The sequence below is a fragment of the Gavia stellata genome, chromosome 5 (assembly GCF_030936135.1).
Source record: "Gavia stellata isolate bGavSte3 chromosome 5, bGavSte3.hap2, whole genome shotgun sequence".
Classification (NCBI taxonomy): Eukaryota; Metazoa; Chordata; class Aves; order Gaviiformes; family Gaviidae; genus Gavia; species Gavia stellata.
In genome coordinates, this window is record NC_082598.1 from 28,168,635 (window position 1) to 28,240,723 (window position 72,089).

General features: G+C 38.7%; 2 protein-coding genes across 5 annotated transcripts; one reads left to right on the forward strand and one right to left on the reverse strand.

Moving 5' to 3' along the window:
* The first annotated feature begins 18,863 nt into the window (after positions 1 to 18,863).
* Positions 18,864 to 41,593, forward strand: GUF1 (GTP binding elongation factor GUF1). The gene is made up of 17 exons (XM_059817542.1): positions 18,864 to 19,001; positions 20,105 to 20,216; positions 21,805 to 21,953; positions 22,162 to 22,242; positions 24,286 to 24,363; positions 27,237 to 27,320; positions 27,817 to 27,881; positions 28,902 to 29,105; positions 30,825 to 30,964; positions 32,209 to 32,332; positions 32,709 to 32,841; positions 34,298 to 34,441; positions 35,417 to 35,550; positions 37,270 to 37,371; positions 39,330 to 39,449; positions 40,205 to 40,241; positions 41,247 to 41,593. Exons 1-17 carry the CDS (start codon positions 18,864 to 18,866, stop codon positions 41,382 to 41,384), a joined length of 1,983 nt encoding a protein of 660 aa, XP_059673525.1. The 3' UTR covers positions 41,385 to 41,593.
* On the reverse strand, positions 37,383 to 52,823 carry GNPDA2 (glucosamine-6-phosphate deaminase 2). 4 transcript variants are annotated; one of them, XM_059817544.1, is made up of 6 exons: positions 51,807 to 52,823; positions 51,484 to 51,585; positions 50,792 to 50,974; positions 50,275 to 50,459; positions 50,005 to 50,179; positions 37,383 to 37,414 (listed from the first exon to the last, which is right to left on the reverse strand). In XM_059817544.1, exons 1-6 carry the CDS (start codon positions 51,928 to 51,930, stop codon positions 37,392 to 37,394), a joined length of 792 nt encoding a protein of 263 aa, XP_059673527.1. In that variant the 5' UTR covers positions 51,931 to 52,823; the 3' UTR covers positions 37,383 to 37,391. The 4 variants fall into 4 exon arrangements, with proteins under 4 accessions (XP_059673527.1, XP_009813030.1, XP_009813028.1 ...); XM_009814728.2 differs by lacking the exon at positions 37,383 to 37,414 and adding an exon at positions 45,591 to 46,596; XM_009814726.2 differs by lacking the exon at positions 37,383 to 37,414 and adding an exon at positions 45,591 to 46,596 and having other exon boundaries at positions 51,484 to 51,581; positions 51,803 to 52,823.
* Between the last annotated feature and the right edge of the window lie 19,266 nt (positions 52,824 to 72,089).

The following is a 72,089-nucleotide window of genomic DNA, read 5'->3' on the forward strand; positions in this document are numbered from 1 at the left end:
GGATGGTGAAGGCACCATGGGGCCAGGTCCACCCACTGGTCCAAGGCCAGGGCCCCACTCTCCAGGCACATCCCCCTGCCCCATCACTTCTTCAAGAGCTCTTGTCCACCTCCAAAGCAGTCTTTTGCAGTGCAGCACCCACCACACCAGGATCACGGCATGTCTCTACTTAAAAGACAGGGAACCCTGCTCTGCACTTTGAGGGCCTTTATTGAACGTGCAGTCATCAGATTGATGGTTAATCTCTTTCATGTAATGCTCAGAGTGATATGCCTTTCGTTACCTGACCTGTTATGAACAAAACATCAGGAACCTCTGCTCTGTAGTCCTGGCTACTAGAAAACTTGTAGCACAGTATGGATTTTGAAATAGTGTTTAAACGTCAAAGACAGCTTCTCTATTTACACATGCTTTAGTATCAGGTACTTAACCAGTCATACTAGGTCCTGCCTTTTTCACTTATTTATTGGATAGATTCCCAATGAGTGCTTGGGCTGGTTAATTTAAGGAACAGGACATTAAATGGGATGTATTATCAGGCATTAATCTATGCCTCAGGTGCATGTTAAATTCTGTGAGGTTGAAGGTCAAATGACTTCCATTTCATTAGGAGAATAATAGCACCCTGTTAGTACATGACCTACAATGCTATGAAAGAATTATAATACAGGTGCATTTTCAAATAAGAAAAAATGAAGTATACCAAGTTTACATTCAGTATCTATGTCCAAAAATAAGCCCAGAACTGAAGGATGGTGAGAAGCAGAAAAATATAACATCTGTTTCTGCTACTTAAGGGTAATCTATTTATTACAGTTATTGTTAAACCTTCCTCATGCTGTTAAATTTCTCTCCTGCCATTTCCAGCATAACAATTCATGTTGCTACACCCACCAAGGTGAAGTTTCAGTTTCAGTTCTTAGCAAACTGCTGATGTCTATAATGTCTAATCATCTCAGTTTTGGTAATACGGTTTGATCTTTTTCAAGACACCAAATCCGTGTGGGGGGGAATGATATAGGATTAACTTCTGTCCTTCAGGAAGGTAACTAAAAAATATAATTTTTTAGGCATAGAAAAATCCTAATTTGGTAGGGTTATGCCTGTTGATTTTAATTACAAAATTGACTTCGTTACTTTTGCTATTTTCAATTAGAAAAAGTTGTATACATACATATATATTGCATACAAATACATATACATATATGCATACTGGCTGCCAGATAAGAACTGGGAATAATTATCAGACAAGGCACTTCAGAGAAGGAATTTAAATAGAAACAAATACAATGACTGGTAGTGAGGAATGGTTGAAGACTATTTTAATAGCTGTTTAACATATCACACTTAGAAAAGAAAGCCACATGAAAATTTAAAAGAAGAAAAAAGAATGAAATTAAAATTGAAACATATATATATATTTCTCTCCATATAGAAAATTAAAATGTAATATACTTTATTCTACATATTATACATGAGTTGTACATGTATACTACGTTAATATCCCTGTGTATATAGACATAAAAATGGACATATAAAATACAAACATTGAAAATAATATTAGTTAGCAATGATGATGCAGACGATTGAAAAAATCAAAATAAGATTAAGTAGTTGATAGAAAAGTGACCAATAAAAACGACTGTCCAAGAGTATTAGAAGCAGACAGAATCATACCAGTACTGCCATTCTTCTATCAGATGGAAAAGTAAATGGATCAATAAAGACAGAAACATTTAATTAGAAATGCTCAAATCAACATTTTATAATTCTGCATCTAAAAGTTTTAGAAGAACTGGTCAAAAACTTTCACACTGTTGAGCTGCAAAACAACAGGAAAGTCTGAGAAGATCAAAACTAAGTAAATATGCCATTTTGTAAAGGACTAAATGAGACGTGCTGAGCAATTATTGGCCCATCACCATGAGATTAATCCTAGCAAATTATGGGCTCAAATAATAAATAACTGAATCAATGAATCCAATCAGCATGGGCTTTTGAAAGCTAGCTCATTTCAAACTAATTTATTTTCTAACAAGATTTGTAGTTGGGAAAGGTAACCACTGATGACCTATATTTATACAAAGCATTTTACTTCATTTTGCTTCAATAAATATAGAATCGTCACTGCTTAATGGGACAACCATTATACTGATTAAATAAATGCTATCTGGGGTGTCTCAAATGTAATTGTAAAATATGGAAGGATGTCTAATGGTGTCTTACAGGACAGAAGCTTTATAAACCTTATCTAGCAGACACTTTGAAGCTAAATCTACCAACCAGAGACAGTCACAGGGCGATTTGACTAGAATCTGTTAGGACAAAACAGACAGCAAATAATAAAAAGATCCTTGAAGCTCTTAGTCAACAGTAAAATAAAACTCAGAGCAGAAGAGCTTGAAAATTTTCGCAGTGACAGCAGCAGTTGACCACAAGAGCAGTTTCCCAACAGTGCTAGCAAGTTTCCTGTAATATGACCTCTGGTTATTAGATGAGATACTAGATTTTAGTTCAGGTGGGCAATTAATTCAGTAACACTCCATGACCTTTGTTTATCCAGGACTACAAACTAGATAGCACAAGTCCTTTCTAGTCTTAAAGTCTACAAGTAAGAAATTAATTTACTCAGGGGCAGGCTTGAAGACTAAACAAACCATTCTGAGGTGAAAAAAATTATAAGGCTGAAAAGGATCAGAGAAGGGCTAGGAAAAATGGATGTGTCCATGATCACAACAGCTATAGCAAATACTAAATGTTGAAGTTTGGTGTGGAAGGAGCACACAGTTGATATTTACTGCTACAAGTCAGTAGACTGAGCAAAGGGATGCCTGAGCTGAGCATTTCTTCAGGTATGTGATGCTCAGTCCATCATTGACACACCACATTAGAGAAGGCTGTCACGCAGGCTTTAACAGAAGAAAAAATAAACTGTTGCACCTCAGGGCTTTAGAACAGAATGTACCCTCACTTTCTTTGATTGACAGGTACACAGGATGTTAATAATCTAGGGGAAAAATAATGTGAATGAGGTCTAATCATCAGAAATTAAAATGAGACTTGAAGCTGATGAGTATAAAAAAGATGAACAGAGTTGATGAAAAATGTGAGAATTTCTACAAGAAATTAAAACTTTTCTCTAAACTAAACTGCTAGGGTTTCTTTTACCTACTTTTTCCATCTTTCCTGAAAAGGAAAATAGACAAAGCGGGAAAAAATGAAATATCATCAGTTTTCATAAGCTTTCATTTTCAGCTTTTTTGACAAGATGTGGTCATTAAAATATTTTAAAAATTTGTAATAAACCTTTTTCATAAAAAAATAGATGGCACAAGAGTAAATGGGATAAGATAGAAAAGACTACAGAATTCTGGCTATAGAATCAGCTACATAACCCTCTATTACTCAAAGTTAACTGATGAGTACGACAAATCCATTATAGTAATTCATCAATTATTCTACAGTTTTTTTCAAATGTAAAAATTAATCACATTAAGGATTAATTCAGTAAGCCTTAAGCTTAATTACTTACATTTACAGGCCCCATTAATAATTTTATAAGTGGGACATTATTAAAATATGTTACTAAAGAAGAGAGGAAAATTTAATTGCAAAGAAATATACCATTTAGTACTTCTGCGAAATAATTTTTTACCAAATTAATTATTTACAATTTATAAAGTGTCTACTAAATGAATTTTATGCATACCAGCCTCAGACACATCTGCTGTACCACCCTAATTCTTTCCTATGACAGGTCTTCAGAGGGTGGATAAGAGGCCAAAAAAAAAAAAAATTAAATCCAAAGCTATTAGCATTTTCCTTTTTTATGCTGAACAAGTTTGTTAGACTTGAACAAGCAAGGGAGAAATTATAGGTTCCTGCATGAATATTTTACTTATCAATACCCACTAGCAGTCAAAAACATGATACGGCTGTTAGAAATTATTAGGAAAAGGAAAGACAATAAAACAGACATCATCATTATACCACTGTATAAATCTGTGATTCACTGACAACTTGAATACTGTGAGCAGTTCTAGCTCCCCTACTTCAGAAAGTGCTTAACAGAATGGTGATGTGCTGAGAGAAGGGCAGGGAAGGTGTGTATGGAGTGGGTTCCACGTGAAGAACAACCAGGTCAGCAAGGAGTCCTTTGGCTGAAAGAGCTACAACTAGTAGTGGTTTAGAAAATTATGAGTGCCGTGGACTGGTGGGTAGGGATAAACTGTTGACTCTTTCTTCTGAAAGAAGAAGAAAACCTACAAAGTGTTGATACTAGGTTAAAAGCAAAGAAACAAAAGGTTCATGGGTGACAGACCTGTGGAACTCATCACCAAAGAAAGTTATGCATGCTGAAATATTTATATGGATCTGGAATAAGTCCATGAAAGAGAAATCCACCAAGAATTACTAAATGCATAGGAATAGTACGCAGCTCAAGAAGTCCACAAACGAGTAATAGTAGAAGACTAGGAAAATATTTGGAGGAAGCATTCATATTCTTCCCCGTGCATTCAATCACTGTCATTGCTGAAGAGAAGACACTCTGTTTTGACTTACATGGTCATTCATATTCTTTATGTCTGTGAAGGAAGAAAGCAACCCAAAAGAACACAAATTCAAATCTAAGAAAAGGGCAGAAGCCCACTGCATGAGACTATAACATCCTTAATTATATGTTAGATGGATTTGTTGACTTCCAACACTTACCAGAACTACTGCTTTGTACGACTTCAACGATACCTCTCCTTCCACCCAACTTTTTACTTCAGATTGGAGTCCTTGTTCTCATGTCTCTGTTCTGAGTTAGCTACCATTCAGCTTCTGACTCATAACACGTATCTTCCCCATGCAACTTTTTTTCTGCTGGAAGCAGCAGAAAAAAAATCTAAAATTGGGTTAACTGACCTGCTCAGATTAATGACTTCCAAAAAAGTGAAAGGAACGTTTCTTGATTTTTCCAGAGTTTCTGAACTTAAATAATCTCTTTCCTCTATAACGCTTCTGTACTAGTATTGCTGGGAAAAAACCCCAAACTTCTGTGCTTCTTTGCCTTACATACACAATATCTTGAAGAGTTCAGTTTCTGTTCCTTGGAGACACTGCCCAGATGTGGATATGCCAAAAAAAGCATTACAAGTCTGCTTATGTTGTTGTTTCTTATGAGAGGAAAGATAATTTTGAGAGAAACCTTAGTTCTGTGGTATCAGAACTAACAGAGCCTGATTGACAATAGATTAATATCTTGTGGTTGAATTCTTTAATATCTAATATCCACCTAGACAGAAACTTCAGCTGAAGCTTTTTTTTATAGCTGAATCACACACAATAGCTTGTTCTCACTTGTTCTCAGTTTGATTCTTTGGTGTTTAATAAGCCTGAGATGTGTTTTACTCTTGTTCTCAGTGGAGGTACTAACAAGATTTCTTACCTCCTAGTAGTTGCCTATTCTCATGAAATTTGTAGAAACTTAATTAGCCTTAAGAGCTCTGCCTCTCTGTGCAACATATTCAAAATTAGCCAACAGATTCAAAAGTTGTGGAGAATGCCAAAACAGGTAGATAAGCAGTCTTTTATCTTTAGGAAATAAAGATTTTTATGTAATAGAAAAGACAGTAACAATTTTATTTTTATTTTTTTCTCTATCCTTTCTGTTGTGTCAGTCTAGTGCAGTTTCTTTCAAATGTTCTTCTTGTGGCGAGATCAAAATATAGAGGCACGTAAAGTACAATATGTATTTACAATCCAGGAGAGCTCAATTTGAAATAAAAATAAATCATGATAAAGAAAACTTGTTTCTGGAGGTGTACTTGTTTGAAGTGTAGGTATGTAATTATATTGGCTTATCCTTGCATTATATTAATATAACATATTTTCCAGGAATACTGAAACAATAGTTAACATATAGAAAATACAATCATTTTTTACTCTTTTGTAGGGCATTTGCTCAGTAGATTGTGAAGTGTTTTATGCAGGAAGTCAGTATTGTTGCTGTTACACAATTGAAAAGAGAGTTTAGGCAATCTTTTTAAACTCACTGAGCCAGCAATATAGGTGGGAATGGTCCTACACATAGGACAGAATTTTTTCTACTATTCATAGAAATGTTGGTTCTGTGGCAAGCCTTACATAAGACTACAGGCAAGCTTCAAAATAAAATGTAACATTATTATACAAACACAATGAAGATATTCAACATTTGAGAAGTGTGTTGCATAATACCTACTTTTCACAGGGCCCTTAGCAGTATACCAAAACTGCAGCACTGCATCCCTTGTAATCATGATTCTTCTGAAATTGGACTGGGAACAGGAGAGGTGGTTACATTTCAGCAAAAAAGTTTCTTCTGTGTGGAGGTCACAAAGCTCCTAAGGACAAACTGTAATTATTTCTTAAGACTAAGCACACACAGGCTCTGTAAGCTATAAAGGTTTCAAAAGAGCAGCTACAGCATTTTGTGTCAATAATCTGTGGATCACAAGTTGCCTAAAGGGAATGTTAACTCCAGGAAGACTTTTTGGAAGAACACATAGATGAATTTGGCATCCTTAAAGGGCTTTCCAGGCAAAATTTCAGCTTCCTTTCTGTGCCCAGAGTAATTACATACAGAGGAGTGTAGCCAGGCTTGGAGCCAGATAAAGAGCAGAAAAAAGGTGTTGGTGATTTGTAAAACACACAATAGACCTCTGGAGACATATGCGGCTTTGCTCATATTATTTTACATATATAGGGTTTGCCTAGGACAGAAATGTTAAACTAAGAGAAAACCATACGGTAAAAGCCTCTGTTGGTTGTCGTTATTTTGCTCCCACAGGAGGGGAGGAAAGGGAAGAGGAAATAAATCCAAATCTTGGAAATAAACCTAAATCACCAGAGAAAGCCTTTACTAATAATTAATCTGGGCCTCCTAATGAATTTTATTTAGCTGAGTATACCCTGACCTTGCCAAATTCAAACAGATGCCACACGAATCCTGCAAGTTACTACTAGGAATAAAGGAGATAGCAGCACAGGGTCAATTCCCTTGTGCAGCAAAATCTGCCATCGCAAACAAGCCCTTCCTGGCTCCAGCCCAGTTGGAATAGGAAAAAGATATACGAGCCACATTTGTCCAGAAGGAAATTCCACACACTGACACAATGTTGGATGCCAAAATGGAGTGACAGGGATCTGTGAATTCAGGATTCATCCCAGCCGAGGTCATCCAGGGTGCAGGCTTGTCGTGACACAGAGGGTACACTCAGTCGTAATCCAAGCAAGGGATTAGTGCCATAGCCCACACTGTAATTTAAGGCCTTATATAAAGACCTTGTTGCTTATAAATTTGTAAAATCTGAAGTATTTGGGCTTAGACTCTCCATGCCTTTTATTTTCAAAGCAAAATAAATTCAGTGGAAACATGCTCACTGTTTTCTGAGAACCATTTTAGGAAAAAAAGATACAGTTTATGAAAGAAGTATTTGATCAAGTATGAAAATGAATGAGAAGAATTAATTCAAATCATACCTGTAAAGAGAATCTCACTCCCAATGCTTACAAACTTTTCAGACTTCATAGTTAACATTTGCTTAGTCCAGGTTTTATGTGCTACTTTATATCACAGTAGCCATTATAAGAGGTGGGTACAGAAACAAGATAAAATTTATTGCCTAAAAGCCAACAGCAAAAACTCAACAAACATGGGGCCAAGGTATTTTTTTTCCTCTCAACACAGAAAAGACTCACAGCAGAATAAATAAGTAAAAAATAAATATTACAACTATAGGTGTACAAATATCAGAGCCAAAATTCTAATGAGTGAATTGCTTTTGGAAGTGCTTACTATAATGATCACAGTTCACTATTAACTTTATTTTAGCATTAAGCTAAATAAGGAGAAAAAAAAATTGAAACTGTTTTGCTAGGATAACTTAGAAAGGAAAAAATGTAAAAGTTTTCTGGCAAGGTTTACTAGAGTGCTTGCTGTATATCAGTTTACTCCTTTTAAAACTCCTTTCTGAAAGATAAAAAAGAAAAGCCTGTCATGAATTGCATTATTAAGTAGTTCTTATTTATTCCTACAGATTGAAGAAGGACCCAGAAATATATCATGTAATTTTCAGAGACATTCATTTATCTGGCTGGACAAGTCATACAACATAGATATTGCTAGCTCACAAGCAACTTATATAGAACAAAAAATTAAGCACAATGGTACAGAAGGCATGTATCCTTCTATTGTCATTGAAAATAAAAAGCAGGGATACAACCATCATTCACAAGATACCGTGTTTTAAAAATCAAATCCTCAAAGCTGTCCTTTTGGAATACATTTAATACTTATGTCCAATATGAACAATCCTTTCTTTCCGGCTCAGAAACATTTTCTTTACTTGCAACTCTTTTTAGGCAATAACCATCAAAAAGATTTTAATTGTCCTTTCTCCACAGCTGGATGGATCTAGCTTTCTAACACAGACGATTTAGTGAGAGAGAAAAGCAATTAAAATTGGGATTAATGACCTTGGCCTAATCTATGTCTGGAGGGAGTTGAATGGAAATAGCAAGGAACGTGGATTTTGTTCCTCCAGATATGGTTCCTATGCCCTGCTGAACACTGTTGTCATCCTCAGGACTGTCCCACATATTGGGACCTCATGTTTAAACAATTAATTGTCTTTTCTGCTTCCAGGAAATAAGACCTTAAGAAGAGATGGTGAGCCAATAGAGGTAAAGAGCATACAACAAACGGCAAGAAAAACAAGGAAAGGGATGGAGGCTGGGATTCTTCATGTTGGAGAGAAGGCAATGGGGGGCATGACTGAGGGTGAGAGGAAGGCACTGGCCAAGCCTGCATGCTCCCAGTAAGTAGCACCTCCTGCTACTGCTGCTGAAGGAAAAGTCCTGGGCTGGGCAAACCATTCATCTCACCCAATGAGGTGTTTCTTATGTTCTTACTGCTTTCAGCTACAGCTGTAAGTTATCCTAAAGTATACATTTACTCAATGGAAAGATAGGGGTGAGTTAGGTCTATCGAGTTATGTAAGGTTTTGTTCTGTTAGACCTATGTAGAAACTAAAGTGAGGCCATTTTTTCTGGATAATGAAATTAGCTATATTAACCTGCATACATCCTCTTTGATTTTCGTGACTTTAAGAAATGCTGGTGTTCCCATCAATCTCCAGCTTCCTGCTACTGCTGTATGCTGTATTTACAAAGTATGCACTGGGCTGCAAGATGTGACTGATGCTTTTTTGAGAGAAAAACCTAGCAGCTCCCAGTTCACTAAAGTCTTGAGAGGTATTATATGGTTGTGAGGGTGGCTGAGGTGGTGGGAAGGCAATGATGAAACTTAGATTTGCACTATACAAACCCATCAGATATGTTCCACATGGGCAACCTTATTGCTAAGTGCACAGGCCAGGCAATCACAGGCTGGCTAGCTTTCCCTTTTCTAGAAGAATCTGAACTCATTCTTCTAACAGTTTGGAAAAGTAATTTTCTAAACCTCTTAGTATTACTGTTCCTATCCTCTGGAGTGCCTCCATTCAGTCAGACACGTTTCGAAGCTGTGCTGCTCCAAACCAAACATCAGTTTTGAGAAAATGTTATTTCTTTGCTAGGCCTGTCATGGGAAAGTACTGAGTTCTTGAGACATCCGTACTGAGGGAAGCAGAATGACTGCAGTATCGCATTCCTACAAATATTCCCAGTTAATGGAATTGTGACTCCGACCAGTTTTATAACTACTGAATACAAAGGAAGGGTTAACCTCAGGTAGCAAGCAGTTGTGCAGCAGATGGAATTGACCCAACTATAGAAAATGGGGAGAAATAGGGAGGTGACAATACGTCAGAGCACGCCACACTTCATGTGGCATGCAGAGATTTTGTTCCTACGGCACACCGTCAAGGAATCCCTGAAATTGGGACAGATAGCAGACATTGTATCTTGGAAGGAAGTCTAATAAACTAGTAGCTGCAGCAGACAGTGACTGACTTATTTACAGCGACACCAAAAGAAATACCTATTTCCCTGGGGAGCTTAGTATCACAGGATTTGCTCAGACTTCAAATGCAAATCGGGCCAAAAGGCTGATGCCTTAGAGAAACTGAAAAGATACAAAAGCTCGATAGGCTGGAGTAACTCCGAAATTGTCTTTTGAAGGTGGAGATGGACCAGGAGTCCATCACAGTGCTGTCGATACTATTAACTACACATATACAGGCTCATGGCAATTGCTGACTTTCACAATGGAGCTGTAGCTTCTTACAAGAAGCTGGGGTTGTCAAAAACCCTGCTAAAGTTGAAACTGAGCTGCATCCTTTGATTTCCCCCCGTATTCATCAGGCCAAGCAGCCTGTGAAAAGATAGCTATGGGACTTGACATAGTTTTCTCCATGAATCCATCCCATCTGTTTTCTTATTTTTTTATAGACATTACAAATTAAATAGCACTAATGTTTTTCTTTGTATCATAGTGAGTAATTATCAGGTCTTCCTCTTCTCTCTTTAGGTCTGTCCTCTAATGAGACCTGTCTGTCTTCCATGACATCTCAAATACAAACAATAATGCAAATGAACCATCTCCTCTGTAGACACTCACCCTTCATAACCTTATTCTTTTAGTGCCATTGAAAAGACGCTTTAGGAATATGTAAAATGGCCTGAGCAATGAACCACTGAGTACACCTCTGGCATTCTGAAAATGCATCTCCAGGACTTGCATATTACAGACATGGCATACAGCGTAACACAGTTTAGCAGCAATGTTTATTTTCACTAAAGCAGAGGTAATTAAAATCACCCCATGTACAAAAGCACCTACAGTTTTACAGCAAAGGCAAACTTGGAAAAAAGAAAACCGTTTTAGTACGAAGTAAGACAAAAATGTGGAATTATCACTTTGATGTTGCAGGTTCTGTACTATTCAAAACGTCTATAACTAGGAGGTACTCATCCTCATGTACTGCTGGTAGCTGAAAGGCATTGCTGCTTCAGTGACTTAATGGCTCTTTGCCTGACTGAGGTAATATTTTTAAATAAAATTATTTATTTATTTCATCTTTTCATAGATACAGCATTGTTTTGTTTTGTTTTTTTTTTAAAATAATTATCTCTTTTTTTGCTGCTTTCTATTAATCATTGAATCACTTGTTTTCCAGGCAACTATTATGATGATAGGGATGTAAAATAACATGTTGTACTTGGTGGCTTCATACAAAGAACTGAATGCTGTCCTGAAAGTCAGTTCACAATGATTTATGTTGGCTGAATGCACCTATGAAAAAGCAGAATCAGAGCCACTAATTTGGAATAAATCAGGTCAAATTGTAAGTATACTTTTTCCACCTTGGTGGAAGATAAGGAAAATATGTCTCCTGTCTCCCCCAGGAGATGAGAACTACAGATACTTGGTAAGAGAGTTATTAGCAGAGTTAAAGATGGTTAAGGGGTGACTCTTTAATGTTTTCAGAGAATGAAATCCATTCCTCAGGAGAAAAAACCTCCAATCATATTGATCCATTAGGCGATTCACTTATTAGATGAAAAATACTTGTTATACAGATGTCGTGGCTTAAATCCAGCCAGCAACTAAGCACCACACAGCTGCTCCCTCCCTCCCTCCTGGTGAGATGGGGGAGAGAATTGGAAGGGTGAAAGTGAGAAAACTCGTGGCTTGAGATAAAGACAGTTTAACAGGGAAAGCAAAAGCCATGCATGCAAGCAAAACAAAACAAGGAATTCATTCTCTACTTCCCATGGGCAGGCAGGTGTTCAGCCATCGCCAGGAAAGCAGGGCTCCATCACGCGTAATGGTTACTTGGGAAGACAAATGCCATCTCTCTGAATGGCCCCCCTTCCTTCTTCTTCCCCCAGCTTTATATGCTGAGCATGACATCATATGGTATGGAATATCCCTTTGGTCAGTTGGGGTCAGCTGTCCCGGCTGTGTCCCCTCCCAACTTCTTGTGCACCCCCAGCCTACTCGCTGGTGGGGCGGTGTGAGAAGCAGAAGAGGCCTTGACTCTGTGTAAGCACTGCTCAGCAGTAACAAAAACATCCCTGCTTTATCAACACTGTTTTTAGGACAAATCCAAATCATAGCCCCATACTAGCTACCATGAAGAAAATTAACTCTATCCCAGTCAAAACCAGCACAACAGAACAATTAATTTCTGTCAAAATCCAGTCCAGCAATATTTATATATGTATGTCACACAGTAACAAGAGTGGAATTCTTTACATTCTAATAGCAATACCAGAAAATGTTGCAGAGCTAAATTTTAAAATAGCTGTATCCAGATAATTTGCATACAAAACTTTTAAAAGCGCTGCCTGACAAGCTCGGTGCACCATTAACATTGCTTTTCAGCAACTCTGGAAACACTCTGTCAGTTCCAGAACAGTGGTAGAGAGCAAACGTGTTTCAGCTTTTAAAGAGGGCAATTATAGACCTGTCAGCTGGATATCAATCATACGCAAAATAATGGAATGGATGCTACAGGACTATAATTAAGAATTAAAGGAGGATAACATAATTCATGCCAATCAACCTGGATGTGTGAAAAATATATCCCATCAATGCAACCTGATTTCTTATTTAAAATAAGATCACAAATAGGTTGACAGAGGTGGTATGTAACACTCTCATTACAAAATATGTACAGTATGTGACTTTGATAACATGCAATATTTGATTACAAAATTGCAACAAAACTTTTACACTGCACATCAAATGGATTAGTATACTTCTTAGGTCTCAAAGGTATGGTGAGAGGAAATGATCATCATACACTTGTGTCTCTAGTGGAGTCTAGCAGAGTTTTTCCTTGTTTGTATACATTTTTACAATTCTGTTTATTATCTCTGGGAAACAAAGTGATTTCTAATAGACTTAAAAATAACACAAAGATTGAGGATTAGTTAGAATGAGAAGGAAACGTCATTGATGCAAAGCAATCTGAATTGTATTGTAAGGTGGGCATAATCAAACCCGGTATTTATGATGTGGCCAAAGGTAAAGTTACACATTTAGGAACAAAGAAAGAGGTCTCTGCTTACATGGTGGCACCATCAGCTTCACAAACTTTGTGGCAAAACAATTACCCTTGAACACATAAATAGGTCTGTAATGAGAATGAGAAGGCTATGCTACTAGCGTTTTCTCATTAAAAAATCATTAGCAGAGAATGATGCAAATATGACAGGAAAACCAATTAACTGGGAAATAAAGAAAGAAAAACAATAAAAGAAATGCAATTCCTTCAGTCAAAAACTCAGGGAACTTAGCCTGGCTTACAGAGAAGAGCTTAAGGAGGCCTACTGATCAGGTAAGGACTTATACAGGAGAGAAACTTGCATGATGGTCTTTTCAGACGTGGCAACAGGCAGCTGATAATAGAGTAATTCAGAATAGAAATAAATCCAGATTTTTAAAGATGTAAAACTAGGCAGCTGTTAGAGTAATCATCCTATGTGGCAAAAGATTCTGCAGCACTGACAACGTTCTAAATCAAGACTCCTTGCTTTTTATTAATAATCATATTCTAGTGCAAATAAGAATCAAATCCAGAAAGTCTTAGAAACTTTATTGTGTACAGGTGAAACATAAAGGACATCTTCCTTTTTTTTTGGCCTTTTTATCTAGATACATATGACACTTTTTCAGTGTTTCAAAATGTCTAGACTGCACTTTAGTTTAGTTCAATTTATCTATCCAGCATGTTATAATATATCGCTTACAAAGCATCCTATAAGATTTAGAACATTCCTGTAAAACTAACTGGATAACACAGGGGTGAAAATATACTTTAAAATGCCATGTTTCTATGAAGAAGATATTTCATTAGAAAAAAACCTCCTTTAATAAGTAAACTTTACTGTTGAAACATTTTTCTCAATATGCAGTTTGTTAAAATGACGGAACCTATTAAACATGTTTGAACTATTTTGTAAACACAAATCAAGCTAATAGGAATCCATCTAATACTCATTAAGCCTTCTCAAGAAAGTCTTTAAATAGGCAAATTTCCATTAGACTGGCAAACTCATGCAAAGCTGCTAATCACAGTCTATATACTAAGAACTTAACGTGGGGGAGTGGAAGGGGAAGAAATATTCTTCATCACTGCTCATGAAAATACATTTGAATTATGAACCCAGGGAAGTAAACAGAATATAATTCTAAAATATTGTCTTTCTAGTAAGTAGAATATAGAAGATGAATGTCTTAAATGACAAAGGTTTCCAATAAAAAGAAAAATAGCAATTATTCTGTTAAGTTACGTATTTCACTATATACTCCTTTTCCTCTGTAGGCTATGGCCTAGAAGTGTGTAATCTGGCATCACTTACAGCAAAAAGGAAACGTTCTGGTTTTTATTTTTATTACACAGACTATAGTAATCTCAGGTGTTTTCTTTCACAGATTAAATAACTGCTGTTTCACTCAGTTTCTGCTGTGACTTTTGAAGATAAGACAGAAAGATTCCAACTACCTTTTCCACTGTATTTTTAAGGCAAGAAATACGTATGTGTCTTCTGCTTTTGTCAGCTTGGCTACAACAGAAATGTTTGGCCATCAACACCACAAAGTACCAAGAGATAAGTTTAAGCTGCATTTTCAAGCACAATTTGAGAAGAACTTGACATACTGCAGTAAGGTGACAAGTCAATGTCAACAAAAAGCTCCAAAACAGAAATTCACCGTTAGCCTGAAGCAAAATACTAACTCCAGCCACTTCCATCCCTTTGCACTGTTCTACCTTTGTCATAACTTTGGTTAAGAAAGGTCTATAGCAGATACAAAGATTCATTAACCTTCATTTTGTTTGCTTGTTCGTCTAGTATTTTTTTTTCAGGGTAGATTTTGTCCTTTTAATTCAGTTCATTACTGTGCAATGTAAAGCCTGTGCATTTGGCTTAAAAGAATACATTTTACAGAAAGGGGAAATTTCTGCTAATGTTATCTTTAAGGAAGTCACTCCCTTAGCATCTGCTGGCATCAGTGCTTCCCAGGGACAGGAAAGGATTTTCCTACGGTTAGTCCATTTGCACAGTAGCTACTCGTGGAGAATAGAAATCTGTGATTTCATTTACCCATGCTTCTGTTACAGAAATCCTCACAAATGAGATAAAGAAATATACTCCTCCCTTTTTTCTTTTTCACTACCACCATGGACTCTTGTTCTATTTTTATTTCTACATTTCCAGAGTCTCACAGTGCTACCAAAGATTGCTTCCAAATGAGGTGCGTTGCTGATGATTGAATAGCAAGTGGTACGCTCTCTGCTGCATTTCATGGATACCATTGATTACCGATCTGCTTGGCCTTGTGCATGCTTATATCTATATTACGCTAAGAAATCTTAGCTGCATTTTATCAGCTCATCTCTCTCTTACTATCAGGGAAATGCTTCTTTACCTTTTACATTATTCACTGCATTATGGTATGTTATTCCATTCTGTGCGACTGTCACACTTCTGGAAGTTTAGCAGATGACTCGGATCACTGACTGTGTAAATGCTTACTTCTGCAGTTTTGTCAGTTTATAGGAAAACATGCAACTCCTGTTAAAGCTCAGGCTATGACACCATGTCAGTTAAGGAACATATTTGTTTCCACTGAACACAACTGCCAGGAAATAACATGTAACACTGACTGATTTGAAATGATGACAGAATTACACTAAGTCTTGAGCTGAAATAATTATTGATAGGACATTCAATGCTGCATTCATGTGTAGCTGTAATAAGATACTTGGGAATCAGACAAGAAATTCAAGCTTATATTTTGTTTTCATGTTTTCAGTCATGAATCTGTATACCATTTTATGTGGTTGGCTTCAATGCTACTCAATATAGTTAATGATAGGTACATTTAATTTATCCTCACTATAACGAATGGCTTTTGAAGTAAAGGAGATGTTAATTGTGTACATCCATCCATCACATTTTGACACGTAAATGGATCACTTGAAAATTCATGTTTACGCTACTGATTTGCCGTCCCGTAAATACTTTATTATTCCGCTGGACATCTTTCCATAACGCTGTAGTTCCAGTAAATCCATAGTTCTAGTAAATGTGTTCCACTGCATATGGAGTTCAAAACAAATTGATCAAAAATCTTAATATTTGCTTCACATATTTATCCAAGTTGAAAAGTGAAGGTAAAGACAGATGACTTTGTCACTTTCACTGCGCTCTATCCTGGCTTACTGACGGACCACCTATCTGAACTTACAGTTAATATATTGTGTTCACATGACTAGGAGTCATACTTGAAAAGCAGTTCCATTCCTGCTTTTCTTCATTTATTTTAGCATTCTAAAATACATGGTCCTGCCAATAGCTTAACCTTAAGGACTGCTGTTTCCCTGCATGGACCAGCACTCACTCCAAAGGTGTTCACTCCATGCCAACAGGACACGAACAAGCTCCAGCACAAAGACGCGCATAAGCTCATTCAGTAACTACTCCAGCACACCTCCTCAAATCCCGGCTGTATTCAGCCAGCTTGGTGTGCAGGTGGTGCAAATACAAGTCTTGGTTCCCTGAGAAGTAGATACGGAGCGCAAGTTCAACCTTCAGTCACACTATTTGGTTTGTAACAACTTTTGCATTTGCAGGTATTTTTGTGATTATGTGGTTTTGTGCATGTCACATAATGAAAAATGTGTGTTGCTAGTGCAAATGTGCGATTTAGCTACCTCTGCAATTGCTTTTTTTGAATTCCTCAAACGTGGTATCTGCATGCCTTGCTCTGTAGTGGTGGTATCTGAAGATATTCTGCAAAGCATATCAGTTTAATTCCTGCAAACAGAGCGCCTTCTTAGATTTGTTGGTATTCTTGTCCCTGGGACAGTGAAGACAACATCCATTTAGCAATTACAGGATTGCTGTGTATTTATTTACGTTCTCCGTTACTGCATGCGGGTAAGCCAGTATCTATAGTGCATCAAACTTAATCTGTGTGTAGCAGGAACAATGTTTTCCTCCAAACGTGGCTGCTATACTCCTATGTATGCTCTGAATCACAACTTTGGATTCACAGCTCCTCTCACATCCATTCTCCAGGCAAGGACATGCTTCTCTTTCCCTATATATTTTCATGCATTTGCTGAAGGACTTTCTTTGCCCATTATTGACCAAATTCAACGTGATCAGCACAGCAGTGACCTATGCTAGCAAATTCACTACTGCATGCTTCCAAGCCGGTATATGCAGAACTCTTATGCCCTCTGCACTATGTTATCAGATATTTCTATGCAGCCTTTTGAGACCAAATCATTGTAACTTAAAAAGGAGTATGAATTTTACATTGATAACCTGAAATTAAACCTCCTTTAAATGGTTTTACCCTCAAAATATACTCCGTCTTGCTTTATTTGGCACATCTCCAGATTGTGAATCTGATAAAAATATGTGCAGTTTTCTTAGCTAAGTCATCTGTTGGCATTTCTGAAATATTCTATGTAGCTACAGCTGAAATCCTGATTAAGTTGAGCAAATGAGAAAGATAAAGCCAATACGTGTAAACTGAGCAGTAACCCTAGGCCTGCATGTTTTCCCAGGTCTGTGAAACCTTAATGCAAAATTCTGAAGTAAGAAAAAAACAGAGGAACATGCAGGCAGTAATAAGAGCTAAACTAGGAAAAATATAAGCTAGAAAAATATCTGGAAAAGACAAGGTCAACCCATGAAGACTTTGATAGAGCGTAACACGCACAAAACATATCCGAGAATACAACAACATTCTTCTGCTTCTTTACAAAGTGCAACTGCGAAAGCCAGGACAGCTGCACGCCGGCAAAGCAGCAGACGTGCAAGGCAATAGATCCCTCTGTCATGCCAGTAAATATGTATTTCAAGACTGTAGTATTCTATGCCTTGCAGCAGCACTGAGATGTTGCAATTGGAAACTAAGCATTCTTGTAAGCTATTTCATACCAAAAAAGGAGAATGCAAATTCCAAAAACTTGTAAAACTTGAAAAAATACAATTTTTGCTCTCTATAAATAGTTAACAGGACCTAGAAAAAAATATACAGGCAAGATATCCTAGCAATTGTTGTTGCTAGGACATGAGATAACTAACAGCAACTGAACCAAACGGCTGTGGGGTTTTTTATAGACAGCCAAACGGAAAGCCCTGTGGAGGCTCTCCCCTGAGACTGCTGCTCTTCTGAAGCCGCATTACGGGGGCGCTGCAGGAGACTCCAGGCACAGCTCGGACCCAGACAAGAACCCCGCCCGGCTGGGCCCCAGCCAGGCCCGCCGCGGCGGCGAGCCGACACCGAAGGTGCGGGCAGCAGCCACACACCTACAGGCGAAGGCGCGGCCCGGCAGGCCGCAGGCCCCCAACAGCCACAGCAGGCGCCCGCAGTAGCAGCGAGGCTTCAGCACGTCAGCGCCCGAAGCACACCGCGACCAGCAACCTCTGCGCCGCCGGCCAGAGGCGGGAAAGAGGCGGAGCGCGACACCACGGCGGCGACCGCCCGCTCGGCACCGCCCTGGCGGGGGGGAGGAGGACGGAACTGTGGCCGCTTCCGCCGCCGCCGGGTAGCGCTTCCGGCGCGTGAGGTGCTGCGTTCTGCGGGGCTGCCGTTCGTGGTCGCCTCGTGCTGTGGCAATCCCCTCCTCCCGCGCGTGGGGCGGGTTGCTAGGCGACGCCGGAGCGTGCCCGCGCGGGCAGCGCGAGAAGGGAAGGGGAGAGGAGAGAGGGTCGGCTGGGGAGCCCTAAGGGAGCCGTTGGGGAACCGTTAGGGCTGGGCCGGCTGGCGGTGCGTGTAGCGGAGCGGAGGCGGGCTGCGATGGGAGCTGAGGCCGCCCAGCGCCCCTCCGCACAGTGAAGGTGTGAGTCCAGCCCCGAGCGCGATGGCCCTCACCGTCAGGACGGCGACGTGGTGGGCCCGGCTGCGGACGCCCTGCCCCGCTGCCGCCCCGCTCTGCCGCCCGCCCTGGCTGCCCGCGGGGCCCGTGGCGTGCGAGCGGCTGTACAGCTCCCGCGGCAGGGTGAGTCCGCAGGGTTGCCCGGGGGGATGGGGGGCGGGGGGGCGTTTCGCCTGCCCGGAGTTGGCCTGCAGCGAGTCCCAAAGGCGGCCGTCCTGCGTGCGGCAGGTGGCCTTTCCGGACAGGCCGAGGGCATCCTGGAGTGGCCATTTCCCGCTGCAGGGGTGTTTGCGGCCCCTTCGCTGTAGGAGGGCTTGTCGTTCCAAGCCGAGGCATGCCGCAAGGGACACGGCAGATAATCACAGAATCATTAAGGTTGGAAAAGACCTGTAAGATCATCAAGTCCAACCATCAGTGCTGCTTAATGCTGTGTGTTGACGCTAGCAGAGAACTCCGGGCTTGCTTTCTTCTCCGCCTGGCCCGGAGCTGCCATGCATAGCCTGTGTAGGACAGGTGAGCTTTGTGTATCTCTAAAATCGGCGACCAGAGTTTTCCAGTAAAGTGTTACTGTCTGCTATTAGGGGTCTCCTGGTTCTTGATGCTGAAAGCTTTGAAAAGCAAAGAAGCCACTTTTCTTCAAAATGTTGTATTACTTGGAATGAGCAGGAATAATACAAAGAAAAGTTTTTTTAGTGTTGGACCTTTCTGTGTAGAACCAAGGAAGTCAGGCTGGGTTTCTGCATTTTTTAATTTAGCCAAGATAACTGTTACCTGGAGCTTCCTTTTCCACAGTCTGCTTGCTCCTTATGATAAGGTCACTGCTACCTGAGCTGCTGGGTAATGTCGCTGTATGCTTATCATGGTTGTAAAGAACGACGTCCTTAATGGTCCCCTGAATCCAGTTTTCTTAATCCTTAAGTTTGGTATTTTAACAAACTTGAAACTGTTTTAAGTTTTCCAACTCCCTATATGCATAAGAACATAGCATCTTTCACAACACTTTTCAGCATACTTACTGACTATTCAGAGTAATAAATAAATATATATATGTGTATGACTGAAATGAAATGCTAGCATTTTAAACACTGATGACAATTTAAGTTTTTGTATCTCTGTTCAACCTATACCTCTTCTAGAGAAGAGAGTTAATTCTTTTTTAAAGGCCAAGTCATATTGAATGTAGATACTGTAACCATGATTTATGAAAATAAATTTCTGTTTTTCAGGAAAAATTAGATATGTCGACGTACCCTGTTGAAAGCATTAGAAACTTCAGTATTATAGCTCATGTAGATCACGGCAAAAGTACACTAGCAGACAGATTGTTGGAAATTACAGGTAAGTGTTCTCATTTTATACTACCTTTTGTTGACATATAAGATGTGTAAGTTTCTGTAGCTTTGATTATTACTAAAATTTCTAATATCTTTGCTCTTTTAGTGCCAGGTTGCTTGTGCTTTTAGGCTGCCAGTTATGTAGTGTTACAGATGTGAATATGATGTACTTTCTTTCTGGTTGAGATCTGCCTACAAGTTAGGGGTAAGGGAGTGTGTAATTCACTCAAGGAAGTATGTATTTTGAAAAGAGACTGAAGGAGAGTGTACTTCCTTGTTCAAGATGCTACTCCTGTAACTCCTAACCAATTGTCCATTAGACCAGTGCGCAGCAAGTTTATGACGTTTACTGCCAGTGTTTGGGGTGGACAGAAGGGGACTGTCATGACCTAGGAATTCTGGACAGAGTAGTTTTCAAAAGTGTTATTGAAGCAGGGAGGAGCTTCAGCTGCTTGTACTTAGATGAAAGTCATAATATGTCCTCTTGTGAGCAAACCATAAACAACTGCCTTTCATGGTGGTGAAGCTCGCTGGTACTGAAGCTGATAGGATGCTGCATAGTTAGTTTTAGAAACGTGCAGCTCTATGTTGATTTAGATTTAGTGGATAGAATAACTGGTAGTAATTAAGTGTGAATTCCGTGGATTCTCAGGTGCTATATAGACTTGCTTCTTTCTTCACTCTAAGAATTGGTGAAGTTTTGTTACTTTCATCTTCAGAGGTATTTATTTTGTTCTCATCAGAGTGCTTCTTGGACTTCAGTGTTTTTATTTCTGTGTTGTTGTTTATCCTCAACAACAACAATGTTGAGAAAACTGCTGCCCTTTAAAGTGAGAAACAGCAGTGCTAAGGGATCTTCCTAACTATAAGTGACTCTGGAACTAGGCTTTCCTTGGAAGAGAGAGACAGACGTTGCCTTAGAGGGTTCTCCAAGGTAAGCTGGAAGGCAATTGGTGTATCTCCCAAGAGAAGACTAATTTCAGGGCAGAGCTTAAATTAGCTACTCAGAAATACCCTTTGGAAGAGTCTTGCATTTCTCATTTAAGGGGTGAGCAAAACCTGGGAGAGAAAAACTTTTTGATCAAAGTTATTCATTATAATTACCTCCTATTTGTCACTGTGGGCAATTTTACTTGATGCCTGTGATAGAAGGAAGTTTTGAATTCAGGTCTGTCAAGCTCTATGATAATGCTCTTTTCACACTTGAGATTGGCACTGCTTAGAGCTGTGGGCCACGGAGCTGCTCTCCAGTGATAGGAGGTGAAATTTCTTTAAAAATCAAAATTATTTAGCACTGAATGGAATCTTTGCTACTTCTTAATCTCTGTTTTAGACTCCCATGATGTTTTGTACCCTGCTTATTCAGTAAAGTATTTTATATAACTTCATGTGTAAAAATTTATTTAACAAATGTTAAGAGTTGAAGCATAATTTTATTGTTAAATGAAAATCCAAGTTTAGCTTAATTAGATGGAAAAGCCTCATTTGCACCTGCAAGTCCCATGTTCTCCTGGTTAATGGTATTTTCAAGAATTATTTATTTTGAGAGCTAATGTGATAAATGAGGTAATAAACCTGTTTTTTTATCTTAGGAACAATTGCTAAAACCGACCGTAATAAACAGGTGCTGGATAAACTGCAAGTGGAACGCGAAAGGGGAATTACAGTTAAAGCACAATCTGCATCTCTCTTTTACAGCTGTGAAGGAGTAAACTACCTCTTAAATCTTATTGACACGCCAGTAAGTTAAGTATAAACAGTGTTAAAATCACACAAAGCTAAATGTCTTTATATTTAAAAGTAGAAAATTTCTGGCTTCTTTTGTTTATCCAGTTTCTTTTTTTTGTAGGAGTTGTGAACATGTGTGCAAACGAAAACATCATAATGTAGAAATCTTTGCAAAAGCCTTCAGAAATACCTGAAATTCTAAACATTTATTTTCTCCACAGGGCCATGTAGATTTCAGTTATGAAGTATCACGATCACTGTCTGCCTGTCAAGGTGTCATACTTGTCGTGGATGCAAATGAGGTGGAGTTCTTAATTCTTGTTTTCTACTTAGAATTTCAGCAGTTTCTTTAAGCAAGCCAGAGAGAAGATTAGGGTTTTATTTTCTTTTCTTTCTTTTTAATTTTGCCATCAATTTTTTTGCCCCTGGTCTGTCTCCATAGAAATATTATGTTGCAGAAGAATAGTAATGAGAGTTTTAAAAAAATTCTAGAGACAAATACTTGTGTGTTGATAGATACTGCATTTCCATGACGTAGCATTAAAAGCACAGGGTTAATGAAGAATCAGATCCTACTTTTTTACGGAGTACGAACTTCGCAAATGGCAGTCTGGAGAACTTTTAGCTATTGTACTAATACCCATTTGAGTACCTTCAGTTTCTTGATGGAAAACTTGACGATTCATTCAACCAACCACACTGTTAGTTATAACTAATTGCTATTGTGTTTTTGATTGTCTATAATACAAACCGATACTGGCAACATTAAAGATAAAGGACACTATAAGCCAAATGTGAATAAATTTATTCTGGAAACTTGGGAAGTTTCATATCTACTAGATTCATGGGTTCTTGACTGATCTTTCAGGAGAAGCTGGAGAGTGAGGGAGTAAAATACTTTTAAGGTGATACTCATAAATTTACACACGAAGTCCCTTACACTAGGAGGGAAGTGAAATTAGAGATCTTAGTTGTACTGTTATTTGTATAGTGCTAGAAACATTTTAAAGAATCCCTTAACAGACTAGAATATGAGGTTTATGGGAACATGACTTTAAATATGGACACATTCTCATAAAGTATTTTGATCATTTTCTCTATGGCATTTTTTTTGATTGGATTGTACAAGGGTCAAATGTATGGTACTTTTTTCCTTGTTAAAAAACCCCCAACAACTAGCTAACTAAATTTCAATGACTATGAGCATTTGCTCCTTCCTAGCTTGGTGGGCAAGCGGACTTCTTAAGTAAGCTTCAGTAATAAATATGTTTTCTGAATGTGCTGATATTTTTATATTTAATGTGTATATATTTTTGATGTTATATTTAAACATTATGTGATTATTTGGTATTCTGTATTTGCCTTTCATTCAGAAGGCTTACAAACTCAACTTTTTCATTATAATTGCTAATGTTTCTCCTGCCAGCCTGAATTCTGGAGGTAACTTTCAAGATTTAGGTCTTGCATTTTTTTCCTTTTTTTTTTTTTTAAATAAATGTTCTTTGCTTCTTCTTTACATTGCCTAAAAAGTTAGGCCCATATATCTGTAGTGAATATGCCCATATAAGTAATTTTCCACTTGATCTGTTGTAAACAAAGGGGAAAACAAGTAGCTGCTGCTTCTTCCTTCTCTTCCCCCTCACCCACCCTTCTGCCCTTTCTGGTCTAATTGTGATATTAGGCTTTATACTGTCATTTGTTAGCACCTCCTTCTCTTTCTTTTCCCTTTGCTGGTGCTTGGATCTGGAAGGTAATCTTCCTTTTTTTTCCTAATCAGAGCTATTCTTTTGCCATCTTTTTGAAAGAAATGTGAGGTACAATCCTTACAATTAGTTTTCTTTTTTGAAAATAACTGTAAGGTAAGTTGAAGGTATGTTCCTGCCCTCTGGAATAACTACAGTCTTACTACCATGATAAACATCCCTTTTTCTTTGTCCTAGTCCATTTGTGACTAGTTTGTTGTGGACAAAGAATCTGTTTTTTGAGGTACCTGTTATGATCTTGGCTATCCAGAAATAAATAACATACACAAAAATATGTACTTGGTGCATAATGTATGCATAATAGTGTGATATCTATAAATAATTCCATGTAAGTGATCACACATACAGCATTATTAGTTTGTCTACTTATATTCAGATTATGAGAAATTATAATTAGGAATGTTGTTTTCTTTCTCAGCAATGTGTATAATAAATAACCTTTACTTATTTTCCATCCCCCAAATGACGGGCTAGACAGAAAAGCGAAGTAATCTTATGTCATATAGTATGCCTAAAAAAAACCCCAAACCACCAAAACTCAGGAAGATTCCATGTTAAACTTTTTTAATGCTTATTTTCTAGGGTATTCAGGCTCAGACAGTGGCAAACTTCTATCTTGCTTTTGAAGCACAGCTTGCAATAATTCCTGTCATAAACAAGGTAATAAAGGTTTTAGAGTTTCGAGTTAAATAGTTGGGTTGTTTAAATGTGTAGAAGATTGATAAGAAATGTATCCTCAAATAGAAGTATATAATGAAAAAATAACTAGAATGTAATAAGAATTTTGTGTATTTGCTGTCTGTTTAATATTTTACAGTTTCTGGGAACTTCAGTTTTTATGTAATAAAATACATGTAGTAGCATTTTCAAGCAGCACTGAAAAATTGTTACTGGAGTCTGCATGGTAAATCAAGGTCAGAAGTATTGTGTAAATTGTATCTTGATAAGGAAATCTGAACCAGTTATATTTGTTTGCAAACAAATAAGCTTGAAGCAAACAACATCTATAGTATGAAAAAAACCTGACCACTTAGGTAATACTCAGTACTGTGTATTTTATTGTAATGAGAACTAGCTGAAGCTGTGGCATTCCAGGGTTTCAAATTGACTCTATGTTAAATAAAGGTGAGAATGTTTAGCTGGTATGGGCATTTGGGCATGAATGGCCAGAAAGGTGCAGGTTAACCTGCATGTGCTCTGCCATGCTCCAGGCAGGCTGGTTGCGATGTGGCTTTTGGACAGCCCCGATAATCCAAGGGGAAATGGTTAGTGACCTGCTGCACCACTTAGACACCCACAAGTCTATGGGACCGGATAGGATCCACCCAAGGGTACTGAGGGAGCTGGCAGAAGTGCTCACCAAGCCACTTTCCATCATTTATCAGCAGTCGTGGCTAACCGGGGAGGTTCCAGTTGACTGGAAGTTAGCAAATATGATGCCCATCTTCAAGAAGGGCTGCAAGGAGGATCTGGGGAGCTACAGGCTGGTCAGCCTGACTTTGGTGCTGAGGAAGGTTTACAGAGCAGATCATCTTGAGTGCCATCAGCAGCACGTACAGGACAACCAGGCGATCAGGCCCAGTCAGCATGGGTTTATGAAAGGCAGGTCCTGGTTGACTAACCTGGTCTCCTTCTATGACAAGGTGACCTGCTTAGTGGATGAGGGAAAGGCTGTGGATATAGTCTACCTAGACTTCAGTAAAGCCTTTGACACTGTTTCCCACAGCATTCTCCAGATGACACCAAGTTGGGTGGGAGTGTTGATCTGCTCGAGGGTAGGAAGGCTCTACAGAGGGATCTGGACAGGCTGGATCGATGGGTTGAGGCCAGTTGTATGAGGTTCCACAAGGCCAAGTGCTGGGTCCTGCACTTGGGTCACAACAACCCCATGCAACGCTACAGGCTTGGGGAGGAGTGGCTGGAAAGCTGCCCTGCGGAAAAGGACCTGGGGGTGTTGGTTGACAGCCGGCTGAATATGAGCCAGCAGTGTGCCCAGGTGGCCAAGAAGGCCAATGGCATCCTGGCTTGTATCAGAAATAGTGTGGCCAGCAGGACTATGGAAGTGATTGTACCTTTCTGCTCGGTGCTGGTGAGGCCGCACCTCGAATCCTGTGTTCAGTTTTGGGCCCCTCACTACAAGAAGGACATTGAGTTGCTGGAGCGTATCCAGAGAAGGGCAATGAAGCTGGTGAGGAGTCTAGAGCACAGGTCTTAATGAGGAGCAGCTGAGGGAGCTGGGGTTGTTTAGCCTGGAGAAGAGGAGGCTGAGGGGAGACCTTACCACTCTCTACAACTGCCTGACAGGAGGTTGCAGAGAGGTGGGTGTTGGTCTCTTCTCCCAAGTGACAAGCAATAGGACAAGAGGAAATGGCCTCAAGTTGTGCCAGAGGAGGTTTACATTGGATAGTAGGAAAGATTTCTTCACTGAAAGGGTTGTCAAGCACTGGAACAGGCTGCCCAGGGAGGTGGTTGAGTCACCATCCCTGGAGGTATTTAAAAGACTTGTAGAGGTGGTGCTTAGGGACTTGGTTTAGTGGTGGACTTGGCACTGTTAGGTTAATGGTTGGACTTGATGATCTTAAAGGTCTTTTCCAACCTAAATGATTCTATGATTCTACTAGTCCTGCATTTTGAAATACCAGATTTTTAACAGCTGTGGTTTTCAAATTGGAAATTACAGATGTGAGCATTTTAGAAGGCTGTCAGTGTGAGCTTAGGTTGTCTCGTATTTTGCCTTAGTGATGTATAACTTGCATAATTTCTGTGTCACTTCTCAGTTAACTCTTCAACCTGAGAACGCTTAATACTCCTATCTGTGGATAGGAAGGACTTAGATAATTTGGGATATATGTAACAATTCTGTAGCCCGTCATAATTTAAATGCACCAGTTCATGAACATTGTAATTCCTTCCATTTAAAATATTTTTTACTGGTGAATCTGGCTTTTTAGAGAAATAACTTCAAGGGTTCTTGCTATGATAACCCCTATATTCCTCCATGTGTTTTAGTGGTTTTTTTCCTTGTTAATGATGATACACAGAGGAGATTACGTGAGTAGCAGCTCAATATTTAAAAAGCGTAATCTTAGTTTTAAATAAAATCCAAATGTTGTGGTTTGTACAATTTCTGTGGGCTGTATGATTGCAATCACAAGATTAGCTATTGCTCAGGTTAAATTAGTTATTTTTTGTAGATGTATATTGTACTTAATCTTTGATCCTATAAACAGTATAGGTAGTGCTAATGCTTTTGAATTACTTTGTAAAATAAAGATTTTTACCAGCTCTTGGACAAAGGTGTTTTGCCTAATGAAACAAACAAAAAATGGTCTAGTTACAGAGGGAATCCTTCCTGTAGTCAAGCAAGGAAGACTTTTTCTAAAATGAATCTTGATAAAGATCTTTTCCTGAAGACATCCAGTATTTACTCATAAGTACATAAATGTTCCTTGACTTGTATATTTGGAAGCTATAGTGCTGGACCACATGGAAGTTGTGGTTGCCTGTGTATTTAGCAGTTTGTTGTTTTTCAGATTGACTTGAAGAATGCAGACCCTGAAAGAGTTGAAAAACAAATTGAGAGGCTGTTTGATATCCCTATAGATGAATGTGTAAGGGTAAGATCTCTTAAAGTTTTATAATATGGCTGATTGTATAACTGTATCTACTTTGTAGCTAATGAAAGACATGTACAGGTAGTAAATCAACAGGGTGTCATCTGTCTTCCTGTCTTTTTCTGACGTACATGTATTTCTTTAAAGTTTGTCTCCTGGAAGACAAGAGTGGAGAATGTACTTCTCGGTTAAAAATTCTAGTATGTCTTGATGAATGGCATCAGATAGATGTTAAATTATTTCTGATTGTGAGTCCATAAATTGTTTTCATTTTACCATAACAATAATTGCTATTCAGGAGAGGAAAAAAATGTTACAGAATAATTTATAATCAAATAAGTGTTTTGTAGTAATAACATTCTAAAGTGTGCTTCAGAGTGCTTTTATGGGTAGTATTATCTGTGGCCACCAAAACTGTCTAAGTAAATGTGACACTATTTAATAGATACTATATGAGTGTAAGACACGTGTTATAAAATCATTGTTGGACTTGTTTTAGATTTCTGCTAAACAAGGAACAAATGTTGAAAAAGTTCTTCAAAAGGTCATTGAGAAGATTCCACCGTAAGTCTATATTTAATTATGAAACCATGTAAGGTTAATTAGGAAACAATGAGTTGTATGTATACAGTATTGGCAGTAGTTTTGTACTTGAATATTCATCGGACTTAAAATCAATACTTCATAAAGGGGTATGAGCGAAATCTAGTGTTGGAGCTGGTTAAGTCAGTTTCAAATTGCAAATCAGAAAAAATAATACCAGATTTGAGATGCCTTTTAAAAAATGAATGTGTGAATATCACCAGAGAAGACTTCTTTATTCTTAGGAAGTGGGAGAGGAAAATTAATTCAGTCTGAAACGAAAGATTGAGAGGTGAGCCACTAAAGGTGATACTTCTGTGACTGTTTCTATAGCTTCCATGAAACCCAGTGTTTGAGGATGTGTGCTGTTACTCCTTTTGAACGTTGCATTGTTAAAATAAAGGTAATTGAAATCTGCTGTATTTAGTTTCATGTCCTGAACCCAACCTTTAAAATAGACTTTTATTTAAGAACTTCGTGATATAGCTGTTAAATGACAGTTGTTTCAATCAGCATATTGCTTTTCATTCTTTTTTCCTACTATTAGCTAATAATTGTAGTCCTCGTATTAGTTAGTAACTATAGTTAAAAAAACCACAATGAAAATACGAGATTAGGTTTCTGTGAAAGATGGCAAAACCAAAATATCAGTGACTTTTTTTTTTTTAAACTCAGCTGTTGGAATGCAACTGGAATTTTTGTTGTTCCCCATAATACGATATTTTAAGCATCAGGTTCACCTGTTGTGAAATGGGTATGATGGATATACGTTTGTTTTTGTTCTGTTTGTACTGCTGTTGTACATGGGGGAAATAAAATGCAAAGATTTGCTGCATAATTCATAGTGAAACACTGCAACGATGTCTAGTATGTGGTTACTGAAAATTACTCCGTAGTTTTAGCTACATTAATATGGAAGTTTTTGGGGTGGGGGTGCTTGCTCATTCAATATTGAATGAAAAACATACTGCTTAATATATTGTTTTAAATTTTTTGTGACAGACCCCAATGTAATACTGCTGATCCATTGAAAGCCTTAGTGTTTGACTCCACCTTTGACCACTATCGAGGCGTCATAGCTAACATTGCACTCTTTGGTGGGGAGATTCAGAAAGGGCATAAAATTGTGTCTGCACACACAAAGAAAAGATACGAAGTTAATGAAGTCGGAATTCTGACTCCAAATGAACAGCCAACGCATAAGCTGTAAGTAAAAATTTCTTACAGTGGAACAAATCATAAATTGGTGTAAGTTTTAAAATCCTGCATTTCTGTTTGATTTTTGCTTTGAGTGGTAAAGGCTGGGAGATACCTGTGGTTTTTTTTCTTTTGGTGTGGTTTTTTATTATTATTATTTGTAATTTAATGCTCAATGTCAGTTTTTTTCATTTTTTGGGCATGCTGAGGCAGAAGCTTTTGGGGACTGCTTTTTGGGCACTGTTAGGGGGAGGAAGCCATTCTGTCATCTATAGTACATGGAATATCTGGACAGCTAGTTTTTTTAAGACTAGCATTTGATATTCTTATTCAGCTGTCCAATTTATTTCTAGGAACTGCCTTGTTTGAGAGTGGAAGGGAATGGGGCTTCATCTTAGTTATTGCTGCAGCATATTTTGAGGGTGGAAAACTTAAAATCCATGAATGCAACAGCTTCCAGAAACTGGCTTCTCATGGCAACAGTGGGAAGAAAATCAGGTACTTAGAACTAGTGGAGAAGCTTTATCAGTTTGCATCCAAGTATGTGTTAATGACCTCCTTGGGAGATTCTCAGTGAGACTACCTTACTGGGTGTGGTGGGTTGAACCCAGCCGGCAACTAAGCACCCAGCCAGCCATTTGCTCACTCCCTCAACCCCAGCGGGATGGGGGAGGGAGTTGGAAGAGCAAAAGTGAGGAAAGTCGTATGGGTCAAGATAAAAACAGTTTAATAAGTGACGGAAAAAGAAAATAAATAAAAACAAGTGATGCAAAGGCAATCAATTACTCACCACCTCCCACAAGCAGACCGACGTCCTGCTGGTCTACAAGTAATGGCCACCTTGGAAAGACTACACTCCTTGTTTTTTATTGCCAAGCATGATGTTACACGGCATGGAATATCCCTTTGGTCAGTTCAGGTCCTCTGTACTGGCTTTGTCACCTCCCAGCCTCTTGCCCACCTCTAGCCTATTTGCTGGGGGCGCAGAGTGAGAAACAGAAAGCATTCACGCTGTGCAAGCACTATTCAGCCATAGCTAAAACATTGGTGTGTTATCAACACCGTTTTAGTCACAAATCTAAAATGCAGCACCATACAGGGCTCCTATGAAGAAAGTTTACTCCATTCCAGCCAAAACCAGTACACAGTACCCAGTGCGTTTTTTATCTGCCGTGGGTTCCTCTCCTAACAGCATTATGTGCTGATGGAAGGCATTTGTCTTTTGTTGTTTATGCCACTTAGTATATGAAACTTGCTGTGCTGGCAGCTGGCGACTGTTCTGGTTCTGTCTCAGATCCCTGAGAACTTCCCTCTAGCTCCAGCTTTCAAACTGGGAGTAGCACAGAATTCAAAATCCAGAACTATGAATGTATGATTTAACTGTAACTTCTTCATCTTGATAACCATGTTTCCATAATTATTGTGAAATCTTTTTTCTTTTAAAAATTAGCAATTGTTTAATTTTAGTTAACTATGGTAAACTACCAAAGCTAATATTCAGAATGATTCTGAAATAGAGCTACTTGAGTCAACAGATAGTTTGTCCCTTGAGACAAAGCTCACAACTCAGAGGAGAAATAACTTGAATCTGGCTTATGGGCTTTTGGGGGGGGTGGGGGGGTGGGTGTGATTTATTTGAATTTCTGACTAAGCTAAGTCAAGTAGGAAAAACAGTGGAAATACTGATAATGCCAAGAAGCATGTCCATATAATGCCAATTTTATTTAGATATGCTGGACAAGTGGGCTACCTGATTGCTGGAATGAAAGAAGTAACAGAAGCCCAAATAGGAGACACACTGTTTTTGTATAAACAGCCAGTGGAGCCTTTGCCTGGCTTTAAGTCAGCGAAGCCAATGGTTTTTGCAGGTGAGGAGTAAACTGATACAAAGTGGAATTACTTTTTTCCAGTAAGAAGAGTAAGAGAGCTATCAGAACTTCTAAAATAATATAGGTGTATATTAAGAGTTGTGAGGATGAGAATATTGGCAAAGTTAAGCTACAGAGGCACATCATTTATATAGTTTTGTGTAATTTTCTCTGTGACCCAACAGACTAGATTCATAATAGTTGCAGACTGGTTTTGGATGAATGCAAGACTGACATGTATTTTTAGCCACAACTATTGCTTCTAATGCCAGTAAATTCTTGATAGCTGGAAAAAAAGGGTTGAGACTTTAAAAAATGAAGTCCATTTATTGGGATTCTTCATCTTGATAACCATGTTTCTGTAATTATTGTGAAATCTTTTTTCTTTTAAAAATTAGCAATTGTTTAATTTTAGTTAACTATGGTAAACTACCAAAGCTAATATTCAGAATGATTCTGTAAAATATTTGACTCTTTAAGCTTCAATAGTTCTGTTGAGCTGTTGCCACCAGCTTCATTAGTTCCTACAAATGCTATGGAAGATGGCTTTAGAAAGAAATAAATTCTGTAAATCACTTTCTAGACTTGTGATGGAATGTGTAAAACTCAGTTGAAGTCTCATGGACATTATACTTTCTGTCAGTGAAAATAGAAAAAGTGTAATGCTGTAAATTTTTTTGTGTGCATGTGTGTTGCCTATTGGTATAGAGCAATTTTCTGAACACATGGTGATGTGAAAAGTGGTACATTAGAACCTATTTCAGGCAGTAATTATACAGACAGCTGCTTTGTATTAATTTCAAAAAATTATAGAAACATTCACAACTTTGATGTGGCAAATTTTTTTTTTTTGCTGTTCATGCTTAACCTTTGAAGGACCATCTCAGTGAAGTTTGTCTGCTTATTCATTTATGCTTAAGATAATGTTTACGCTGCAGCCCACAATGGTTATACTCAATTGTGCATCTTCCACAACTGTGAAGGATTAGATGAGTACAGTATCCCTACCATTATGGTTTGAATGTTAATTCCTGGGTTTTTTGAGGTAATCTAGAACTTTATTACATTTTAATTTTTTTTTTTTAAAAAATCCTTGTATTGTTTTTCACATTTTAAAAAGTTGGAACAAAGTAAGCTATTTCTGATTTCATTACTGTGTTCTTGGTAAAAGGCATATTTGAAAGCTAAGTATACACTAGATAAAGTTCTCTATCACATGACTTCTATCTAATATGTTTTGATAGGAATGTATCCTGTAGATCAAACAGAATATAATAATCTCAAAAGTGCTTTGGAAAGGCTGACATTAAATGACTCCAGTGTAACTGTTCATCGTGACAGTAGCCTTGCCTTAGGAGCTGGATGGAGGTGAGGCTTTTATACTACTTTCATTTTTGGAACTATTCATAAATTGAGAATGCAGGTTTAAGTCAACTGAAGGTTGAATTAAAATGAATTCAAGATTAGGAGCTTTAATTCAAATTAGTGGTAAGTAAAGATCAAAAGCATTTGATTTTTCTTACGTTCTGTATATGTGCAGAGTATGCAATTTGTTGTGATTGACAGTTTTTGTTCTCAAAGACTCATACTATTCAACTCTAGGATCATTTAGTCTTTTGCAGATTGTTTGCTGTGCCTGATATTGCCAGGCTAGCAGTGTGAACATGCTGGAGGGAAAAAAAGCCCACTGTGAAATTCCACGGGTTATACAAACACTTTTACCAACAGGATATTTTTTTTCCAGGTTGGGTTTCCTTGGTCTCTTACATATGGAAGTTTTTAATCAACGTTTGGAGCAAGAGTATAACATGTCTGTTATTTTAACTGCACCTACGGTTCCTTATAAAGCTATTCTTTCTTCAGCAAAGTTGATAAAGGTGTGTTAAATTTATTACAGCTTTATGTAAATAGCAGCTTAAAAGCCTCCTATAATAAACATCTACACTTTGTTTTTAATGTGGACTAGTACTTTATGGTAAACATTACAAACACGAGCATTTAACTTAAAAATTTTTTTTAATGGAGGGTTTTTTTAAAGAATTTTAGGTTTCCTTCCCCCTTCCACTTCAAGCACTCTCTTCTTATGTCTTACACCTGTCCTTGAAAATGGGAATGAAGGATACATTTCGTGTTATATTCTTTTAAGTGTGTACTGATTGGACTGAGTTTAAAGCAGGCGAAATAATCTCCCAGGCTTTATCAGTCAGAAAATATTAACATTTTTAGGAGTAGCTTGTAATGCTGCTGTAGGCTGGCAGGGGCTGGTGAAGACAAGTGATTTTTGGTTGTGGTGAAACAGGCATGTACAAACTTCACTGAACTGGGTGCAAAGAAAATTACTGTGAGTTTAGAGAGAGAGTTGGAGTTACGAGCACCAGCTGACAGAGGAGGCTGCAAATAGGTTGGCTCCTTGTTATCCAACATGTACCTCTAAACACTGCAGAAAATGTGTAAATTCCAAACAGCTTGTATAAGAAAGGTTGCTGTACTTGCAAAGCGTAAGGCATAGACCCTTTTTATATCCAGTTATTTTGGTTTCTTGCTTAGGCAGCGTAGCAGCTATGAATGACGCAGTTGACACCTTTTGGTGCCTAAGTGATTCTGGATTGCTGATGTGGGACACTGTTTTCAAACCGTGTTGGAAGTTGGGTCATTGCTCAAGAACATTGCCTTGTCAGTGGAAAGTGATATGATCACTTGCTGTGGTGTGTGTGGGGTGTTGTGTGTACATGATAGGAAACATGACCTTCCTTTTATTCTTATTTCAGAAGGGTAACTCCAGCCCCTATCAGGATGTTGGGCTAGAAAAAAATAGGTCATGAAAGCACTTGCACAGGAATCAAAAACTTAATTTCTAAGCCCACTTTGGCCTGTAAGGGAGCCTGAACCCAAAGTTCTACTTAGAGAAGAACGTCCCCATCACCAAACTCCAGAAGACTTGGAGCAGGTCTTTTGCTGAAGTTGTCCCTTATACCTTATAGGATCAGGACGGAGTAAGAAGGAAGCAACTAGTCCTAGTTCTAAGCACTTCTGTTTAAAATTCACTGGATAAAATTCTTAACAAAAAAAAAAAAAATTTCCTAGTGAAAAGTCATTCCTATAATCTTTCTATATAATAATATTTAAAGATATGCTGATCAGGGACTTCTGTATGTGATGTAGAAATCTCTTTCAAAATTGTGCTTGGTATGAATTTGGGTTGCATAATTCACAAGCATTTCCAAGCAATTGAAACATTTTTTAGCATTTTTTTCAATGCTATATTTGTCATCTTTGCTATCCAGTCTACTTATTTGTAAAATTACAGTATCTGTTTTGTTTGTTTGTTTTCAGGAGTATGGTAAAGCAGAGATTACTATTATCAACCCTGCTCAGTTTCCTGATAAACTTTCAGTATCTGAATATTTGGAGCCAACTGTTCTCGGTACTATTGTAACACCTCATGAATATATTGGGAAAATAATTGCTTTGTGTCAGGTTGGTATATAGTTTTAGTTTTGTCATTTGGATTTTTAAGCTCTTCATACTTAAAGTGAAGATACTATTGAAGAGTATCTTTGACAGTAATTATTAAATATTTTTGAAAGAAAATATTTTAAACTTTTTATGTGTAAAATTACTTCTGAACTACAAAATCCTTATACTGGAAGTTAGTGATGAAGCTCAGTGACAATAAGTATCTGGTCAAGCATCCTGTACTAGACAAATTCATAGCTAGTTCTGTTTTCCTGAAAGAATGGAATCTGCAGCAGGGGAATAAGATCTGTTGTTTTCTAGACATCTATTCACGGAAATATGACTTCTGTTAACCCATAATGAGGCTTCATATGTTTCCAGTACTTCACTGGAGTACACTTATGGTGGTGATGGCCAAACACATTTCTCCAAGTGTTTTGAAGTAATTTTAACGAATAATGTTTTAACTGCTATGCATATTGTCTTTATACTATTTCTTCACAATACTTAGCTTTTAACATTTCGAAATACATAATACAAAAGAGTACAGTACTTATATGTCAGTACAGTAAAGTATAAGATCTATTAAAAAAATTCCTAAAATAACTTTTAAGAACACCCTTCTGGCAGAAGAGAAGATGAGCCTGCGAGTCCTAGTGTGTAATACTCCAATGTATGTGAAAATCTAATTTCAGTGAGATTTTTATGGCCAAATAATTAGACATTTAAAAGGCAGCAGAAAGCAGAAGCTGTTAAGGATTTCAGAAATTCAGCTTTTAGAGAGGGTAGACTTGAATCATTTGTCCAGTTAAGTTACAACCACTTCATTTATTATGGTGCTGCAGTTTGTTCTAGGACTTTAGCAAACTACCAATGAGAAAGTTACTTTGGGGCTTGAAGTATGGGAGACTGGGTAGCTGTTTATTTTAATTTGCTTTGTATTTATTTGTAGAAAACTTCTGTCAAGGGGAACTGAAACCATTTTTATTTGTCTAGGATCGTAGGGCAGTCCAGAAGGATATGTTGTACATTGATGAACACAGGGTTATGCTAAAATACCTCTTCCCACTGAATGAAATTGTGGTGGATTTTTATGATGCTCTTAAGTCTCTGTCTTCTGGTTATGCAAGGTAACCACCTCTCCTGCTTCCCTGCTTCCCCCCCCCTGCCCCTTAACCCTGAGGGGTGAATGAAAAAAGATCTGAGAAGACGACATGGAAGAGCACAAGTGAAGAATATTGTTTTATGATGGTGCTGCAAATTGAGTCTTACTTCACCTTTAATGAATTAGATTTACTGTGAAAATGGATGTAAAATAAATCTGAAAAACACTAAAAGTGCACCACTACCTAATAATCATTTGGTGATGCATGTATTTTTCAAGTGTGACCTGTAGAGCGGCACTTGCTCATCTAGATGAGTAAGATCTAGATCGTTCTTACTTGTCTGAAGTGACAATGGGCATTTTCTATCAAAGAATCCCTGAAAATGTACTTCCTACTGTATTGTCTCTTGGTGGAAAAGGGAAAATAACCAAATACTGATTCTTTAAAGCTAGTAAAAACAATCAACAAACTATATTTAAAACAAACAACACTTACTTTACTTATATGCTTTATTATGGGTATAAAGTAAATTATCTGTATTTTGAGGCAAGATGTTCTGCTGTGGGTGGATTCTACAAACTCAAAGGCTAGAGCAATGCTTAGCTGTTTGTGAAGAGCCTTTGAGAGTTTAATGGAAGGAAAAATGTTGCATGGCTTACGCCACAGGAGACTCAATAGCTCTTACAAACCTGGTATGTAGACATGCTGTTAATAAGATATAATAGATTTTTGACAGGAACTGGTATATCTGATTACGTTATTCATTTTATAAGCATAAAAATGAATTTTATTGAAGGGCTGAATTCGGTTTGAGTTTGTGTTTTCTTAAATATGCCTTATAAAGGTAAGGTAAGATGTGTTTTGCCTGGGTTTGTGTATATTTGAAATAGAAGCATAAGCAAAAGTAGGGAGGCAAGGACAGGTAGAAGAAACAGGGCGCTGGAGATTTTGAATTTTCTCTCAGGATCTAGCTTTCCAACTAATAAAAACCAATCTGTTTATCAAGAAACTATCTCATGAGCAGAATTATGCTGGGTTCCTTTGATTCAGGTGTGATTACAAACAATGTTGCGTTGTCTTATTTCTTGATTTTTCTTAATTGACTCCCTAATGTTGTTTGTAGAACATACATATATCTCTGCATCTCCTTCATTTTAAGAATTTTTGCAAACTGACAGAGAGACAGCAAGGCCCATACCTACCGAAGGAGAAACATGGTTTGGAAATGAAGAGGAAAACTTTGTTGTCAGAGAGAATGATAATAGGGGTCAGAGAGAGTGATAATAGGGGTCATATAAAATGAGAGGAAGGGAGGAAAACAATCCAGTGTTAATGTTTGATTTGTGTGACATCAAGGATGTTTACTGTTCAAAAGCTGTGTTAAAGCTCCAGGCAACAAAACCCTTTAAGGAACTTAGAGCTGACAGAAAAGAAGTGTTTGAATAAACTCTTTAAGAGTTTGCAGTAAGAATGTAGATTTTTGATTGATTTACCTTGCTCAGTAGGTGGAAGACAGGATGATGTCTTCTGCTGCCTTGGAGATGAGTTTTATCTGCAGTAAATTTCTAGTCCAGCCTTGTATATGGGAGACGTACGGAAAGACTATTAAAAACTGTGCTATTTTAATAAAAAGTTTGAGTGTTTTATTAAGAAATGTGTCTAAAACTTAAAATATATGGAACAAAGAATGCAGAATATACCTTTTACAAAATCATCACTAACTTTTAAACTGCTTTTGTTCAGTTTTGATTATGAAGATGCAGGATACCAGGCAGCAGACCTTATCAAAATGGATATACTTCTAAATGGAAATCCAGTTGAAGAACTGGCAACGATCGTGCACAAGTAGGTTGACTGTGGATTCTTTATTCCCAAGAAATAAGACTTCCTGTTAATATACAATGAAAACATATTTGTCATATATTAGTAATACAAATATATGTATGAAAACAGCATTGAGGATTTCACCATATCACCACTTTTGGAGATGATCTGAAAAAGAGGCATTTAAGTGCTAGATATAATATTTTTGTGGTAATGTAGGGCAGGGAGGAGAAGGAAGTGCAAAATGCCAGTCTTTCAAGGGGCTGGAAAAATTTAAATACAGACCAGTCTAGGAGATGCCAGATAAATCGTTTATGGCAGTTATTATTTACTACTGAAAAAAAAAAGATTTTATGCTCCCAGTAATTCCTGTTCTATGGAAGTTTGTTGTTATCTTGTCTCCAGCCAGAGTACCAGGAGAATGTAAATATTTACTGGATGTAATTACCTCAGAAATTTTTTGCTAAAATTATTCAGTTTCTGTAAGTTTCTCCGGAATTACTTATTTGCTGGTGAGAATAATGCCTTCCAGTTTCCAGCCTCTTCCCTTGCTTTCTTCTCAGAAAGTATAAGGCTCCCTTCTGTAACTTCAGCATCCCTTTCCAGTAATTCTGAGATCAACTTTTTCAGGTTTTTTTTTTTTTGTCCTTCTTAAAATACTAACTTGTAGTTGCTAAAAATTTATATATTTTCATATTTTTTACATAACTGCAATCCTCAAATCCTTGGAATTCCTTAACTTCAGAATGTCCATATAGGAAAATGAAACCCTTATTTGTTCAGAAAGATCATGGGGCTGGAGTGGAGTAACTCTCTCGTATGCATCTGCTACTTAATGTGGTTTTCATAAATAAGCAGTGTTCAGCAATCTACTTGCATCTCTACTTTGTAAAGATGCAGAATGGAGTGGCCAACCTTGCAAAAGTTAGTTATTGCTTTAACATGAGTTTCTTGATCAATTTAGCTTGCACCTCTGAACTGTTTCACTCACTAAAACTAATGATAGCCTTTCTTTTAGCTTTAGATTACAAATATTTTTTTCTAACTTGTAGACAGCATTCATTCTGCTCCCGCTTCAGTTATTCTCAGAGTCCTCTCACTGTAAATAGACTATGTTTATATGAAAAGAATTATACTGAATTGCATTTATAGAGAAAGAATTACTGAGATTACTGTGAGCTCAGTATTAAGCTAGCCATTATTATTTTTCCTAATTATACAAATAAATATCTATATCTTCTAAAACTGTAATGCTCAATGAACATTACTTAAGTACTTAATGCTTAAGCTGTTTGCTTTATACAGGTAGCAGGGAATCACATTGTTGCTACATGAAAACATGTAGAAGTATTTTCAGATGTATGTTGCTAAAAAATGTTTGCTAAATACGGATGTTTTTAGAGAGAAGAAAGCCATTTGTTTTCAACGGCTTATGAAAGTGTCTGTTGAGTAGCTTCTTTAGACCCTTTGTCATTTTTCTGTTTCCAAAATAAGAAGCATATGCAGGTGCTGAATATAGTTGGATAAGTTTTATTAGCAGATGACAAGAGTACATTAACATTTTTTTTTCTTGTTGTGTAAAAGCAGATGTTTTAAAAATATTTCTGTAATATGTAGATCTTTTGACCTTTAGGGCCTACAATCAATGAAAATCCTCCTTGACCTTCTAGTTTAAAATTGCATTTGAAGCTGTGACAGTATTCAAAATTGCTTCTGTGTAATAGATAATCAGGGTGGTTTATGATAAATATTTTAGATGCATTTGAAGACCTTCTGTTAATACAATCTTATCACCTGTTTGTATGAAACAGGTGATGTACAGAGACCTCTCATTAGATGTACAGTTATGATCTGATTAGCGTATCTTTTGAGTTAAAAAGAGGAAATCCTTTGCTAAATCCTTTTATTGGTTTGGTCTATGGATATATTTTTGGGGTTGTATTATTCTTTCTGAAAACACTAGTGACTTTCTTTTTCAGTGATAAGGCATATGCTACTGGTAAATTCCTGTGTGAACGTTTAAAAGATGCTATACCTAGACAGTTGTTTGAAATAGCCATCCAGGCTGCTATTGGCAAGAAAATCATTGCAAGAGAAACGTAAGTGAAGCCCTTCTGTTTCCCTTTTTTTTTTTTCTTCCTTATTTTAAGCTGCTTAAAATATGGACTTTCAATGTCTTACCTAAATAGCTTTATACATTACACTACTTGGATTTCACTGTAAAGTCATATTTTTCTTGTCTATGCTACCTGACCTCTTGGGAAGAAACAAAACCAAAACATTTGAGCTGTGACTATGACTAAGGACTTTGTATAAATATAATTTTTAAAAAAGTATTCTTATTTTAAATTGCTTGCGGTCAGCATTGCACTTAGCGGGTAGAGTATAACTTGCAACACCCATGTGACCAGTTCCTCTTTGGCAGTGGAAAAAGTTTCTTACTACTGAAAAAAAATCAGCTAGTTGTGGAATAGTTTTACCTCTGGGAGAATCAGCAGTAAAAAAGAATGGAGTTGTGCCATTCCAAAGGAAATGTGTTGCAAGCTGAAGACACAACTGTTTCTTAACAGCACTCGTTTCTTTTAGAGCAAACTGTTTCCTTGATGTTATGTTTCTTGTTGTGTGATTTTTATGTACGTATTATATACCCTAAGGGATATTTCTAGAATTGAGAAATGTGAATTAAGCCTTCTGTTTAGAACTTTATATACAAAATATGAAAATGTCATGATTCCAATGTATCTTACAAAACTAGTAGAAAAACAATGCTTAGTATTTTGACAACTCAGTATTTAGCTTCACATGTAGCAGATGGTCTAATGTGTTAAAGTATATATGTTATTTTATTTTACAGGCTGAAAGCTTACAGAAAAAATGTTGTCGCAAAATGTGTGGGTATCATTTTCAGTTTTTGATGTTTCTGATGTGTGTAAACCTAAGAGTCTTGCTAATGTGATAGGCCTATCTTTTCCTAGAAACCCAGCAAAGACACATTCTGCTTGTGCCCTAAGTGTCAGTGGAATATTAAGAGATATTTTTAAGTTTTTATTTTAAAATTCAACTCGTGTAACCTCTAGTTGCGCCTTGCAGTAAGAGCAGATCAGAAAGAGTAACAGCTTTTTCAAAATTACACACTTAGAGTGAACTCAGCAGAGTGCGTCTGTGTTCACTCCTGTCTCCTCACCATTTTCTAATAGTTGCAGACATACAGTAAATGTATGCATGTGTGTACACACACTTACGTGTAACTTCACGTTTCCTAAATTGTTTTTTCCAGGTGATTTAAGAAACTGTAACAGCGCACTGACTGTGCTTAGACTTTTACTTGGGTTTTCAGTAATACATCATGACAAGGCCTTAAATACGCAATAGTTGACTGTCAACAAGACTGGACAAAGCTATAGGAAAAACGTGATGCCTCTTACTTGTCTTTTAGCTTCCTGAAGCGAACGTGTTGGAAAAAAAATAAACAAGTGTCCCTTTCTCACAACTATTACAGAATTCTTCTGCTAGGCACATATGTGGGATGGTGTTTGTTCAACTATCTAGACATAAGCACCTAGTGCTTGTCAAGATGCCTCAGTGTATCTGAGCTGGCATCCTACTGCTGTTCCAAGGGGATTTGGATATCCTATAGGTTGTGTCTAATGTCAGTCAGGTTTATTTGAATGTGTATGTTTAGGTAACTGAATTCAACCCTCAGTTGTTGAACATGCTTACTTGCTCCCTTGCTCTTTTTAACTAGTGGCCTTTTGGGATAACTGTTTGGAGTATAAAATAATCTTTTGTCATAATAGAACTAGCCTTTCTGACTATTTTTAAGCCCTTGAGTTTAGAGTTGCTGAAATGTACTGTAATTGCATTTAAGCTTGCTAAAATATTTTTCCTTTTCATAGTATGGTGGAGACATTACAAGAAGAATGAAGCTTTTAAAGAGGCAGGCAGAAGGGAAGAAGTTGATGAGAAAAATTGGCAATGTGGAAGTACCAAGAGATGCCTTTATGCGTGTTTTAAAGAGACAAACTGACAAATAGAGATCAGTGACGTGCAGCTGATTATTCTTTCAACTTTTCATAGACAGTAGCATAATGCGCTAATGTATAATTTATCACTGTGAGAGGTAACATATTTGACTTTAAATGGTGTAAATTACATATATGTGGGAATATAAATTGAAAGGACTATGTACTTAAAATGTACAGATACTTGTAGATGATGATGAAATTAAAGTTATTTAATTTGATTTGACTAAATCTAAACACTTTCATTGTATTGTTTTTCGTTCTATTTCATTGTTTCCAAACTTAACACTTGAATTTTAACATTATGTTTTATTTTTGCATTGCAAGTCTTTGTATGAGAGAACAGGAACAATGTGACAAAAAGTTTATAAAAATAATTGAAAGGTATGTATAGACAAACAATGCTTTTTTCCTTTTTTTTTTTAAATGTTTGAACTGTTGTCACAAAAATATCAAGCTACTTCCTGTTTTACTTTCTAAAGTTGCTGTTGTCAGGAAATTGTGATAATGTTGGGAAATCATGTCAGGAAAAACTAATCATGACTTTTTTTAATGTACCACACTATTTATTTTAAACTTGTTAAAGTGTGTCCATTTACTGTGAATACAGCCTAGTGCTATGCTAATCTCCAAATAAATCTATGTTTTAATATATTAAAACACAAGGTATGTAACTACTCCACCAATAAGACCAATTCAGGCCCTAAAGAATTCCTTTGGTATGAAGGTTTGGTTAGAACATGTCTGAGTATATTTGTTGAAGTTTTGCTTACTGTTCACATACTAAAAGTTCGTCAGTGAGTTCTCAGTTGAAAGCTGTAGTTAAGTGTGCTTAATATAAGTTGTTGTTTCTGGAAGTGTAAACAAAGCAATCATTAACACAAGTTAATGACTGTGCTATATACTGTATTCACAACTGCATACCCACCTCCAAAACTTTTGAAGCTGCTTTTATTTTTCAGATCTTCAGGGACTAATTTGGGTCTTCACAGATCTTCACTCCTTGTTACTAAATATATTTTAAAGAACAAATTGCTAGTAATACCTACTAAAGTACTCAATCACCAGGAAGGCTGCTCTTAAATTTAGGCTTGTAACTACCATTTGAGATTCATTAACCATAAGCTAGTTCTTTTATTTCATCCTGAGTACAAGGATGAATTGGGAAAATTCTTGGAGGGATGGAATTGAACTGGACAACTTCAGGGGTCCCTTTCAACTTATATTACTCTCAGAGGCTACAGAAAAAGGAGGGAGGGGATTTTTGATACTTCAGTGGTTTGGGGTTTTTTGTTGTTGTGGGTTTGTGTGTTTTTTTTTTTTTTTTTTAATTTGTAGCTGTTCCAGCTGTATTGAAAAACCAAAGATCCGGATGTGAACAAGGTATCCCATATCGCTAATAAAGGCACATAAGCTGTTGCTACTACTGCTGATCCTGAAGATACGAAGGATGCTGTGGACAAAGGCTCTCTATAATTAACATAATTATTATTCCTCCCCTAAAAAAGCTAGCAGGAATGCTATTTTCAAAGATAGTATTTAAGAAAGTACAGAGCTATCTTTAAGAAAATACAGATACAGTGGTATGTGCTAAGAGCAAACGAACTATAGCAAAATTTTTTTATATTTTATTTTTTCCCCTTTAAATGGACCTAAAAGGGAGAAAGTACTGGCTCTGTATTGAGGAATAAGGCAGAAGCTAAAGGAAAGCTAGAGATTATCCAAATAGTAAATCTTTCATACAGTTGCTGAGTATGGCACATCAAATATATGTTACCTAATTAAATGAAAGTTACATGCATGGATAAAGCTGCCTTGGGAATGAGACTAGAAGAACTCAGCCTTTTAGCCTTATTATAGTCATCTGAAGAGAAAAAATACAAGTTTGTAGTCCAACTCTGAGAGGACTTGTACATGATTTCAGTTTTGAGAGCAAGGACTTTAACACTACTAACAAGTTCATTTACTATTAAAACAGTAAATGAAGTATTAAGAACCAGGTCTTTTGTGTCAAAAACTATCCAGTCACATACTTTTTCTTTGGTTCCCCCCCCCCCCTTTAAAATCTTACTGAGAAAAGGGAGAATAAAATGCTAAGTAGATGTGCCAGGCTAAGTTACAGAGTCTACTCATTTACCCAAGAACCCATAACTTAAAACTCAGTGAACTTGAAAATGCTTGCTTCGCCATTTAGATTTTAACAATGGACTGCAGGGTAAAGGTAAAGTTTAATGTAACTTACAGGGATTTTTAGTAGTTGACAAGTTTGGAAGGTACTGTCATTGAAGAATTAGTATTTCATAAGAATGTAATTGGAACTATCTTAAGGACTGAAATGATAGAAACAGTGTAGTAGTATAAAAAAAAAGTCATGAATTTACAGGGCCTAGAGTAGAATTCTACATCCAGTAGAATTCATAACTTAGAAAAAAGTTTAACAACAGAAACCAAATCATGAAAAGAAGCAGAAACAGTCTTAGCCCCCCTCAGACAAGTATGGGTACTACTGTACCAGTATTTAAACTGGCCTGTGTTTCACAAAAGTTCCAATGGTTATGAAGGGAGAAAAGAGATTAATTCTGTGGTCTCATGTGTCTTGAGAGAACACAAAAAAGGGCTTCAGTTGGTAAGGTTGGCAAGAGAGGCAGAAGACTGAAAGGTACTCTGGAATAAAGAACAAAAGTAAAGAGTTGCAAGGAAAAGCTTTTAGAAACAGGGATATAAAAGCTATGGTTTTCCACTCATGCTTGAACCTAAATTCTGTTGTTTCCCAATTTTGTCACAACATGGATCATGATCATTAAGATAAAAACATGCTTGAATTCCTTTAATAGTAACCTAAATTCAAGATTATTTTTAGTCTGACACTTTTTGTAATACAAGTGTTTATTTTATAAAGCAAAGACTTTACTTGGCTGTAAAGACTAAGAATGGCAAGCTTAACACTGCATTTTGTGGGTCATGTGCTATGCATAACAGCATTCTCCTGAAGCGGTCTTTTAAACCTTTTCCCCCCAATGTTGCATTACGCTTCAAAAATGCAAGTGCAAAAGTTGAGTCTTAAACCTGAAAGCCTGTTTTAAATCTGTGCTTGTTCAATCTGCTGTTACGAACTGAAACACTAGGCCTTGCTTCCTATGCTGCTTGGGACAGGCTCTTCCATTGTTTTGTGATTTCATAGAATCATAGAACACTCACTCCAGTTTAAAGGGGCCTTGACAGACCATCTGGTCCAACCCTTTATGGGAAAGGTGAGCCTAGATGAGATTATCTAGCACCCTGTCCAATTGTATCTATCTTGAAAACCTCCAGCAGCAGGGACTACCACATCCCTGGGGAGGTTGTTCTAATGAATGATTGTTCTTACTATAAAAAAAATATTTCTTACATTGCAATGAAACTTTCCCAGTGCAACTGGTACTTGTTGCCCCTTGCTTTTTCCATGTGGCTCCCTGTGAAAAGAGCCTCCATCTTCTTTGTAGTCACCCTTTAAATACTGGAATACTGTCATGAAATCCCCCTGAGCCTTCTCCAGGGAGAAAAGACCTAACTCCTCATCCAGCAGGTTCTCCAGATCTTTGATCATCTTTGTTCCCCTCCTTCGGACCCTCTCCAGTCTGTCCCTGTCTTTCTTGAATTATGGGGACCAGAACTGGACACAGTACTCCAGGTACAGCCTGACAAGCACCAAGTAGAACAGGACGATAACATATCTCTGCTACTAATGCCCTTGTGGATGCAGCCCAAGAGCCAATTTGCCTTTGTTGCTGCGGCAGTACACTGCTGACTGATGTTCAGCTTGCTGTCCACCAGGTCCCTCTCTCAGCAAGGCTGCTTCCCAGGGCCACAGCCTGGGGTCTTTGCTTATTCCAGCCCAGGGATTTCAGCCAAATTCCTGTTAATGCAGCCCAAGGGTCTTTGGGACAGTATTCTCAACTGTAAAACAGGACTAATATGGTTTGTAATAAAGGCTACCTGACTATCATTTATCTAGGTGGTAAGTTAAGAATTGGTGAAAGTATGCTTTGTTGCACTTTCTCCCTGTGAGAATTTTACACAAAGGGTATGTTCCACCCTACCAAAAAAAAAACCCTAAATCAATAAACTTTTAACTTCCTCCTTAGGTGGAAGACAACACATGAAACCCTGAAATACTTACTCACATCATTAGAAACAAAACAATTTTGAAAGTATAGATTTATATTTGTTTTACTTGTATTCAAAGTAGGAAATAACATTCCCTGTAACAGCTCAATGTTTATAGTGATACAAGAGAGGTAACTGTTACAAAGTGATTAACAGTTGACTTTAATGATCATGTATTAAACTTGCAGACATTACATTCCTGTAAATTAACCTCTTTTCAGGCATTTAATAGTAACATCAATGGTACAATTAAACAGGTACCTCCAGAAAGGAACATTTAGATTTTTACTTATGTATAAAGCTCAATTACCAAAAATATAAAAATCCTAAAGTAATTTGAAATACATGAGAGGAAAAAGTGCTATGGCAGAAGTTTAATATTTTTATCTGTGGAATAAGTTACAACTTTCAAGAATTGGGTACATTTTTAGGCACTGTTTTTGTATTTTTGCCTGAATTGTACAGCAGGACTTGAGATGCCCAAAAACTGTTTAAGATAAATTTAAGGCAACCAAGTGCAAAAAGCTCAGTGTACATTAGATGTAAACAGAAAATTTCATAGTAGAAATTGTACAACTACTACAAGTCCATAGTATCAACAGAGGCCAAAACCATCCTGCCTAGAGATACAAATGCAAAATGTAGTTACACTAATCAAGCCAAAAATTACAAATTCCTGGAAATAAAATATCATTTTCTCTAATACAAGGCAGATGCATTACATTGCTGTGCTAGAATAAGTGCTCTGCTTTCCCCCCTTACGTAACATGCAATCTCCCACAGGTTTACTCTGTTCCATTTAGTAACGTACCAGCCAACAACAGAGCTCTAAGTCTTAAAGCAAAATGCACAACACTGCAAACAGATGGAATGTGAATGTACAGATATTGGACCTTTTAAAAAATACAGTACCTAGGATTCCCCATTCAAAGTTTTCAGCATATTGCATAGCAGTGAACTCATCTGCTACCTAAAACTGTTGCTGTTGACCCACATGGAGTTCCTCTTCAATTCTTCCTTCAGTTTTCTTTCATACTGTACAGTGGGTCCACAAGCTTATTGTGCACATGCATTAAACCTTGGGGGGAAAGCAACAATGCCAGCTTTACATTAGTTATACTTTTTCAACATGTCTTTCTATCCATATTTTTATTTGGAGCTTGCTTCAAAGTATACATGTTAAATAGTTCACTGAAGAGAGTAACCATGGCTACTTAAAGTAGTTTAAAATCAGAAGTTAAAGACTGCATATATATTCCTGTATCACTTGAATACTATTGACATCTTCAGTATAAAGTGAGCATGGACAAGACAGCTCTCTGATAATAGACTCGTCAACAAGTACATCTGGAATACTTCCAAATTAATTGAATACATGAGATCCACCCATCTTTGTATTAAAAACTGCGTAACAGCAACATAAAATTCCCTCATACCACAATTTGTCATAAAAAAATCAGATGTACACATACTGATACTTTTACTTACAGCTTGAATTGCAATGTTTAGCATTGTGGTATTACTGTCTCTGTGATTAATAGTGTACTTGTGCTCCTGGACAGGCAAAACCACACTAGAAGTATCCAGACTGTTAATGCAGATTCAGAACTTCAGTAATTTAACTGTTTTCTATTCTAGCTGGGCTTTTTTTGGTCATATACAAGTCATCCATAGCTGCAATTCAGGGATTTTTTTTTTTTCTATTCAGATGCTTTAATTTTGGAAAGTGCTGGAAAGAGCAATTAAGAAAAAAGGTGCTGCTTCCTTTATTTTGTTACAACTTAGTAAAAATGTTACCTACAGCTAGGTATGTATGACATTCAGTCACTGGTATGTTTTTAACCTCATTTCACCTTAAGGACTAGTAACAGTAACTGATCAGTGTTCACAATCTGCAAAGTAAAAATCCATTTTAGCACCAAACTAAAGATTAACTTCTAAAATTACAAATTCAAGTAATATGCCACATTAGAAGTAGAGACTTTCTTAAAAACCATTAAAGAAGCCTGACAGTAGTGCATATTTTAGTGATTATCTATGGCAAAGAATATTCAAATATCTTTGCTACATGATGCATCTGGAGGCAAACTTAGTGTCACTACAGCAAAATGAAATTTGTGTAACTATACAATCTGAGGTCATTACTTTAGGTTACCACAACAAAAGGCATTTTATGCAGCATCTATTTTTAATCAGTGTGTGATTATTAAATATAAAATGCACATGTTACTATTTCCTTCTCCAATTAGTGACACATTCAGCCATACTAAGCAGCCAACACACCTATAACTGACTCAAGAATCCATCTCATTTTGTCTCTAGAGGTAATTACTTAGCTTCAGATAGTTGTGCAAAAAACCCCCAAACCCTTAGAAGGCAACATAACTAAAGAAAACAGTTTCTTAGCTCTCATGAAGGATGACTATTGGGTTGATGTACATGGGAAAGATCAAGTCAGTAATATTTTTCAGGAGTTTAACAGTAAGTGAGAAAGTACTAAGTATACATTTAATAAAAAACCCATTTGTACTGGAAGAGTAACAGCTGCACACACTACTCAAACTAGACCCATGTTTTGAACTTTAAAGCATTCCACTTCCTACCAGTGTTTTTCTTTTCTAAAAAAGGGAAATGAAAAGGAGATAATTACCCACTTCCTAGAGGCATGAAAAATGCTTACAAAGTATTGCCTCTGCTGTATTTCATGAAGAATATTTAAATCCTGTCAAATTGTTTCAGGAAAACAGTTAGAACCAAAAGCTCTTTCTAAAGATATGCAGAGTCCTCACTTGACAGACGCCAAAACAATTATTTCTAAGGAAAGTCTCACTGTATATTCAAGTATGCTTCCTAAAACTGTATACAGTTTTAAGAAGAACATGCACAAGTATGGAAAAACTATCCTGAATTAACTTATCTGCAGACTAGTTAGTCAATTCAAAATTAATTTTCTGCTTCATTCTGCAAGAAAGTTACCTTTCCCTTTTCCAATAAGAACAAGTACACTTAATTTTAGCCTCTAATAGGTTTTCAGAAAGTTAGAAAAAAATGAAGGGGAGTAAGAGTTATTCTAGTTACCAGCCAGTGTGGTACTCAATTATCAAAAAGATTTGAAGTTTCATATAGTACCTTGAGATCTTTTTAAATGGTGAAAAAATCACAGTAAATAGCTGCCATAATTAGCAGTCATTAAGAACTACCTAGCTTCTTCTTAAGAAGTCTAACCTGAAGATCAAGATTCAAAAATCATTGCAAATTTGACCCACACAGATTTCTCCTCCATCTTGAAATGGGATAATCTCACTGATTTCAGAATAGGTAAAATTAAGCAAGTTTAAAGTAAACAGTCTTTTTAAGAATTATATTGCTTTGTATTACAGGGTAATTAGATACAGTGTGACACAATAGCACACATTCATATACTGTAGCCCTTGATTTTTTTAAAGCAATGTTCAGCATCATTCATACCTAGTAATTCTATATTAGGTTTATATCTTCCCCAAGCAAAGCTTTTGTTTATATGAAATACAGGATAATGTTTAAAATTTATCCAAGCAGTTAAAGAAGTTTGTCTTTTAAAACAACAATAAAGTACTATCTAGCAGTGTGATACATGTAAAAACTAACACACACAATACATAGCAAAGAACAAATGATATCTGGATAAAAATCACAGTAATGCCAGAACTGCAATCTAATACATATATGGACACTAGTGATACAATGCTCTAAAAAATAATTTCATAAATTACAGGCTTGATCTCAGATGCCTCAGCTACTACAAGTATCCATGCTAGTGAGAAAGATGAGTAATATACAGTTGCATTTGCTGTGCTAATACCTTTAAGAGAAAACTACTTTTCTCAGCTTCTCCAGTCTCAGTGAAACTGAATTCACATCTAGGAACTTTCAATGACTATCAAAAACCCCAACTTTAAACTTGCCTCAATATACCTACTACAAATACGAAAAGCACAGTAAAAGGCTGCAATGTATTAAAAGTCAGTATAGATTGTTATGCTAATTGCACTTAATGAAAAACGTTCTCAGGTGGCTTCAAAGTCTGTATCACACATTTCAAGTTTACTAGACAGCACATTACAGCACATAGCAAAAGCAGCATGAAAATATATCAGGATTAATAAATGTATCAAGTTTTCTTTAAGTGAAACTTTCCAGTATATTTAAGACCAGTATTCTGGAACACCAGACTGCTGTTGTTTCACATACAGTCGAAGCTTACTGAACTATCATTTCAAATTGGAAGCAAAGGAAATATTTTTTCCAAAGTAGATTTGTCAGGAATGTGAGGAACACAAGTTATGCCTCCTAGCACTTTTCCATTCACAAGAAATAAGTTAACATTTACTATTTTGAATATACAACATTATACATTAGCTACTGTAAAGTGTTGGAAGGCTCAGACTTAAATCAATATAATTTAAAACTTTTTTTAAATGTGTGCAACCTCTGATTCAGTGCTCACCTTTAAAGTACTTCACAGTTTTAACTCTTAATTCTAAAGTAGCATCTTCATCACACACGAAGATTGTACGAGGGTGTTGCTGGAAAGCAGAAACTGTCCACATATGATTGACTCCTTCTTCAATTGCTTTGTACAATGCAAAAGCCTTATGTGCACCTGTTATAAGAATCATCACCTGCAAAACAAAGGTCTCTTTACTTTCAATCCCAGTATCAATACCAACTAGTCTTGAAATCAGACACATGCAACTAGAACTAAATGAGTTCTTACTTCTCTAGCATCCATCACTGTACCCACACCAACTGTTAGCGCCATAGTTGGTACTTTAGATAAGTCTCCATCAAAGTATTTAGCATTTGCCAAAATGGTGTCCATTGCTAAAGTCTTTAATCTTGTTCTTGAAGACAAACTTGATCCGGGTTCATTGAATGCAATGTGGCCATCTGGACCAATGCCTTTTCAAAGTTAAAAAAAGTAAATCATTCCAGACCTGCGAGTCAACAAATATCCTCAAACATTGTAAACGAATAAAAAAGTTTTAGGACTCAGCCGTTCCTTTTGGTTCCCCATTTTCAATAAAAAGCATTCAAAACTTAATTTCAAGTAAGTTATTAGAAAGTTGGACACCAACCATTCTCTTTTGGTATTCATACTGATTCTTTGTTAGTCACAGAACTTCCTTACACCATAACTGAAAAAAGTGGGTTTAGCTACGTTATGAAAACAATGATTAAAGAATCAGTGTATTTGTTAGAATCACGGCTAACCATAGAGCATTTCCTCATACCTCCAACAAACAGATCAATCCCCCCTGCTTCTTCAATTTTCTTTTCAAATGCATCACATTCCGCCTGTAAGTCTGGAGCATTCCCATCAAGGATATGAGCATTATTTGGATCTATGTCAATATGCTTAAAGAAGTTATTCCACATATAGGAATGATAGCTCTCTGGATGATTTCTGGGAAGCCCTGAAATCATTTAGAGTGAAATTAACATATTACAAGATTTAACCAAACAGCCTTAATTCCGGTCTATGTGTAACCAATGTAGGGCATGCAAGACAAACTTAAGAATGAAGTCAGATAAAGCAATATTTGAAGTTATATTGAGAAGAAAGATTTCATGTTGGAATGCACAAGGTAAATGGCTTACATTTCCTTTGCATACATCATATGCAAGTACAAAGTCTTTAAAAGAAATGCAGTCACAATACTACGTGACAACATACTTTCTACAGAAGTGTTGTAAAGTAATTTAGAAGCACTGAATTTAGCTCAGGATCCACCTGGACTAATTTACTATTTGCATTTTTGTGGATGAAGTAATAGAGAAAAATGCTTAAGATGACCCCATGTACGTAAGTCTAACTTAGAAGTACAAACATACTAGACTGTGTGCTTCGTCAAGTATTTAACAGTTTTAATAAAGGAAAAAAATTACCAGTATAGTGTATTCTCCAACAATTAGCACATCTTACCTACATATTCATCCATGTTGAAAGTCTTTACATATTTGAAAGACAGATCGCCATTCCTGTGATATTCTATCAGCTTTTTGTAGCATCCCAAAGGTGTACTCCCTGTTAAATAAAGTTTTTCTACTGTTCTATGTATCTGCACATTTTCAGTGTATTTAAATCTCTTCAGTCAGATTTTGCTACAATGCTTTTCAACATAAAAGAAATCTGTTATTTCTCATTTAGTATTTCTCAGCTTTTCAAACTTTACCACAACTTTTTACACAATGATAGAAACATAGTTCTAGGTTTAGTAATTTACATAGGCTTTGAATAAAACTTGCCTGTTGGTAGACCAAGTGTGAAATATCTTCCTTGACTTGGCTTGAATTGGATAATACGATTACAGATGTATTTTGCTGCCCATTCACTAGCCTGATCATAATCTTCAAGAATTACTAGCCTCATTATGGCCGTGAGGAACTTGTGTGATAAAATAAACTTATACCTGGAGAAAATGTCAAAGTTGTAAAAATAAGCACCATATGAGTAGTTGTAAAACTCTTAGATTACAGGAGATAAAAAATGACCTTTTATACTGATGATGTATAGTACTAAATAAAGTATATTTCACTTGCATAAGCATATTGCACTCTTGCAGTCCTAGTTCAAGCTGGACTGTTGGACAATCGAAAGAAAAGCTACAGAATCCAAGTGACAGATTACAATCAAAATATTTATTAAAAGTCAGAGACTAATTTAAAGTACCTTGTAGGAAAAAGCTAAAACAAAAAAGCTAGAGCAAGCCATTTTGAACTTCAATCTTTTAATTAGTTGTTATTGTTAGAAAAGAGGAAATACTCTGACTGAAATAAAAGCAAATAAGTAAACAAACATTGAGATTAACTCCTGTTTCTTATGACCAGCTGAATGCTTAAAATTTCAAAAATAAGGCCCAGAATAACATCATACTTCTATCTTCAAAATAGATAATTGGAAGTAAACAATTAAAACTCCTTTCACTCCCATTCTAGCTCCATAACAATGCTTCAGGAAGCTTATTAACCTGCAAAAAAATTAAAGCATTAGAGATATTTGAAATCATGGTAATTCACAGGAAAAAGTACCTATGAGGTCACATTTTTTCTTTTCAACACAACTTTAAACAGAATTCAGTCATTCTTTAAAGGCTCTGATTTTGAGTACAACTACATCTACCATTAAGATAAATATCTAGAAAACAAGCATGCCTGTTTAAAAGTACATGAGCATCTCCTGCATTTAAGTAAAACTCATTTTTCCATGAGTTTCTGCTTAACAGAGTCAGGTAATTATCAGAAAAACTGAAGCTCTTTAGCCAGTTTGCATTGTATTACTCTTCTCTTCCCAGGTCTAAGCATGCTTGGCATTAGCCAGAAAACAACATAGCTCTCAGAAGCCTAAGGCCAGCTAAGCGCCAAACCACCACTAGCACACACTACTCTTAGCTGACCCAAAATGAGAGGTCAGTTTTCGAAGAAATATGAATTAAACCGCAATAGCACTTAATAGTGTAACATCCGTTCTTCACACTAAATGAGGAAGGAAACGAACACCACCTTTTGCTGACTGCGCTGCCGACTGCACCGCTTCCTCGCCCCGGTTTTACAGTAAAACTGTGACAAGTCAAACTCACCTTTGCTGAGGAAACGCTATTCCACAGGTACCGAAAAGGTTAACACTCACATTTTCTCGAGGAGAACAGAAAAAAAGGCCACCAGAAGGAGATCCCGCGGTTTTAGGGCAGCCTCATAAAGCTTAACGAATCTACCCAGAGAACACGGTGATGCTCGCCCAGAGGAGCGACCCGCGAACGGCATCAGAACGACGGCGGATTTTCGTCGGAGGGTACTTTTTCGGGGGTTAGTGAGTCTACACGGTTAGGGGAAGAGACCTACTGCCGAACCGCCCCCACCCCACCAGCACAGCCCCCCCAGGCGGCCCCAGGCCCTGCGGCCTCCCCCTGCCCACCGCCCAGGGGCCTGCGGGCACCGCGGCATCCCGCACGGCCGGCGGCGGGGCCCACCCTCACCCCACCAACGAACAGGACCCTCTCCAGCCCCGCTCACCCCCAGGAGAGACCGCAGCAGTCACAAGCAAAAGCAGGGCGGCGCCGAGCGGCACCGAGAGGGAGGACGGGGACCCCCACCTGCCGGAGCGCCCCACAGCACTTGCCCCTCCGCCGCCAAGAGAACCCGGCGCGCAACCCGGAAACACCTGGCGAGGACCGGAAAAAGCCTCGCGGGTGGGCGGTGCCGCGCATGCGTGGAGGCAGCGGCCTCTTTACGGCGGGGTTTTTGGGCTACCAGGACTGGGCCCCGGGAGGGCGGTTCTCTCTCCTCTCCTGGCACCCCAGAGCTGTGGGGGAGAGCCTTCTCTTCCCCTCGTGAGCCCTGTTCTCTGAAACGTATGCTCAGTGTAGGAGATAACTTAATTGTTTTCTTATGGTCAAGTATCCATCTGCGCTTCTCTCTTCATCAGCTCCCTGCTATCCTTCTAGGATTGCCTATTCCCTTTCTCTGCATCCTTGGTGTTGCCAGCTAGTGCCCCTGAACGGGCGTTACAGCAAGAAGAGCCATTTGCATTATCCCCGTTTCCCTTGGCAGAGCAGCGACATTCAGCTGTCTCTCAGGTTTCCCATCTCTGTGATCCCATTCCCAGCTCTACTCTGTAGGTGCCCTACTGTATATTCCTTATCCTACTGTAGTCCATTGGCTTTGTTCATCACTCTGCACATGAAGTTGTTATAGGAAATGGAGATCTTTCACACAGGTTATGCGTGTTTCCAGAACTTGAAAATTCACTATGTTCCTCACTAATGAAAAACTCTTAAAATTCAGATGTGTCGTGGTTTAGTCCCAGCCGGACTAATCACCACACAGCTGCTCACTCACTCCCCTTCCTCAGCTGGACAGGAGAGAGAAAATATGAGGAAAGGCTCGTAGGTCGAGATAAGGACATAGGGAGATCACTCACCAATTACCATCATGGGCAAAATAGACTTGACTTGGGGAAATTAGTTTAATTTATTACCAGTCAAAATCAGAGTAGGATAATGAGAAGTAAAACCAAATCTTAAAAAAACAACACCTTCCCCCCACCCCTCCCTTCTTCCCGGGCTCAACTTCACTCCCGAACCTCTTCCCCCCCCGAGCGGCGCAGGGGGACGGGGAATGGGGGTTGCGGTCAGTTCATCACACGTTGTTTCTGCCGCTCCTTCTTCCTCACACTCTTCCCCTGCTCCAGCGTGGGGTCCCTTCCATGGGAAACAGTTCTCCACGAACTTCTCCAACATGGGTTCTTCCCACGGGCTGCAGTTCTTCACAAACTGCTCCAGCATGGGTCCGTTCCACGGGGTGCAGTCCTTCAGGAACAGACTGCTCCAGCGTGGGTCCCCTGCGGGATCGCAAGTCCTGCCAGCAAACCTGCTCCAGCATGGGCTCCTCTCTCCACGGCTCCACAGGTCCTGCCAGGAGCCTGCTCCAGCATGGGCTTCCCACAGGATCACAGCTTCCTTCGGGCATCCACCTGCTCCAGCGTGGGGTCCTCCATGGGCTGCAGGTGGATATCTGCTCCACCGTGGACCTCCATGGGCTGCAGGGGGACAACCTGCTTCACCATGGTCTTCACCAGGGGCTGCAGGGGAATCTCTGCTCCGGCGCCTGGAGCACCTCCTCCCCCTCCTTCTTCACTGACCTTGGTGTCTGCAGAGTTGTTTCTCTCACATATTCTCACTCCTCTCTTCTCTGGCTGCCACTTCCCGGTTTTTCCTCCCTTCTTAAATATGTTATCACAGAGGCGCTACCACTGTTGCTGATTAGCTCAGCCTTAGCCAGTGGCAGATACGTCTTGGAGTCGGCTGGCATTGGCTCTATCAGACATAGGAGAAGCTTCTAGCAGCTTCTCGCAGAAGCCACCCCTGTAGCCCCCCCTGCTACCAAAGCACTGCCACGCAAACCCAATACAAGATGATAGGCTCCCCCATGTTGCATATTCTCCAGGAGGTCAGAGAATATGTGATGTACTGTTCTACGCTCAGTGGAACTTCTTGCACTTTTTCGTGCTGCCTCTGAATTCTGAGCAACCTTCTGTGTCTGTTGCCTTTTAGCAAACTTGGCAACTTTGTATTAGACGTACTCTCAGACAAATTCCCTGTCTTTTGTGAGCATATTCAATTCTGCCTCTCCTTGTTCGTATGCTAATGCATAGGGTAGATGCAAAATGCTCTATATGCAGTGAGTGTTGTTGCTAGCAATTAGGCAAAGTCTTAATTCCTTATTAGGTTTCATTGAGTAGCATGACTAGAGATTTCTTAAAATCTCACATGGTATTTAAAATCCCAGTGTTTTTCTGTTGCTTTTTGAAACAGTATTTCTGTGATACATTTTTTCAATTTTTTCTTAATGACCCTTCTGTTAAGTATTAAAACATTTACTAGTCATGGTGATCTGATTTTTATATATCTGGTATGATCAGGTGATTTTTGTATTGCTTTTTTTAAACATGCAAATCTTTAAGTGTCTAATCTCTGTTTTTAAGTGACTAGGAATTTAAACTGGATGTACTTCAGTAGTAACCAAGCTGCATCAAGTTTTACCTGAGGAGGGCCACCTGAACTTAGAAGGCTGAATCCCATCTTTTAACAAAGTAGTTATCCCTTCAGAGTCTCTGCTTTTTAATTTGAAGAGCAAAGGATCCTGCTCAAAGTTGGGACCTATGAAGGAAAAGGACTCAAATGGATGTTGACATGCAGGAAAGACTCTGAGAAGCCCAAAAGGTTGCAGTGAAGATATTTGCCAAGTAAGGCATTAAATGTAGAGGTTGAGAAACAGATAATGGATGAAAGGCTTAAAAAAAAAAAATGCGAAAAACCACAAACCCACTGAAGAAAACAAATGAAAAAAAGACTACCTCTTTTCCCTTTACTGAATTAAACTCTGCTGTGTACAGGATGTGCAAATCAAGAATAAGGATACAAAATAACATAGCAACTGAAACCTTTCAGAGGGTAATGACTGGGGAGAAAGAGGAAAACTGCAGTGGAGAGAAGTTAGGTGGGTTTGTTTTTTTTTTAATTTTCAGAGCTCTGAAAGAATGTAAAGAGAGTGGTAGTTACCCCGGTATTCCTTTTAATGCCACAGGGTCAATAGCCTTCTGTTTTTTTCTGACTAAAGCTGCACTTCTGGTAACTTCATTTGTCTTCTTGACATAAGCCTGAGGGGACTGAATCCACTTGGTAGCTTTGCTTACTTGTTGCAAAGACTGAAGATATTTTCACATGCTCATGCACACCTGTTCTTGTCACAGCTTTCTTCAAAGCTTCCTTGGTTAGATCTCGCCATGTTTCTACAAGCTGGGGAGTACATGGCATGTGATGTCTTTGGGTTTTACGTTTTATGCAACAATCCTGTTGGAACTATTTTCCAGTAAAATAGGAAACATAAGATTCTGTGGTACCAGGAATAGCACCTAGTAGCATTTGGCACCATCTTAATTTTCATAGGCAAGGCTTTGAGTCTGTTTATGAAACTATACACAGTAACAAATAAGCACCCTATGCTTTTGTTTTCCGTTTCTGTTCTTACTTTCCACGCGTTGGTGCTTCCTACATGGATTCTGGTAGAATCTGTACTAACACAGACAGTAACCCAGCATCAGCTGGTTCTGAACATAAGAGTCGATCACTACAGAGTAAGCATTAAAGGTGATGAGGGGAGGGGCGCATGACTTAAGTATTGTATCATTACCCCATTACCTTATTGCTGGTGAACTCTTCAGTTCTTCAAAGTAGGGGTTCAGTGCTGGAGTTTGCTACTCAGTACTACTTTATTTTGCTATGCAGAGAGAGCTGATGCTGATCATTTTCCCCACGTGTGTCTGGAGTGCCAGGATATTTCTCCGCAAGCATCTCTTTCAAACATCTCTGCCTGAACCAGCAGGCAGAGCTGCCTGCTACATTCCTTCCAGATCAGATCTTTCCCTCATTACTGATGCAAGTGTCAGCTGCCTTTTAGGTATGAGTGCATAAATCGATGGTTGCCTGTGCCCTTGCAGTGGGGAATATTCTTGATGTATGCAGGAACGTTGTTGAAAGAAATTTCTGACAGTGCTCTCAGCTGCTGTTTAAGCCTGTTCCTTTCAGGGTGCACAGTTTAGAAGTTCACCATTTCTATCCTTTCTTATCTCTCTCCCCTCTTCTAATCTGCTCCTTCCCTGTGCTGAACGAGTGAGACTTTCCAGCCATATTCCTGGAAGGGCTGGGCTGGAATGCGTACAACAGGTAGTCCACTTGATTTGTCTGGTGTCTTTTGTGAACTGAAGCGGTACCAAATACAGGGTCCTTTGCAGGCTTAAGCCAAAATTTGTGCCCCTACTTCAAGCACTGTGTGATAAGGAGCTGGGTTTGGTTTTTTTTTTCCTTTCTACAGGGAATCCCTGTTTGGTCCAGTGCTTCATGGAACTTTTGTAAGTGAAGACGACTGACTGTATCCAGCATGGGGTGCTGTGATAGCTGTTAAGGAGCAAGAGTGAATGACAGGGGATTTGCGTATGGGTATTTGCTCAGCATGCTGACTCTTGTCTGCCCAGTTAGGCAGCCTGATTAAAGCATGGGTGGGCTGATTCACACCATCTGCAGGACCATTGCCTGAATGTGGTCTGCTGAGTGATGAAAGGAATAAGACATCTGTCCTGGGTGGTTGAATTCTAGCTAATTTTAAGCATCTCCTTCAGAAAAATGTGATAGCTTGAATATGGAGGTTTATATGGAGCGAATATATGAATATGGTGTCAGATGAGTTGCAGCCCAGGTGGCAGTGTCAAAATTTAGCTAGCATTGGTCATTTCAGATTCTTACATAAATAGACTTTCCATTTCAACTGCACACATGATGGGAAAATCAATATTCTGATTATCTTTTCTCAGGAAGTCACAATGCAGGCACACACTGTATCTGTAGTCCTGTGCCACAATATACTGTCAGGCAAATAGACAACTGCTGGCACTTTTCTGCCTCTGCCATCATGGTTTGAGAGAATAGGGAGGCCACAATAAAGTGCAGAGGAATGGGAGGGCCTGGCCCTGATGTTGACTCCTCCATCTAGAATAGCATATTGCCATGTGCTGCACAAAGCCAGTGAGAAAGCAGCAGAGTTAGTAGGTGTTTCTGTAGAGATATTAATGAGATTGGGCACACAAATACACAGGGTATGTTTAATACTCCATCCTATTCCAGCTATGCACATGGGAAATAAGTTCCTTGTTTTTTCACAGCCAGCAAACTTTTTACTAGCTTATACGAAGGCCATCTAGTGACAGTCAGCTCAGTGCTTGGGCATGTTTCTGGGTATCTGTAATTTATGAGTATCGAGAAACTCTGTGGGTCCTTAGTGCTCATGAAAATGTTTTCCTTCAACAGTGTTTGTGCAAAACTAAACCTGGATTTAAAGTTCCATGCTAGGCTTTCGAAGATGATGGGAGATAACCAGGAAAATCATGCTCAGTGGATTTTATTAGTACTTGTGAGGAGAATAATGTTGCATCCCATTTAATACTGCTCCTTTTTTTGAAACTGACTTTGCCTTTTTTTAGAAAAGCTTGGAAAGACCAGAGTTCTAAAACAGCTTCAAGTTTGGACTTACTATCTCTCTCTGTGTTGAATAAACCTTTCAAATATTACCTTTGGTATTTTTTTTAAGATTGTTTTTTTTTCTTAAAATGTCTTTATTTCAACAGACCGACTTCATGTGAAACGCGCTGCCCTGTTCATCCGCCGTAGGGCGGGGGGCGCGGGGCGCTGCCGCGCCGCGCCCGGCAGGTGGCAGCAGGGGGCCGCCGAGCCGAGCCGAGCCGAGCCGAGCCGAGCCGAGCCGAGCCCAGCCCAGCCCAGCCCAGCCCAGCCCAGCCCAGCCCAGCCGGTTTGTGCAGTGTTCTCTCTCCTCAAACTGCTGCCTTCCCTTACGGACAGTTTCTGCTTCTGCTGTGGTTTTGTGGTCGTCTTAACCTCTGAGTTCAGCATTACAAATCATTAGTTCGTTAAATACTCAATGTTAAATACCTTGTGCCTTTTAAAGTCTTACTTACTGCCTTGTTTCTTTGCTTCAACAGTTGGCGTGAAATGATAATAATCAACTTTATGCCCCTTAAAAAAAAAAATAGAATCCAGTAAAATGGAATTAATATATGATTTTTCCCAGGTAATTTCTCCCAATTTATACAACTTTATTTTTGGAAACTGATGGTATCCTTTGCTATGTTGGCCATTCAGTTAAGGCTGGTATGGCTTGAGCAGATCAGAAGTATATTTGCACTTAGTTTGCAGAATGTGCAGCAAACTAGTGATGGATGTTTATCTGGATTGACTTGGCATTTATTGTGCTACCATTTTAACCAGAGGCTTTCTGAATCCACTTAGCACTTAGCTATAACAAACCACTGTCAAGTAGAGCTTAGAAAATAGTTATCCTGCAGTTCAGTTGCTGAAGGTCCTACCTGGGTCATTATTTTCTGAAGGGAAGATAATGGTTGTTGCCCCACTTGGGGATGTTACAAATGAACTGAGAAAACAGAGAAGGCTTAAGCAAATTCTTGTCCCAGGAGAATTCTTTTTTAATCCCTACAAACAGGAGCGGCTGCCTGTCCCCAGAGGGTAGGCTGTTCGCTGCTGACTGTACCATTTGTGCTTGTGTACATACCTGCTTCGTGCAGTTCCAGAGACAAAACAGCAGATCTCCAGGTGAGCCCTGGTTACAAACCCTTTTTCTCCCTTAATGCATAGCTGACTTTTTTTGTGGGATTTTTGTTCTCATACGAGGACCCAGGGATCTCCTATGGGAATGCAGGTGCGTGGCTGGGGTCGTTACCGCCCATCCTACCCTCGTCCTGGGACCAGTCAAAATATCCCTCAGACTGTGGCACTGGAAAGTACTGATCATTCTCATCAACTTGTTAGTATAATTTTGAACTTCGAGAGGTATAAATTGTTACAAAGTTAAATATGTCCTTTAGAAATTTATTTGTATGTCATAGTTACCTTAGTCTGTTTGGTTTGAGTGGTCACGTGATGAAACATGGTATAAGAGAGGATATTTGGACATGACAAAGCCTCCGGAAAGTACCTTTTATTGTACCAAACAGAAATAGCCCATTATTTTAGTTGACTTGTCTGATTTCTATTGCCACCTCTCAAGCTAAGGGGGTGGTGATCAGCAGGCAGAGAAGTTGAAAGACCTGAGGCCAGAATTGTCCCTGACTCTCTAATACTGCATCCTTTGTTTCTTTAACAAAGTCCTTGTAGAGCCGGGCTTTCCAAATACATACTCTTTTTTGAAGATCTAAAAATATATAGAATGCAACCCATGTACTTCAAAACCTATAAAATCTACTCATATTCTACAAGTAGGATAATACTGGCACAAAAGACAGAATATGAAAAAATGTGCATGTCTTAATTCACCTCAAGGCTAGTGCAGTTTGGGAAGGGAAATAAATTTGTGGTTGACATTACCTTTGGCTTTAAATGTTGTTTTTAGCAGGCACTCAGAGAAGCTTGAAACTATGCCAGGGTATGGCTTAGGTAAGCAGAGCAGGCAGAAAGGATCTGCCACTCCAGCATCTCCTGCATTTTCTAGGAGCACAGTGAGGCAAATCACGCGGTCACAAAGTAGGAAAGGCAGGAAAGCATGGTCAAATGCTTAGGATGGCTACTGTTTGCTGAGCTCTCGGCACCTGGAGTTGCACCCACAGACAATTCGACAAAAAGAGTAACTTCCATTCCTTTGGGCATAGATGTAAGGGTGATGTAGGCATGACCGAACAACTCACACAAGTAGGGAGTTATGGTATGTCACTGGTCTTTGGTTAAGAGAGTTTGCATACAAGACTTCATGTGAGTGTGCCTCTCTGTGATCAGTGTGCCATCCTTAAAAATCACACTCATTCCACCTTCCTCTCATAGTCTTCCTCTGCTGAGGCTTTATCATGTTTGACATCCTCTTCTGGCAGGAAGGATAGGGCCTCTCTTAGTCTTGCTTTGAACTCTGTAGACAACTGCCAAAGACAGTTTTCAGTGAGTAATTTGTTTAGCTCCATATAAAACTAGTTCCAGGCTTCTGGAGCTGTCACGCTGCTTGTTGGCATTGGGCTATTTTCATTCTCTTTGGCGATGTTTATGACAGTGCCCCATTTCAGTTAATTTGTATGTGATCAGTGATACGAGTATTTTGCTTGTTAGTGGAAAACTTGTGCTTTGTGCTGAACTCCTTTCAGAAGTTTCAGGTTGTTTGCTGCCTGTGTTTAGTGGGACAGCAGCTAGTACATGGGGAGGTGTTTTCTTCAGGCTGCTCTAGCATTCCCCCAGGATGTTTAGATAATGCAGAAAACAGGCTGCATATTACCTCCTGTAGCTTTCTCTGAGGGACAAAGGGTACTTTGAGAAAGTACAGGACATACTCTGGGAGTTGGAATGACCTGTGGGTTTGTAAAGCATTTGAAGAATTTGTAGATCCTGGGCCTGACTTGTGCTGTGTACAAAGCTGTGTCAAAGCTCACTCTGCTGTGTTGATCCTGTTCTCACCTTAGGGTTTTTACCTCGGAAGAACTGGAGACTGTGCTTGTGGCAATAAGATTGTGAATATAAAACAACGTGGGGCAGGCTCAGGCCAGATCTTAACATGAGTAGACCTGCCCATACCGATTATTTGGATTAGCATATTCAGCATTTTCAAAATGTTTTCCTCTTTTCACCTGTGCAGAAGCAGAGATGTGAGTTAAAAAGGGTGCACATTTGTGAGTGATGACAGCACAAAACTTGCAGAAACATTTCTTGCCATTTGTTTTAAAATTCAATAGGTGTAAAAAAAAATCTGCCAGTATGATTCACCTCTAAATTTTCTTAGCCTTATTCCTAGGACGACTGTCCTCGTCTAAGAGGAATGAGCCTGTGTTTCTAACTGCTTGTTGTCACATCTCCACCTCTCTGCTTTACGTAACCTTACCAGGAAATAAAAAAGCATTTTAATACTGTGATATGTATGTGATGCCATGAGGCAAATGAAAGTAGGGAGTGCTCTGAATGTGAATGATGGTTGCAAAGTGTGATTTTTAGCTGTTGGTCTGATTTGTGGCCAGAGCTGTTGGAACTTACACGTGGCACATTGAGCTGCTTGCACTCTGAAATTCAGTCTCATGCCTGTGTTGCTACAACTGACATCTGTTTCGGTAACCTGCAGCCAATGTTCCCCATGAGTTTCTGTAATTGCTGTTGGCAACTGACACAGCCGGATTATGTCTAGGAGTAGATGCTCCTGCTGATTTCAATTTAGGCAAGGCATGAATCCATAAACAAGAATCCACAAACGGTTGGAAGGAGGCAGCTCTTAACTGATTCACTGATATATAGTAAGAGTGTACTGAGAACAAATCACACGGACTGTTTTTGCATACAGATGACCACTCTTGCTTAATGAAGGCCTTCTCTGTTCATTCTGGGGATATGTCAAATGTTCTTTGACTAAGAATAAGGTACAGTTGCCTCCATCCTTTCAGCTGCTTCCAGTTATAAAACAAATGGCACCCACAATGCTAAATTCCTTTTCCCATCATAAAACCTTCTGCTGGGCTAGATGGACCTTTGGTTTGACTCAGTTTAGCTGTTCTTGTATTCTTACAAAAAAGAAGTTAAAATTTGTCAGCTTGCAAACATATCTACAGATGGGGAGCATTCCTGATGCAGCAGAAGCCAGCTGAGAAGAACATGCTATTGGTCAATGCTGTGGAAAAAACAGTGTAAACTGGAAATATAAAGAAAAGGTGTGAGACCCTAAAAGAAAAGTGAAGATGGGTTTGTGGGAGATAACCACGGGAGAGAGGAGGCAATACGGAGAAGAAGAATCGTTATACTGCCTCCAGAATGGAGAACCCATCATGTATGGGCTGGGGGTCATCTCTGTGCACAATGATCCAAAAATATTGTTGTGTCAGTGTTTACGTTACATGGTGGCCTTCAGTCATGCACATGCATTTCATTTGCAAATCCTTTTACCTGTACAAGTTTCATTGTGCTTCTTGTACTAAACCACCTCACCTAATGAACTTCCCAAGAGAGATTGCCTGACCTCCTCTTTTTCCAGTTCACCTTTCTGTTTCCTCATCAAAGCGCGAATGTAGTGGTTGCCTATTCTTCCCTAATTCCCAGTTCAAGTGCCTCCTAGGTCCACCTCTCCTCTGATTCATAGAGCAGCTGGTTGCATGACCATATTGTGGGGCAAGGGATGTACACAACAAGCTACACACATCCCCCACTTCAGTGGTAGGGACTCTTACCCAACCTGTTACCTTTGAATCTGGTAGTCCTCACTTGAGTCCCAGCTGCTGACACCCTGGTAAAACAGTGTATTTAGGGCAAGCAGCAACTAAACGGTTACATATTTCACGACATAGTCCCTGAGGTTGTTCTGAAAGGCACAACACTTACTGGAAGTGTACATCTTTCCTGCATGTTTCCCAAGTTGGGAGACAGCAAACTTTTGGCTTGGAAATTCCTCTGATGATTCTCCAGTGCAGAGGATCACAAAGAAATGTTATGCCATGCTTTTAAGTCTGAAAATTTAATTTGAACAGTAATTGTAAAGTAAAATTCTGATTCAGAGGAAGGCTTGTCAAATTGTTTGTAATCCACATTTCCTAACCTACATTTTGAATTTATCAGTGTTATTCATATGGAGATAAGCAGAAAAACTGAGAAATTGTTGCTGGTTTTTTGCTTTGTTTTTTTCCCCATGGGCCTAATTATTATCTGGGAAAAATGTGCATTTTTCTTTGTAGTGAATAATTTATAGAAATTGCCTGTGCATCTCATTTTTCTGATTTCCTAATTCTGGCAGTTGGTGACATGAAAGATGTTTCAGGAAAGGCTGTTTTGTCTTCTGTGGCCTCTTACAGTGGTTGGCTGCGGTTTCCTGGCAGTTGCATGGAGGGAACTTTTTGACAGTTTCTCCTCAAAATCTGTTGTTTTCTTTCTCTTCCACTTACACCTTTTCCCTCTTCCTTTCTGTCTAGCTCTTCAGCTAGTAAGGTGCTATATGGTGCAATTTATATCATACCAAAGATGTTTTATTAACCGTTTGAGGGTGCATGGTATTTTTTACAACTGAGCCACTTCTGTAATAGCTTTAGGAGTTTGAAGGCTTCACAGAGCACGTGGCTTTGTGTACATGAGGAAAATGTTCTTTGGCATCAGATGTGCAACATACAACTCTGTCGAGAACTAGGATTAAAAGGTTTGCCCTGCCATCTGTCAGGCTGTCATTTTCAATAAATGCTATGTCACAGAGATGTTATTATGGCACAGACATTGGCTGAAAGTGGGATGCACACATAATCCTAGGAGGGTATTTCTGCAGTAAAAAAAAAAAAAAGAGAGAGAAAAAAAAAGTGTGGTATTTTAAAAAATAGTGAGTTTTGTTTTGTTTCGTTTTTTTCACAGCTGTGGGAGAGAAAAATGGCCAGAATCTGAGAACTTCTGTGGAAACCACATACTGGACAATGAGCAACTAAAACTCGCTTCTTGAGCCAGTTGCATATCTTACACATGATACATGACAGTTATTCAAGATTGTCAGCACATTGACGCAAGCTTTGGCCTTTTGTCTGTGTTTACATGTGCTCCTAGCTGTGAAGGCCACAGTCCAGTGAAAACAGTTACATAATTGCGCACCACCATTCCTCCTGCTTTGCAGGTAGAAGGACAAAAGCATTCCAGATACTCTTTTACTGGAGGGTTATTTCTTACGGGAACTTATTCAGACTCCTTGAAGCTACAGGCCAGTTTACACTGGTGTTTCTTGGCCATGTGTTAGAGGTGCAGCGGAAACTCCAAGAGAAGCTCTGACCTTTAATTAATAAAAGTGATATCCCTGGAAAATGGCAAAATCACTGAAAGGAAATTGCAGAGACTGCTGTGGGCGGTTGCTCTCAAACTCATGTGAATGTAAGTGGTCTGTGCAAGGCAGCTCAGGGTTTTCACCAAGATGTGACCTGCTGTGTCCAAATCCCTCTGTCTCCCAGTAACGCACATGGGATGATTTCTCATTAATATCCTAGGCTCCTTTCTACAGTGGGGTAAAATTGTATCACCTTTATCACAGATAATCACTTTGTGGTGAGTCTCAAAAGTGGTCAGTTGGGCTTTTTCTGTATGTGTTAATACCAATCAAGAGTCCATCAGCAATGCAAGTGCACAGACAGATGTGTGCCCAGCAAACTGGACACTTACTTAGGAGATTTAGCTTCTGAAGGCTGACTTTCTGGCTTGCAAAGAGCTTCTGCCATAAAATGAACACCAAGACATTAGAAAGCTCTGCTCTGTGGTTCTCAAGAACCGAGGCAAGAATGGCAGAGATTTTCTGGGTTGTTCTTGTGAATGTAGGTATCTGTGTTCTCCCTAAATGCTTTTTCTACCTACAAATTTTTACGTGAACTTTTTGTGTAAACTCAGTGTATGAAAGCTGTGCACCTCTCTTTGAGAGTGCTTTTTTAGTCCACTGTTTTCTGCTGCCAGTGCTGGCTTACATAACTTGCAGTATGATAAGGATCCCTTCAGACAACAGCAACCCAACCATGAAATCAAGATCTTTTGATCATGTTTCAAGGAAGCACTTGTTTTTTTCCTTTTTCTATTGTATTATGCTGTCCTTTCTCTTCTGCTGTCATTGAACCTATGCAGTCATAAATACAATTGCATAATGTATGAGATAAACCACTCATATAGTCATTGGCTAAATTGTTGACCATTCTGCTGCTGCCTCTGTCACTTACCTCATGTTCCATACCAGGAACAGATTTGGACCACTTGGGGCTAAATGAGACATTCTGGAAAATGTGGTGGTAGATCTTCGTGCCAAAAAATGCAGTGGACTGTGTAGCACGCTGCAGGTGCTGCAGGTGAGCAACAAGAGGAAAGGTACTTGCCAGTACCTCCAGGTACAAAACACAGATCAAGGTTTCCCACTTGTGTTTGTGATCAGGAGGACAAATTGCAGTACATGTTGTTTTTTTATAGCATACAGGTTAAATAATTCTGTGTGTTTAGTTTTACTTCCAGAAAATAATCCAGGGCATGAATAGGCCATAAGCCTATGTGGAATCACAAAGTCATTAAAAAGTACTGGACTGAGAGGGACCTTAAAAGACCATTTAGTCCATTACCCAGCTTCAGGTGTAGCCATATCTTTACAGACTGTTTCTTATCTAGCCTGTTTTTTAAAACTTTCTCTGATGGACATTTCATAGTCTCCTCCAGTGCTCAATTATCATTGCTATTGTAACGTCTGTTCTGATGTCTAACCTAAATTTCCACTTTGTGTAATTTGATACAATTGCGTTTGCTCCTTACACAAAGGTTGTGGCATCAAGGATTCCTTTTGCCACTGCAGAAGCCTTTCTTCTGTTTGAAGACCACTGTGATGTTTCCTCTCAGTTCTCCCATCCCCAGACAAAATAGCCGTCAGTCTTTCAGTCTTGGTGATAAGATTTTTTTCTCCTTGCTTCTGTGTAAGAGAAGAAAAACAGCTTTCTTTTCCCATTTCTCTAGCTAGCTGCATGCTGAGAATATTAAGCACATTTCACTGTTTCTGTTCAATAACCATTTGGCATAACTTTCTGAGTGGGCCCGAGACCCATCTAACAAAGACGGGATAAAGGCAGAAACTGCTCCAAAATCATACTAAAAGAAAGTAGGACATACAAGTTTTGAATGTAGAGTTTAGTTTAATGCCTAAGAAGGAGTTGTGTGTGAAGTGAAAAGAAGTGCATGGGATATCTCAGAGGGAGGTAGCTTCTGCCTCAGCACTGAAATGATTCTCTCTCCCATCCCTCTCCTATCTTCTGTGGTTTCTGCGATTTCTGCGAGAGAGTTATGGTTAAAGTACAGAAAGATACAGCCACAAAAAGTTACTTCAAATCTGTTATAAAGAATAAGAGAAAAATACTGCTCTTGACCTTGTGGTGAAAGAACACAATGTTTTTTCTTCCTCTGAAACTGCTGAAGAGTTAATAAAGATATGTCAGAAAGAAAACAAAGCCAGAGCAGGAGGGAAGGAAGGGAAAGAAACCTAGTGTCACTTCCTGCCAGAAAGAATTTTTCATGAGTGCCAAATAGATAGCACAGTTGTTTTTCTAACCTTTGTAACTCCAGGCATCAGTGCAAGTATCCTTAAGTTGGATCCTTCAAAGCATTTCAATTTCTCCAATTTTGGTGAAAGCGCAGAATAGAAGGAAATTATTCAGATTAGCTACAAGGCTAAGGAAAGTAATGGGTGATGCTCAGATAAGATGAAATCACCCATCCGCACCATCAGAAGGGAAGCAGAACCCATTTCCAGGTCTTTCTACTTCACCAGCAGCAAAGATGAAGATGATCAAGATTGAGTACTGAAAAGATGGGACGAATATTTTATTTATATATGAAAGAGTACCTTTTCATCAACTGTGCTGCTCTGAAGGGGAGACGGCTGAGGTTTCTGATGGAAGCCTTTGCTATTTAGTTAAATTCTTTGCTAACAGAAACTGCATTGAAATGGGTTTGAGATCTATTTAGAAATAAGCAAATTATGTTTATTTCTAGTATATCAATAGAAACAAATCATCATATAAAACTTACTTAAAATGTGAAAAACCCAGAGGTATTAGAGAATGCAAAATCAGTAGACCAGTGACAATTGCCAAAAAATATGTAATATATACCCGTTTATCTCACAAGAAATCTATTAATCCTTTACACTCGGCTTGCCTAGCTAAATAAAGAAGTTGAAGAATAAACTTTTCTGTGCCCTAGAGATGATGGATGCATGCAAGCTGCACTAGATGAAACTTGTTTACCTTCTGCTGTACGTACTGCAGCTGTTATATCTGGTGGAGTCCTTTCTGTTTAAAAATAATCAAAAAATCCAGCATTAAAAGTAAGACTAGTGTACTGACTGAACAGTTGATAGTAAATCACAGAAGGTGCCTATACATTAGGCAGCAAAGGGAGTGACCTGTGTTCAATTTCATGAGAACTGTTTTGATCCTAGGACTTTATGTCCTCCTTACGCATTTTCCAGCATGAAGTGCATGCCAGTGGCTGGCCCGGGGTCACACCATGTGTTTCCACCTAACAGGCAATGCAAAGCAGTCACCTGTGTGCCTCGCTCAGGGGCAGCCAGCCTCTGACTCATGTCTCTGAAGCCAAGGCTTTCTTTTCTTTTGCTCTGTTCTGCAGTCTGTTCAGTCTCTTGAGAATTAAGAAAACTCATCTTTGCTGTCTTCCCCTCTTTGATCTTACTAAGTAGACCTTTAATTGCCACCATGTGCTCAGGACAGTACTGTGGTTACAGAGATCAATGGTCTGATTGATCCTAACCTTCGAGACTCAGTATTCTGTTTTGAGAAGACTGACAGGAGTTTTCAATCAAATGTTGTGAGCAAGTATTATTCCTTATGCAAACTTATGTCTTGGAGCAAGAGTTCCATGTGGTTTGAATATACGGCCATACGGCTTGCTTTATCTCATGTGAACAGCAAAATCTGGGCCAGACTTCTCAGTCTGTACAGTGCTTAGGGCAGAAGGTGGGGAGCACCAGCTCCAGAATTCAGAATGACATGTTGTCATGATGACAGTCTGCATCATGGCAGAACCTGCATATCCACTTCCATGGTGGATAATGAAGCTATACCTCAACAGTGACAGACTGTTAACAACAGTTTGATAGTGTCTTTTCATCACGATGCTGCAAGGTGGAACATGCACTTGTCAAGCTATCAGCAAGGTGGAGCTACCTAAAGATCATTGAGGTGCCAAAACTGAAAGTGCATTTTGGAGCCTCTTCTGTCCTGTATCATTAAGCTAACTGAAATGATATGTATCTTTGAAAAACAATAGAGAAGGACTTTGGCATATAAGGAGGGGAATTGTGTTCTTTCTTAGAGTCTGAATTATTAAAAGAAATGAAAAAAAGCGCAGGTGTTAGCATAGCCATTACCCTCTACAGAAATACTGGGTTGTGGTCAGCCTTCTCTCATCCTTTTTCAAGGATCCTGAATTACTAAGCTCTGGTTTGACCTACAATTACAGTTTTCAAGATGAACAGTCATCCTGACTCTCAATATCTATGCTTTAAAGAAAAGCCTGTATTTCAAGTCTTAAGGCATGCTAACAAGGTACTTAAAAGCAGACTAATCTATGGTAAACTTGCCATTGCTCTTACACTTTAACAAGTGATTTGAGTTAGTATAGCTGTCTTTCATTGCAAGCCAAATTAATTCAAAGCACCTGTCCCTTGAAATTTCCTAAGTGGGGGGAGCAGCTGTATGTGTGGTAACTGGCTGTGGGTAGTAGACTGTGCATATGGGCATTCAGTTCCTCAGATGAGACTGAAGGAGGAAGATACACAGCATGTGCTAGAAGTAAGAAAAAAAAGCTATAACTTTTGAAATAGTAATGTTCTTGTGGGTGTTCATTCCTAAGTACAGTCAAAGGGTATGAGACAGCAAATGCTCAAGATTACACTGCCTGAAATAAATGTCTTAATTTTGTATTAATTTTTAGTATTGAATATTGAATTTTCATTTCCTCTGCCTAGACTAGATTTTTAAGTAATTCTTAAAGGTAATAACATTGAAGACACAAGACTACAGTTTTGAAAGTGCACTAGCTTAATGTATGTACTATAGCAGAATATTAAAACCTGTGTCATTAAAAGGTGATCTCTTCACTTATGCAGCAAGGGTGATTTAAAAACATTCTTTGCTTACCACAATTAAAGAGGTAACTAAATAGAAAGTAACCATGTCACAGGAGAGAGGTTTTTTAAGGGTTTCTTGACTCATTATAGAAGTATGCCAGATTTTCCTCCCAAATACTGGTATTTGCAAACTGATAGGAAGGGACTAAGAGTTAGTGCTGCAGGAAAAAGCCCACAAACCAACCACAGAACCCAAACAAAATGTATTTTGATTTTATAGAAGAAGTAGATAAAGAGACTAAAGGCACCATAATAATAGACTGTTCTACCACCACAGCTATTGGGGATGAAAAGAGAATCTGCCTTGAGGAACTACTAACAGAAAGTTTTAAACCTTTGCAAATTAACTAGGTTGATGGGAAGGAGCCCCAAGGAAAGGTAGGCGTGAAGTAGCTGGATTTGCTTGTAGTATTTTGTGCTGTTTTGAAGCTAGAGCCTTGAAAAATGTTGTCTGAGGCTAGGTTAAAACAGGCGGGACTAGAACAGTTTGAAATGAGTCTGAAGAAATAGTGTATCCCAACAAATTGTGTCAAAGAGATACACAGGCACCCAAAGCCAGCAACAGTACTCTGACCTGCCAAGTCTCATACAGCTTGCTTTATAATCGCCCCTGCAGGCCAGCTCTCACAGGAGGCAGGACTGCTTTCCCACGGTGGGAAGGCAGGTTCTGCTTTTACCCTGGTGCAAAAGGAAGATTTAAAAGCAGCTATATGCCTGCTGCTAGTGCAAACCTGATGGACCTATATATTGATATGTACCGTATAACATACTGAATATGGATTTCTCTTCCTATGCATGTCTTGATGCAATGTATTTTGCCTTGCTGAACAAACTGGAAGAAAGAAGGTGTCTTTTTTACCTAAAGAAAAAAAAAATAAATACCCCTCTTTCTTTGCTTTTTCAGTCTCCCATTTCCCATGGGAACTGCAGCATACTCTACTGCTTTGCTCAGTCTAATGATGTTTCCCTTCCACCACTTTCAGAATGACAAGTTACTTGGTCTTGCTTCTGCCACTGCTTCCATGAGCACGACACCCTAAGTCCTTGCAGTAGGAATTTTAGGAAGTAATTTGACATTGTCAGTTTCTTACACTTTGTGGGGAGGCCTTAGAAAAGAACCACAGGTGTGGAAGAAAAATGCAGATACTGTGAATAAGATTTCTCAGTGCTTCTGAGCAAAGAAGAGTGCACACTATTTCGCTGAGCAAGGAACAGCCTTCTATAAAAGCTGCTGCCACAGCTGGGGAAGGAGCGGAGAAAGGTATATAGGTCCTCTTCTCCTGGTGTGTGCGGCTGGCGCAGTAGGTGTGGTGACATCCTGATGTGGGGGCTGATACGTGGACATAGATATGAGTCTAGGCCTGATGGGGAGCTAGGAACAATTGCAGTGAGGTGATCCTGACGCTATCCTCTCTACTGCTGAGTGCTGAGAAAAGCAGGGCTGACATGGAGCCTCCCTGCATAGTCTCTTGGGGCCCGGCTTGGTTTGGGCAGCAGCTGTTTGCCCATTTTCCTTCCACCTCCTGCCTGCCTGTGACAGGAGCAGGAGAGGGGACTTGGCAGTGGTTGCAGCTGAGGGGTAGCAGCTGCTTACATGGAGGGCTGATACACAGCCCAAACGGTGATTCAGAGCTCAGGTCCAGTCTCCTCAGCTGCCAGGCTCAGATTATCTTAAAATGTGTAGACACACACCCCCTAGTCACCTGAAGATAAGCTGCTATTACAGAGCTTTTAAGACCAGTGAGGCTGTGAAGAAGGCAGTAGGGAGATAAATGAGAGGGATAAACCACAGAAAATGACAATTGTATG

What these genes read in the sequence shown, in the direction of transcription:
- GNPDA2 (XM_009814728.2), bottom strand. Translation starts at nt 51,930, where the DNA reads ATGAGGCTAGTAATTCTTGAAGATTATGATCAGGCTAGTGAATGGGCA. An exon ending in GATTGATCTGTTTGTTGGAG is followed by an intron (nt 50,460 to 50,791) that starts GTATGAGGAAAT and finishes AACTTTGAAAAG; the next exon opens with GCATTGGTCCAGATGGCCAC. An exon ending in CAGTGATGGATGCTAGAGAA is followed by an intron (nt 50,180 to 50,274) that starts GTAAGAACTCAT and finishes TTTGTTTTGCAG; the next exon opens with GTGATGATTCTTATAACAGG.
- GUF1 (XM_059817542.1), top strand. Translation starts at nt 18,864, where the DNA reads ATGGCCCTCACCGTCAGGACGGCGACGTGGTGGGCCCGGCTGCGGACG. An exon ending in AAATAATTGCTTTGTGTCAG is followed by an intron (nt 34,442 to 35,416) that starts GTTGGTATATAG and finishes TTATTTGTCTAG; the next exon opens with GATCGTAGGGCAGTCCAGAA. An exon ending in AAAATGTTGTCGCAAAATGT is followed by an intron (nt 40,242 to 41,246) that starts GTGGGTATCATT and finishes TCCTTTTCATAG; the next exon opens with TATGGTGGAGACATTACAAG.